At 49.6% G+C, this 70,106-nt stretch overlaps 2 protein-coding genes and 2 long non-coding RNA genes across 6 annotated transcripts in view; 2 read left to right on the top strand and 2 right to left on the bottom strand.

Annotated features, from left to right (window-relative positions):
* Positions 1 to 13,772: 13,772 nt before the first annotated feature.
* Positions 13,773 to 41,087, bottom strand: NOL6 (nucleolar protein 6). Of its 3 annotated transcripts, XM_039567281.1 has the most exons (26): positions 41,026 to 41,087; positions 40,697 to 40,909; positions 39,240 to 39,356; positions 38,803 to 38,982; positions 38,040 to 38,208; positions 36,193 to 36,327; positions 35,885 to 36,048; positions 35,559 to 35,679; positions 35,158 to 35,216; positions 34,908 to 35,009; positions 34,262 to 34,377; positions 33,713 to 33,890; positions 33,189 to 33,311; positions 32,885 to 33,033; positions 32,110 to 32,185; positions 30,160 to 30,300; positions 29,753 to 29,864; positions 29,379 to 29,533; positions 28,982 to 29,145; positions 28,388 to 28,540; positions 27,113 to 27,210; positions 26,088 to 26,212; positions 25,837 to 25,926; positions 23,524 to 23,721; positions 15,252 to 15,353; positions 13,773 to 14,158 (listed from the first exon to the last, which is right to left on the bottom strand). In XM_039567281.1, exons 1-26 carry the CDS (start codon positions 41,029 to 41,031, stop codon positions 14,009 to 14,011), a joined length of 3,396 nt encoding a protein of 1,131 aa, XP_039423215.1. In that variant the 5' UTR covers positions 41,032 to 41,087; the 3' UTR covers positions 13,773 to 14,008. The 3 variants fall into 3 exon arrangements, with proteins under 3 accessions (XP_039423215.1, XP_010406567.2, XP_039423216.1); XM_010408265.3 differs by lacking the exon at positions 41,026 to 41,087 and having other exon boundaries at positions 40,697 to 40,990; XM_039567282.1 differs by lacking the exons at positions 39,240 to 39,356; positions 41,026 to 41,087 and having other exon boundaries at positions 40,697 to 40,990.
* A 118-nt stretch (positions 41,088 to 41,205) lies between these two features.
* LOC109145821 lies at positions 41,206 to 44,440 on the top strand. The gene is made up of 2 exons (XR_002047469.2): positions 41,206 to 41,693; positions 41,783 to 44,440. It is a non-coding gene; the product is annotated as an uncharacterized LOC109145821 (long non-coding RNA).
* LOC109145822 lies at positions 43,904 to 48,129 on the bottom strand. The gene is made up of 3 exons (XR_002047470.2): positions 47,881 to 48,129; positions 46,358 to 46,538; positions 43,904 to 43,981 (listed from the first exon to the last, which is right to left on the bottom strand). It is a non-coding gene; the product is annotated as an uncharacterized LOC109145822 (long non-coding RNA).
* Positions 48,130 to 61,437: 13,308 nt separating this feature from the next.
* UBE2R2 (ubiquitin conjugating enzyme E2 R2) overlaps positions 61,438 to 70,106 on the top strand; it is a 54,184-nt gene continuing 45,515 nt past the window's right edge. The window contains exon 1 of the mRNA XM_039567190.1: positions 61,438 to 61,775. Within this exon, the coding sequence (XP_039423124.1) occupies positions 61,599 to 61,775 (177 nt within the window). The 5' untranslated portion in view covers positions 61,438 to 61,598. The remainder of the gene's footprint in view (positions 61,776 to 70,106) is intronic.

The raw sequence follows: 70,106 nt of genomic DNA, 5'->3' as shown, positions 1-70,106 counted from the left end.
AAAGTGGGGGAAGAAACATGCCTTTTTATCTTGTCACATTCTTGCATATGGAAGGGAATAGCTGAATCCCTGTGGCAAGTTCTGCCTAGCAGAGCAAGCCCAGCTGCAGAGCCTCACTCTGCAGCCCACATAAACATCATCTTGGGACGATCTCTTGGGAGTCACACCACAAAAGGGCTCAGTGCCTGGCAACAACTACAACAGTGGAAAAAAAGCCTCACCATGGAGTCTGGGCTCTCAAGGCACTGTAACACAATTAGTCTCACCAACTCATTTCCTTACCCTGGGGAGGCTGAACCATGGGAAGCCACCTGAATCCTCTCACAGGAAGGGCTGTGATGTGGAGGATGCCCAGCAAATCAGGTGGTATCAAACCCGCACTGCACAGGGCATTGCTGAAGAAAGGGGCACCTTAGGAACACAAGGAGGGGTAATGAGACAAGACAGCAGCAGGATGAAGCAACAACTTGGGCAGCAAAACACATGAGCAGGAAAACCTGCTCTTGGGTCAGATTCCTTAGTCTGGGCCAGGTCACACCACTCTATCCCATTCCTGTCGTTACTGTTGCTGACCTTGCAGAGCAGACTCTGACATCCAGAGAGCTTCAAGGCAGATGGACAGTAACCATCAAAGCTGACCACTGGCACCACTCAGGCTGAAGAGCTCCACACCCTGTGTGTCCAGTTTGCACGGCCAGGTTGTGGTAGCAGGGGGGCTACAGGAGTGGCTTCTATGAGAAGCTGCTGGAAGCTTCCCCCATGTCTGGCAGAGCCAATGTCAGGCAGTTCCAGGATGGACCCACCACTGGCCAAGGCTGGGCCAGTCAGGAATGACAGTAATGCCTTTGTATTTAAGAAGGAAAAAAAGGTACTGTGCAGATGTAATTGCATCCAGATAAGAGCAGGGTGAGAACATGTGAGACGAACAGCCCTGCAGACACCCAGGGCAGTGCAGAAGGAGGGGCAGGAGCTGCTCCAGGCTCTGGAGCTCAGATTCCCCTGCAGCCCCTGGAGCAGCCCATGGTGAGGCAGCTGTGCCCCTGCAGCCCAGGGAGGGCACAGGGGAGCAGAGATCCACCTGGAACCCCTGGAGGAGCCCAGGCTGGAGCAGGGGGTTGCCTGACAGAGGGCTGTGAATCCATGGGAAACCTGTGCTGGAGCAGGTGGATGCCGACAGAGGGCTGTGAATCCATGGGAAACCCGTACTGGAGCAGGTGGATGTCTGAAAGAACACTTTGGACATGGGAAGCCCATGCTGGAGCAGGCTCCTGGCAGGACCTGAAGACCTGTGGAGAGGAGCCCAGGCTGGAGCAGGTTTGCTGGTAGGATTTGTGACCCTCTAGGAGACCCACACTGGAGCAGCCTGTTCCTGAAGGACTGCAGTCGTGGAAGAGTGAGCCGCACTGGAGCAATTCCTGGAGAATTGTAGCCGTGGGATGGACTCACACTGGAGATGTTCATGGAGAACTGTCCCCTGTGGGAAGGACCCCACACTGGAGCAGGGGAACGACTCCTCTCTGGAGCAGCAGCAGGAACAATGTGGGATGAACTGACCATAACCCCCATTCCCATCTTCCTGTGGCACTGTGGGAGGAGGTAGAGCTGGGAAGGAGGGAGGGGTGGGGAGAAAGTATTTTTAAGATTTATTTTACTTCTCATTATCCTGCTCTGATTTTGATTAGTGATATATGCAATTAACATTTCCAGTTTGAGTCTCTTTTGCCCGTGACAGTATTTGATGAGTGATTTCTCTGTGTCTTCATCTTGGCTCACCAACTTTTGTTACATTTTCTCTTTCTTGTTCAGCTGAGCAGTGACAGAGCAGCTTTGGTGAGTGCCTGGCATCCAGCCAGGGTCAATCCACTATAGCCCTGCAGTTCCAAGCCTAAGCCCTCCCAACCTCATGGCTAGGATTTGGTGAACTCCTTGGTGAGGTATTAGTGTGCTGACCACCTCAGAAAGGCACCCAAAGAGCCTTTGTTGGCCAGGGTCTGCCTGTGGGCACTCAGAGCTCCGAGAGATGGCCCTGCCAAAAAACCCTGACGCCCTGCCTTTGTTCCTTTAGAATTCTGTCATTTTCCTTGCTGCTGTCATCTCGACCATCCCACCTCTGTCTTCAGTCTTATCTTTCCCAGCAGGGCCATTTCTCCCAGCACATGGTCAGGGTATGGCAGGATCACAGCTGGGATTTCGGACTCAGGGAGCTAAGGCCTGGAAGCAGGGGATTTCCCACAGATGGGGTTACTGAGACATGGGGTAAGAGTGGAGAGGAGGCATAGGAGGGGTGGCTTCTCCATGCCTTTTGCTTGAGCTGTTCCACCTCACACAGCCAAAAAAAAAGGGAAAAAAAAGAGTCCCTTGGGCCACAGAATGCGTAAGAGTGAGCGCAGCACCACCATGAGTCATGTCTGCTCTGAGACAGGAAGGTAGAGCTGAAGTTTCCCACGTCTTGAACATGGAAGACAGTCTGGCATTGGCACTCCATGTCAGGGGAGCATCTCCCACAGGGTGAGAGACACACAGCCTTCAGGGACTGCACCAGTCAAAGCTCAGGCTGAGAGGAGCAAACATCATGACATGTGGTTCCCAGCTGCTTGTCTTATGTGACGTTCAGCAAGATCCCTTCCAAATCCTGTGGAAGCTGTCCCTGCCAGTGGCAGACCACCTGGGAAAAAAGACGATCTTTAAGGTTTCTTCCAACCAAACCATTCTGTGAAATCCCAGCTTAATGGGGTCAAGTCAAATCCCCCTGCAGAGTCAGGACCCACATGTGCATAGAGAGTAGAGCCAGTATCTGACTATCCACTGGAGAGGACTCCTTGGATGTGTTACTGCTGAAATGCCAGGATGTATACAGGAACTTCTCACACTGGTGCCATAATCCCACTGGAAAGACTGAATGCTACCCTTGGATCAGCCCGTGTGCTTTATGCTGCTGTAGAGAGAGCAGCATGAGAAGCTTCCACCCACTCTGCCCTTCCCAGCCTTTCCCTGTGTGTCCCTGGAGATGTAGCACACCACAGAAGTAGTGCTCGGGATGACAGTGCTTGTGGGACCCACCAGACTCAGCATCCCAGCTTGAGCCTCTCCGCTCCCACCCCAGAACCAGATGGTGGTCACCCAGCCTCTCTAGGAGGTGTGGGGGGAGGTTGATGCTGCCCTCCAGCCCTCCCAGCTGGTTTGCCACACACATGACCTGAAGGCAGAAGCTGAACAAGTACAGCAGGGAGTTTCCCTCTGAAAACTTTGCAGCCCTTTTTGGGTTAACATAGGTTCAGGCTGTCCTAGTGGGCAGTGCAAGGGTATCCCCAAGCCCGAGGGTTTCACTGGGTATGGGTACACTGTAGAAGACAGCATGGAGGCAGTCTGGGCAAAGCAGAGGGCAGTGCAAGCCCTACGCTCCTCTTGGTGCTACATCCATGCCCATCCACCTCACAGGTTAACTATTTTTGTTGACAATGCACACAGCCTAAATCTTTTCTTCTCAAGAACTCCATGTGGGTGATCCCCAAACAGACCTCAGATCCTCTGGCACCAGTTGCAACATTCCTGCTGTGCACACTGAGCTCTGCTTCAGCAATGCTCAAAACCTCAGCAGTTCAGGGACAAGAAAAACAGATTTCTCCTCTCAGGATCCCCAGATAGCTGCTCTGGTGGTGAACTCACCTTTGCTGTTTCCAACAACTCCCAATGGAAGCTGTGTTGATTTTTTTCCTAGGAGATCAACACCTTCTGCAGCTGCAGCGCATGCGCTGGCACGGCTGAGGTCTGCCTGACTCACACTGAGACCCGTTTGCCCCAGGGGGACCAGTTCCAGCCATAAATCCCAGCCCGAGCCAGGCCTGCCAAAATTCCTGAAGAAAAGCTAATACTAATAAATGAAGGTTTGCAGGAAGTGTTGGCAGAAGCCAGCAGGATGTTGCTGAGCTTTGCACAGAAACCTACCAGCAGCATTGTGGTTTCAGATGAAACTCAAGACATGAGAGTCCTCCGGCCAAGTTTCGCCACTGGGTTTCAGTGTCACCCTCAGCAGCAGCAGCCAGCCACCACTGAAGGACATGGATGCAGCAGCACCAGGAAACTGGGCCGGGAGCACAGCCAGATGCCCAGCACCTCCAAGGCTGGAGCAGTGGGCTCATTCAGGAGGCAGAGGGGACCTGGTCTGCCCTGTAGCCACAATGACAGGGTTCCCTGGCAGCCTGCAGGTCCTGGATTTCATCTCACTCCCCGAAAGGTGGCAGGGAGGCAGCACAGCCCTCTCAAGCTCACACCAGGGACACAGCAGAGGCACAGCGGAGTGGCACCTGGCTCACAAGCCACACAATGCAGCTGGGACCTGCGTGGGACCTCCTGACTTGCTGCAGGGATTACCAGACCTCAGGCAGCCTCCATGCTGAGGGCCCTCTCCATCCCTGCCAGCAGCACTGCCACTGGGAGCTGCCAGCCCAAAGGCTCCTCTAGCCTCTCCATCTCTCACCCTGCATCTCCAAAATTGTAATTGTGGATTCAGGGTTGCTTGCTGCTGAGCAGACTGTTTTCTCCAATTCCCACCACCAACAGATTTTTGCCCATGCAAAACTGCAGACAAGCCACCACCTATTACCAGGGGCAATAGGTTTGTGGGGGAAATCCCTCCACTCAGGCATGGTTCCTCTGTCCTCATCACAGGAGGGATAGCAGCTTTGCAGCATCCCATTTCCATGGAGCTGCAGGGGAGGTGCTGGAGAGGCCTTGAAGAAGTGTGTTACAGGCTGATAGTTTATCTTGGATCACTCCTGAGCACTGGCAATCTCACACCCCTTGGAAGAAAACCCTCTTGGCTGCTTTGAACATTATTCTTCAAGCATAGCAGCAGGCACATGGAAATATTTTCATGCTCAGGAACGTGTCTTGTCAGAAGAGGGGGAAGGAGTGGCTGGACTCATGTCCCTGCTTCCAGCACTGCTGGTGACTTGTCCTGTGACTTGAATCCCGTCGCTCCACAAACCACAGCGTGTGCAGCTGACATGAGAGGATAAGGACAGCCATGTCCGCACACTGCCAGACCATGGCTCTAAGGCATTTTTATAGCACTTTACACACATAGGTGGTAAAGATTGCAGCCTTAAAAGGGAACTGACAGGATCACCCCCTAGCCTGGCTCTGGGGAGGTGGGGGAACAGCTGCTGCACTGGGGAAATGGTGTAAGCCCAACCAGGAGCACAAGTCTGGAAAAGGCCAATGCTTTTCCCCATGGTGGCTGCATCAGTGACATAGTCCCACCTTGGGATGGACAGCACGTCTCTGGGGTGAGCAGGGGGTGCCAAATGAGATTTTGGATGATGCTTTGGTTGATGGCTGAGGTCTACATCCATGGCATGGAAAAGAGCAGGGGAAGGGACCCTGCAAGCTGACAAGGCTGCATATCAGCATGCCAGCCATCCTCCTGCCTTGCACAACAGGGACAGGCTTCCCCTCTTCTCAGGGTCATTCCCAGACCCGTGGCTGTGATGTCCCACCCGTTCCCTGCCCGGACCCCGTGCTTCCCCCAAAACTCCCTCCCCAGGTGCTGCTCACACCCTCCATGTCTCATCCTACCCGTCGGTGCTTCAGGGCAGGGAAAGGATCTCATTGCCTCCTTTCGATGGGCTGTGGCAAACTGCTGGTACTAAACAAATTGCAATGCCTGCCAAAAATCATCACTGTCATAGGGCAGGAGCTGGGAGCATTACTCACCCAGGGAATTGTATTTGCCTGTGTCAAAAAGGGCTGGGGGCAGCAGCTGCCTCACCTGCTCTTTGCTACAGGCCAGTGTGACATGGCACACCCCACCAGTCCCCTAGCTACGTATTCCAGGGAAAGGCATGGCATACATCATTCCCCAAGGCCTTACCATCCTCCAACAAGTACCCAAAAAAGTGAATATTTATATACTTATAAGTAAGTATACATATATAAATATAAGTATATAGTAAGGCAGGGCAATACCTTGCCCTATAACCATGCAAAGGAGGGACATGAAGTCTACTTGGAAGGTCATAAAGAAAAGGAAATGTCCTTGGGATGGGACCACCTAGGGAAGGAAAGAGGTCCTGGTGCTGTGGCAGTGGGAGGAATGTTAACCATCTGCAGCCCCAGGCTGCACTGGGAGGGAGCATGGGACTTGGTTACCAATTATTCCAACTGGCTGCATCTTTAGCAAAGATAATCCCCACTGACAAGACTTAACAGCAAGGGCTGGCTCAGCCCTGCACTGTAAGACACCCCTTGCACCATGCAGTCCTGTCCTGTGAGCCCTGATGTCACTGGATGGAGGAGAGAGACCACTCATCACCTCTGACCTTTGGTTTGGGAAGGGCCTTGTTTTGGGACAGGGTCTCCTATTTCAGGTATACTTCCAGAGCTAGCTGCCCACCTGCAATACATAGCCCCTCATCCCTTCCCTGTAACCTTGCCAGGGTCTCCTATCATGCAGAAGCACACAGTTATCCCATGGCAGCATCTCCAGCCCACAACCATGGTCTTGCCCTGCATTAACACAAAGCAAGTCAGCATTCCACCAGACCAAGCCTGGATACCATGTGTGTTCACAGAATCACAGAATAAGCTGAGTTGGAAGTGGCCCACAAGGATCATTGAGTCCAGCTCCTGGCCCTGCACAGGACAACCCCAAGAGTCACACCCTGTGCCTGAGAGCATTGTCCAAACGCTTCTTGAACTCTGTCAGGGTTGGTGCTGCGACCACATTCCTGGGGAGCCTGTTCCAGTGCCCAACCACCCTCTGGGTGAAGAATCTTTTGCTGATATCCAGTCTAAACCTCCCCTGACACAACTTCAGGCCCCTCAGGTCCTGTCACTGATCACAGAGCAGAGATCAGTGCCTGGCCCTCCTCTGCCCCTCACAATGAAGTTGTAACTGTGATGAGGTCTCCTCTCAGTTTCCTGTTCTCCAGGCTGAACAGACCAAGTGACCTCAGCTACTCCTCACACGGCTTCCCCTCAAGGCCCTTCACCATCCTTGTTGCCCTCCTTTGGACACTCTCTAGCAGCTTTATCTCCTTCCTGTATTGTGGCACTCAAAACTGCCCCCAGCACTCGAGGAGAGGCTGCCTCAGTGCAGAGCAGAGAGGGACAATCCTCGCCCTTGCCCAGCTGGTAATGCTGGGCCTGATGCCCCCCAGGACAGAGTTGGCCCTCCTGGCTGCCAGGGCACTGCTGACTCACATTCAACTTCTCATCAACCAGGACCCCCAGGTCTCTTTCTGTGGCACTGCTTTCCACATCTCATTCCCCAGTCCGTCCATACATCCAAGGTTGTCCCATCCCAGTGCAGAATCCAGCACTTTCCCTTTTTGAATTCCATGTGGCTGGTGATTGTCCAGCCCTCTAATTTGTCGAGGTCTCTCTCAGTGATGCCTTTTCCTAGTCTTAAAATCAAGAGTCAGACACGGTTAGAAGGGGAAAAGGGATTTTACCTTGGTATTTATTTTAAAGATCTTTAGGTGCACACGTCCAGGTCATACGCACAGAAATGCACCCTGCAAAAAAAATGCCCACCCCAAAAGATCAGGCATAACATTATAGGTTTTACTAATTAGCATATCTATCAAAGATTCCCCAATGAGAGGCTCAAGTGAGCCCCTCTCCTCAAGGAGCCTTCCCCTGGATGGTTCTATCTTAGTTTACAGAATGTGTTCTGGAGAGGACCCTGGGGTCTGGGGCTTTCTGATCCCTAGCTACGAAGCTTCTAAAATGTTGAGTCTCTCAGCTTGACAAACAAGCCCAAGAATGTAGGCAAAAAGCACTAAGAATACAGAAGTCATATAAAAGGCATAACAGGGGTATAAAAGAAAAGGCAAAAAATCTTCATGGCATCATCAGGACCTCCCTGCCTTTGAGGGAGTCAAGAGCTCCTCCCAGTTTTGTATCATCCGTGAACTTGTTCCAGTTCTGCATCCAGGTAATTTATGAAGATGTTGAAGGGCAGAGGGACGAGGATGGAGCTCTAAGGAACCCCACCAGTGACAAGTCCCCAGTCTGACGTCACCCCAGTAACTGTAACCCTTTGTGCCTGGCCTGCGAGCCAGTTGCTCGGCCATCCCATGATGTTTTTGTCCAGCTGTGGGAGGGACATTTTGTCCAGAAGGATACAGTGAGACACAGTATTGGAAGATTTACTGAAATCCAGGAAGATTGCACCAACTGGCTTCCCTCGATAACTAGGCAAGGGAGGGCCAGCAAATGACAAACATAATGCCTAGTGGGGCCAACACTAGTTTGCCTCCCAGACACTGTGATCCTCAGTGTTTTAAGTTTTCCATATGCATGGACACAATGTGATGCAGACAAAAAGGAGAGGCTAATAAATCAATACAGTACCAGGCTCCTGCCATGCCGCTTTCTGGCACCTCCCTTAGACATCCCATGCATATGCAGGAGCAACATTAACAGGAACAGTCTGTTTGGCACCTTCAGCAGTGCAGGAGTCACCAGCACAAGGCACAAGTGTTTCTCTGCAGGCTCACTGCCAACACAAGCTCTCAGTAGCTTCGTTTGGGACAGCAAACACAACCCTGGGGAACAGGGAAAAGGGATTCCCCTTTTCTCACTCTCTGGTGGGAAGAGGCAGAGTTTGAGGAACCTGGTCATGATGCTCAGCAAGAAAGTGAAATAATGGGAAGATCCTTGATACACGCCCAGTCCATTCCTCTGCCAGAGCTCACCATGGCATCACCAGCTACCCAGCACCTCCCCACTGTGCTTTTGGCCAATGTTTATTTTTCTCCTGGTGGCTGCTGAGCCTCTAGCACTTGAGCCTAGTGCAAAGGCTTCACAGCACCAGAGAATACATCTTTGTGACAGCTCATATGGTTTGAGCAACTTGCAGTTTTGTTCTGCTCCCCCCACACAGCCCTGGGATGCAAGCGACCAGCATTTTCTTTTCCCCCTACCCCTTCTGTCCCAACCCCAGCCTCTTTCCAGACTGCATTTCTCCCATTTTGCAGTTCTCCCACCCAATGTCTTGATTTCCCCTTCCCTGTGGTGCACCCTGCACTTGCTAAATGCCACCCTCACCCCTTGAGATGCATCACTCTGCCTTTCTGAGGAGACCACAAGTGCTAAAAGCTGCCACCTGCCAGAGCTGCTTTGCTTGGGAACCAGTACTTCCAAAAAGCTGCTGCCTTGGCTGGGAAAAATCACTTCAGGTCCAGAGCATTTTCCTGATAACAGAAACCAAAGCAAACAAGTAATTCACAGCCTAGATGAAGGACCATTGTGGGAACAGCAAACTAGGAGAGATTATTCCCTTTCTGTGCCAAAAAAAAACCCCAGACAATCACTCCTTCCCTAGCCAGCCATGGAAATTTAACCTAAGGGTTTTCAAAAATCACTAGTAATTGTGGGTGCCTGAGCAAACACTTCTTTGAAAGGCCTTTATTTCTGGGACACATGTGCTTCTTGCTTTCAAGGGGTCAACCTCAAGACAGACAGCCCCACAGAGACCCCAAACAGCTTCTGAAAAGATCTCAGCAGTCCCAAAGAATGAACATCAAACTCTGAACAACTCAGTAAGCACAAAAACCTCACAGCACTCAATCTGCTGTGGTCATCCCATCACCCAGCTGTGTTTCATCAACCTGTTTCCCCTGCTCCCTTTCAAAAACCTTGTGATGGTCACTCAAAGCTGTCAAGGGCACCTGGCAAGCAGACGTCTGGTGGCAGAAGAAAGGCTCCATCCACCTCCCCTTCTCCTGAGCCTCCCAACAGCTGCTGTCTGAGACAGCATCCTTGCAAAGCATGAGCTGATCCTTTTAGGAGAAAGCTGCCCAAAGGGTGGCTCAGGTAAAGGCCCAGGAGGACCCACAGAATTTGTAAAGCCCTGCTAGAAAGCAGAAAGCCCACACAGAGCATGTACCACTGAGCCCTGTCTTAGCTGGCTCCATCCATACACTAAGTGCACCAATATCATCACTCCAGCCCGGTCTTGCATTTGGAAGCACCTCCCTTTTTGCATTTGCCCCCCACACATGGAAACCCCCGGTAAAGAGCTTCTGAGGTAGCTTTGCAAAATCAACACATCAAAGCCCATTGCTGTTGCCTCAGCTCTCCCTTTGTCCTCATCCCAGCTCTTGCAACATGACACAGCATGGGCTCCCCAGGGCAGCTCTGTGTTTGTGCAGCTCTTGTTTATGGCTGTGACCACAGCTAATCAAACAAGTGAGTGCCCACTCACTGTTCTGGAAGTAGAAGCCCAGCACAGTTGTCAAACAATCGTGCTCTGAATAACCCAGGCCCTACCCCAGCTTTCACAATAGGAATTATTCACAGTGCTCCAATGGGAGCAGCAAATCCAGCAACAGGAGATAAAGTTACAGCAGAGACCTCGCTTGTCCTCTCTTGTGTACCTGAGACACCCCTTTCCTTTGGATCCTGTCTTTCCAGACCCCTCAGAGGTGCAGGAACCCTCTGCTCCTGAGAAAGGTGCTTTGCATTTTGCTTTAGGTAAATTGTCACTCAAGAAGTCAGAGCACAACAACATTCAGGCCCTAAGAGCAACAAGAGGATGTCCAGAGGAGGCCACAAAATTGATTAAAGGGATGGAGCACCTCTCCTACAAGGAAGGGCTAAGATAATTGGGTTTGTTCAGCCTGGAAAAAAGAAGGCTTCAGGGTGACCTGATTGTGGCCTTCCAGTACCTGAAGGAAGCGTACAAGAAGGATGGAGAAGGACCTTTTACAAGACACACAGTGACAGGACAAGGGGGAATGGCTTCAAACTGAAAGAGGGTAGGTTTAGGCTAGGCAATAGGGAAAAATTCTTCCTAGTGAGGGTGGTGAGGCACTGGAACAGGTTGTCCAGAGAAGCTGTAGATGCCCCATCCCTGGAAGTGCTCGAGGCCAGGTTGGATGGAGCTCTGAGCAACATGGTCTAGAGGAAGATGTCCCTGTTCACAGCAGAGGGGTTGGAACTAGATGACCTTATGATCTCTTCCAACCCAGGCCATTCTATTCAGATTCTATGGCTTTATGGTCCCCAGGCTTTTCAGAGAAATGTCAAGGTGACTTTGTCCATGCACAGAGCCCAGAAGGATCTGAGTTTAGCAGATGATAAAACAAGACCTAGAATATTTGCAATCTTTGACTATGTGAACAAGGCCTTCAGACTGGCTCAAAGGTGCCTTTAAATGTTTGGATACTGGGAGATTTAAGGCAATGGGGAGTTAATCCTTCCCCTGAAAGCAGAGGCAGGAGCCTGTGGATCAGCACAGCTTTGGCAACAAGAGTACTGCAAGCACAGCTGGGATAATTTGTTATCTGGGTAACTTTTGCTAACACAGATGTATCCCTTCCAGGCGATGTAACCTGGGCTAGCAGTGGTCAATATGGTGACTCTCAGGTGAATTCATGACAAGGTTTTTTCTGAGGTACCCATGTTTGTCACCAAAACTGGGCTCACATCTGGCTGCTGAGCACAGTGGCACCACCATGTTAAACAGCAGCAGGTTAGGACTTGTACAAGGGTTTGCTTACGAGTTTCATTTACCATCAGTTTATTGGGACCAGCAGATTTGCCTGGACATTTCCTGTCCCTTTGCTGCATGCTGCAAATGGAGGGTAGAGGAGCAGTTTTATGCCTTTTTAAATGGAAAAAGGAAAAAGTAGAAATACAATACCTGACAGTGTAAAAGAAGCAGATAAAAGCAGAGCTGGACTGGAAAGGACAGGACAGGAAGGGGATCCCTACAGGGTATACCCTTCACAGATTCCACTGCAGGAGCTGGGAGGACAGGGCAGAGGGGATTACAGCATTGTTCAGCTGAAGATGCAGAGGCCATCTCCCCATAAATATTTCCAGGCAGGGAATAAGCCACTGAGGGGCCACATCCCATGACAGCCCCAGAGAAGGGGAGCAGGACCTTCAAGCCTGCCTGGTGAAGAAGGTCGCTGGAGGAGCTCTGCTGCCCTGAAACCAATGCAGGCTCTGGCACAAGCCTGTGCCCTGGGGAAAAGCAGATATATGCACTGGGGAGAATGTTCCAGCATCCACAACATACAGCAAGGGGAAAAGCAAAGGCAGGATGGGGCATGGAGGGAACAGGCAGAGCTCTGGCACAAGCAACTAGTGCACCAACTCCAGTGGTGTCCAGCAGCTGTATTGGCAAATTTACATGATTCAAATGTCAAACTGCATGTTCAGAATGAAGGCAAATGGACACAAAAAGCAGGAACAATCCAACTACCGAGGAAAATTGCAGTCATTGCTGAAGGCAGGTTGGGCAACTCCAACATCTAGAGGATGATAAAGCACAACAAAGAGAAGATTAAAAATTAATCCCTAATTATCTGCTTCTGAAACCTGTCAAAATCACTGCCTGCATCACTTGCTAATGGACCTGTCAGCAAGTTCTGAGGCTGCAAGGGTCACAGCAGCAACAGAACATACTGCTTTCTTCTCAGGTGAGAGGTCTGCTTTGCCCATTAAGAGCTTTTGATGTCTTCCGTTCAGATGTACCCAGAAAGCTCTTGCAAGCCACAATGGGCAGTGGATTCTACCTGCAGCCTCTCTCAGCCACCAGCACAGGGAAGAGAGAGAAATGATCCTTGTAATTTTAATATACCAGATATATCCCAAAACCAGGGGTGCTGCACACTTGGTCCTACCCCGTAGGACACATGGTGCCTCCAACACCAATCTGTGGGCACTAAGCAAACAGCACCAGCCCCATCTCTGCCACAGCCCACTTTCAAATGCCTCAGAGAAAACATCTGAAAAACAAGTTGTGTGTTTCCTCAACAAAGCCCTGGGCTCACTGCCAACAGCTGGAGAAGCAGTAGGTCTTGAAGCAACACACTTGACTTCCCATCTGAAATGCTCCTTACCAAGCAACAACTGCCTAGTTATCAGGCTGCCTGAACATCCACTTGTCTTTCCAGGCTTGATCTACTTTTGGTTTCTGCAATATATGCTGTAATGAAGTCTGTTTTCTTTGCTCTGCATCTGATTGACCCATGCTTTGCTGCTGGAACATGTGTTCTGCCTCCACCAGAAGAGGGGATGGGATAGGTGCATTTGCTCCATCTTGTCTCCCTCTCTTCCCTCATCAGGAGTCTTCACAATCATTCTACATGAGAGAAATAATCCAACACCCCTGCTCTGAGTAGGGTCACCTGAAGCAAGTTGCCCAGGACTCCGTCCATTTGGGTTTTGAGTATAAAGTAAGGAGACTCCACCATCTCTCCGGGCAACCTGCGCCACTGTTTAACTACCCCCATGGTAAAGAAAAAGTATTTTAAGCAGAATTTCCTGCATTTCAATTTACCCCTCTCACCCATCATTGGGCACCACTCCATCTTCTTCACTCCCTCATCAGGTATTAAAACACACTGGTAATAAGCCCCTCAGCCTTCTCTTCCTGAGGCTGAACAAGACCAGCTCTTGCACCCTCTCCTTCCCTTGACAGAGGCTTCAACTCCTTTATTATCTCTGCTACCCTTCACTGAACCTGCTCCAGTATATCCATGTCTCCTTTTCAGTGGGAAAACCAGCACTGAACACAGCATGCCAAATATGCCTCACTGGGGCTGAGCAGAAGGGAATAACCTGGTCATTTATTCAACAACTGTTTTTTTGGTTTTGCTAACGCCTACAAGAGCAGCAGCTGGTATAAACTCCCTTCCAAACCAGGAAACTGCCTTCCCACTGCACACCTCAGCCAAATTTTTCAGACCTTGACATTTTCATGTGAACACAGCTCCAATTCCTACAACGACCAAGAAACAGGGACACTTTCAAAAACTTTATCCCATCTTTATATTTTCTTCAAAATAAAAAGGCATTTGTATTCTTGGAAACAGTAATAGATCCCACTCTTTTCTGAAGAAGGTATATAAACATAAATAGAGTAAAACATACAGTTCTAGGATTTAGAAAGCTAAAAGGCTTTTTTAGGACTGATTTATAAAAAGGAACAGACGCAGAGTGAACAAACTGCTTCAAGACAGGCCACTCTTGACACCTCTCAGTGGTTTCAGATAGTCCATTTCTCTGTACGAGCTTCCACACTTTTGACCAGGCCTTCTCCCAAAATCTCAAAATCCTCCAGAATTGCCTCCACATTGGGAACACAAACCAGCTCGTTGTTCAGAGTTGTCACCTTCCTTCCTTTCATGCTGGCAACCTGCAGGACACAGAAAATATTGCACAAATGGGAGCACCTGCTCAGAGCTGCACTGCAACCTCTTCCAGCCCCAAGTAAGAGAAGTAAATTCCTCTCCTGCCTTGTCACATCCAAACCCTGCTACACCACTGCACCCAGTTCCACAAGTTCCACTTCTCAACACTATCAGTGCTCATTTTTAGAGCTAACAAAGTGCAAAAGTGACCCTTCCAGCCCCTTTTAGGGTTCATCCTGGAGCCACAGTCCAAAGACTGCAACGAAGTCAGGAAGCAAAGTAATGGCCAGGGGCATGGTGGGATGACAAGTGTGCATATGCATGGCAGAGCCTGTGTGAGCAGGGCACAGGAGTATGCAAAGGGGATCACAGCACAAGGCTGAGTAAGAGCTGCTTCTGCTCTGCTCTTTTGGTGGGTGTCAAGAGCTCAGGTGGGAAGATATCCTTGGCTGCAACAGCAGCAAAAACAAAGCCCTCATGTTTAATCCAGCCAGACTCAGCTCAGATGCAAGCATCTCCTCCTCTGTTTCACCAGTGTGAATAACTAAGTTTCACAACAGCAGCCAGGCAGAATGGCCAATGCCCTCTGGCCGTGAAGAGACGGGAGATAAATCACCCAGAGACTGACAGCAGAAGAGCCTGGGCTGCCAGCTCCGAGCCATGAGTAACCGGTTTCTTTGCGTCTTTCCTTCATAGAAAGCAGCATGAATCACTCCAGTGTGCCTCACACCTGGCTTAACCACGCTCTAGGGTTTGCCAGCCCACACAGTGCAGCTGGAAAACAGCTCCATGCATTGATGGGACATGGGCACTCTGCACCTGGGCTTGCCACCCTGGATTCTTGTGGGTTGGGTACTTCTGGGTAAGATCCTGAAGCCATAAGAATGGGATAGTCTATTTCCCTTCTCAGATCTGCTGATGACTGAAGGCACTGTGGTCACAGCCCTATCTTGGTTTCTCCCCTTCTAAGATGCAACAGAAGTATTATCTCCATTTCTCAAAGGGCTTTGTGGCTGATAAGAGTTGGACAAAGCAATTACCAACAGAAAAAAGGCTTTCAGGATAAATACAAAGTTTAAAGCAGAGAAAAAAACTCACCTTAAAAGGCTGAGGCTGGAAGCTCAAAGGTTTCCACAAAACTGCAATTACTTCCCCACCATGCTTGTCATAGAAGAACAAGGCAAGATCATCGAAGGCATCCTGGGTAGAAAACAAACACAGGTTGAGAACAGTGACCCCCTCAGTGACAACCCACTGAGTGTCCCTCACTGTGGTCCTCCATCAGCTGACCTGGCACTACCAAGCTGTACTTCCCCAGTGTCCAGGAATCATGTCAAAGATTTCACAATCCGTGAGACAGAAAGAGGCAGGCCCTACCCAGCAGGCAGTCCTGCCACAGTACATTTCATGGCACCAAAGACAAACCCCAAACCAGAGGCCAACATCTCAAGCTCTGCAATCTGTGCAACCAAGGTATCCAAGCTCCTTCTTCCACCAGGATAAACCCCACGTGAGCTGTCAGCACAGTGTCCAAAAAGGAAATGTAAGAGCAGAGATTTTAAGTAACACAGTGCTCTGTGGGGTGCAAAGAGATGGAAAGCTCAATGGAGGCCCTGCAGGAATCTGTCCTCCCTGCCCCTTGTGTTTCAGCAGTGGTGTCGGTGAGCATCTCCTTTGGCGGTGCTGGGCAGCAGAGATCAAAGAGAGATATTGCACAAAGGGATGACTAAAGCCCATGGTCTGGCTTCCCCCAAACCCACACAAGCTGGATTCCCAGGGCTGCAAGGAGGCAAATGAGCATCACAGCAGAAGGAAACAATGCTGTGTGCAAGCAACTTCTCAAACACAAAAGTCTGGCCCTACAGCTCATCACCCAACATGCTGATACCAAGAGATGTGTACCCTGTAAGAAGCTGACCAAGACAGCCAAGCAGCTGCTTGCTGATACTTGTTTATCTTGGTGGAGATTAACATCAGGCAACAAGACATATTTACCAGGCTGAGCGAACAGTCCCCAGCATCAGTACAGGAGAAGCTTCTGCAGAGGGTTTCACCAGCCTTAGAACAAACTATTGCCCAAAATACAGACTCTCTGCTCCCTTTTCAGCCTTCTCCTCCATCCCCTTAGTTTCCCAGCTTTTACCAAGAGAGGTCTCTGCTGGCATCACCATATCATGAGGTTTTCATGAGGATGTGCATGAAAAGAAAATCAACATCAAAGACAAGCTTGGATGGGGCCTTGTATGGACATACCAGGATTGCAGTAGGTAAAAAAAGGTGTACTGGGTTGGTGTTATCAGTGAATCCTACAGGGCGAGGTGGCATTTTAAGAAAACAGACCTGATAAGCAAGGAGGGGTGGTGTTATCTGCAACCTCTTCAGACAGATTTGAGTTTGGACTGTTGTTGCCCTCACAGAGGGCAACAAAATTAGGTCATCAAGATGGGAAGATCCCAAGAACTGCCAACTCACCCCACTCCATGGGCTCTCACAGGGGCAAGCCTGATCAAGGTGTTATTTCACCCAACTGTCTAGAAAAAACACTGTCTAAAAATACATTGAGAAAGAGGCAATCCACCCTGGCACTTCTATGCTGAGAGCAACAGGTTATGCCCAGAGCCCAGTCAACAGGAAAGGCTCCTCTTTTAGCCAAAGAGCAAAGAGCAGGAGGGAGGGAAGCTCAAGGATCAGCAATAAAGCTCAGGGCACGCTGACCACCAACATGCAGCTTTCCGAACCAAAGGGGAGCAGAGCATGTGTGAACCTGAAAAAGCCCAGCTCCTCTGCAGGGCGAGGTCTTCAGTGCCATGCAATGCTCCTTGTGAGAACAGCATTTTTCACAGATACATCTTGCTGGACAGAAGCCAGTAAAGCATTTGCAGCAAAGAAACCCTCCCAGGTTCAGCTAATTTCCCAATAAAACCACTGTTTGGTCTGATACCATTTTTTTCCCAGACAGCAGGGAGCAGATGGCAGATGTTAAAAGGACGGCATCCAATTCAAAATCCCAGCACTTGTCCTGCCCCCAGCATCATCCATGTGGTAGTACTTCAGGCTGGCCTACCAAGCTGTGGAGATGCCCATCCAGTTCTTGGGAAATTGCAGCACTAAAAGGGTCTGGTGTATTAGTCACTGCACTCCTGTTTGTTCAGAGGCTTAAGGAGTAAAAGCAAACAGTTCACCCTCCTTTCTACATCCCATGTTCTCTGCCCAGTGTCACTGGACTTGTTTGAGCCTGCAAACACCTTCTTCTGGCAAAAGTTTCAGAGAAAAGAGAGAAAAGGCAGGGAGTGTGTTTGTTCCCTTCTCAAGCTGCTCTTTGGTTGCAATTCAGCTTTCAAGGCCCAGGGAAATCCCTGCCATCAGCAAAACCTACAGCTGGTTCCCACTTTGCAGAGACATGGGGACCTGCAAGCTCAGGGCTTCAGTTTAGAGAGGCCTCATTGTCCAGGGAGAAGGTGTATACGGCACCTGGAAGAAGATTAGACAGAGCTTTGTAAGAAACCATCCAGCTTAAAGGAATGACAAGGGTGGGGAAATGTAGTGAGTAAAACAATACCTGGATCTAAAATGCGATTACCAGGTTAAGCAGCTCCATCTGAAGCATGGATTTTGCAATGAGCTAAGTGTAACTTAGTTAAGTATCTACTAGTTGTTAGGCATCTACATTGTTAAGTATCTACTTGTTGCTAGTTAACTATCTACTAGTTAAGCATCTACACTGTTGTTTAGGGATAGGGGTTTTTCCATCTCACCCTTTATCCACCCATTTTTTTCACTGCTCCTACGAAGAGATTAGGACCATTGCATCGCAGCTGCTGGAAGAGCCTTTTAGGGAGGTCTCCACACACAAAAATGTGTCCTACAGTAGCATTTCCTCGTTCAACAGCAGCTCAGAAGGCAAATGCATCAGTAAACATTTGCTCAGTGCTCAGAGCATTTTGAGTGCTCTTAGCAAGGAATCCACCAGTGTAAAACCCTATTAAAAGCTACTTACTTCCAACAAACATTTGTGGTTAACGTTTTGAGGTCTCTGTCACCCTATTGTGACCTGCCCTGATGCTCTCAGTTATGTGACACAGAGCCTCCCCCACGAGCCAGCAGAGCAAGGAGCACTGTCCAAGTAACCCCAGGCTGGGGCTACCTCTGTGACTTTCTTTTAAAAGACAAACGAAATCCAGGTGTAAAGTTTAGGATTCAGCTGATAAAAAGGTTTCAAACTGATTTCAAACCATGCAAACTTTTCCACCTGAGAGCCACATATACACCCTTGTCCTGGGAATTGGGGCAGCAGGAAAAAAACACATAAAGGAAAGAAGGCACCCGCGTCCTCCTGGCTGCATCAGCAAACATGTCAATCCACCAAACCATTGAGAGAAAAGCCTTCTGTTACTTCCTGCAGGACAAATCCTCCAGGGCCTTTGGGAGGGCATTACCAACACAGAAGAAATGCAGCCACAAGTCCCCTGTCAGCTCTCCCCAGGAGCACACGGGGCTGATGCCTCGCTGAGCAGGTGGGCACACACACACACACACGTGTGTATCCACCCCCAGCCCTGGGCACAGTGCTAAGGGTCTCGTAGTGGCTCTGCAGCTCTGGGAGCAGATGATTTCCTGCCACCTCTGCCCTTCCAAGGGCAAAGATCCAGACAGGAAATTTCCTACATAATATGAGAGCCCTCAGAGTTTTTTCAGCTTGTCCCTGTCTACCTGGTGTCACCACAGGAGGAGTCAGCTCTGTCAGTCAAAACAGGAAGGGAGCAGACTGACCTCGAAAGATTTCACCAATTCCAGCTACATCACATAATCACAGCTTATATATTTTAGGAGACAGATAATTTTTATTATCATTAATTCCTTCCTAACATGAAGTAGCACATTTTTACACCATGAGAGGAAGAAAGGAAAGGGCTCCAAGTCTTCCCGATAGCTCTTGCCTTAAGGTGCAAAAAATGCAAAACATTGCTTTAGAGGGAAGGATGTTTATAGTAAAGCAGGAAGCATTTTCCTGCTCATCCACACAGAAAAGATCTCACAGGATGGGCAGCTCCTCTGCAACAAGCTCTTCCTCTGGCATGTGCAGCCCAAGAAAGCTAAATCTCAGTGAACAACAGCACATCCCATCAGTGAACTGGTGAGACCAGAGACTCAGTACGAAATGTGAGGTCTGTTCACAGCCATAACAGACGGACAGATGGACATGGCACAGGCAGCTTCACCCAGCGTACCCCACCGTAAGTGAACAGCTCTGGGAGGTGACCAGAGCCTTTGGCTTTTGTGAGGTCTGGAATGCAGGCAGACGGGCATGGCATGCATAGCCACAAGCCCTGTGTCCTCTGGATGGTCTCCTGAGTCCAGAGAACAGCCAAGCCACCCTGAAGCAAAAGCTGCACTGACTAAGCCTTCTCACACCACATCCCTAGCAAACATAGGGGGATTCTGCAGCTCCACAGCCACCATGACACAGACCAGCAGTCATAACAGAGACTCAACAGGAGCTTCATCTGAGACACTTAAATTCAATTTCGCCTTGCTGGAGAATCCCTACCAGAAGCCAGCCCAGGGTTTGCTACACAAGGTGCTCCAAACTGTAAGTAGCAGGGAGGCTGTTGATGGGCTGGTGCTCTAGAGAAGCCCTCTCTGTGGGATGTCTGGCACACAGGATCACAGAACAGGCCTTTTCTATCAGATCTGTTCTAGAATTGAAGAATTTGCTGCCTGAATCCCACAGCCAGCCTTTCATCTCTACCCAGCCTTCCAGGCACCAGAGCAACTCATGCCAGTTCCTGCAGCACATCTCCTTGAAGAAGGAAAAATTCAAGCAGGATTCTACACCTCTCATTTTCTACTCTGATTAAGCTCCCTGGAGAAGGCACACAGCAATCCTTCAGCTCCAGAGCACTACTGCCTTGCTAATCCCTTTGACTTCAGAAGAACAGGGGCAAACAGGCTGGACAGAACAGCAGATCTCCTGGTTACTAGCCCAAACACACTGGGGAAGAAGCTACTCCCTACCCCTCTCAATTCAATCAAAACACCAAGGCATTTAAATCCTGTTTCCATGTGGAAATCTCAATAAAGGGCAGATGTTTCTTTTCTGCCCACAGAAGAACACAAAATCCCACAGCATCTGTGTGGCAGATGTCTCCCTTTGTTGCTACAAACCCACGAGGGCTGCACTGTCAGCCATGGCTTCAGCCCTGTTGCTCAATTCTGTGGTTTGTGATGTTAAGAGAGAGCAAATTACTCTGAATCAAAGCCAGTCAGTTCTGTGTCCAAACTGCCTTCTCATCCAAGATCTCTCATAAAGACTCACTGCTGTCATCACGCTCCTTTCTGGCACCAACTTCTTGCAGGGTTTGGATGACCCCCAGGGCTCCCAGTCCGCAGGACAAGGAGGAGCTGAACACTACTTAGAGCAGCAAGAGCCAGGGAAGGAGAAACAAAGAGGTGCTGGAGAGGCTACCAAGCAAAGCCGAAGTCGATGAAAAGCTCCTGCCTTTAAGCAACAACATCAGTACATTGAGACATGAAGCCAGATGATTTCTGATGGATGGAGTGGCTTCTACTGACAGCTCAGCATCACCAGCTTCCAGTGGTCCTGCAGTGCAAAATCAGCTTTTGAGGCCTTCCAGCCTAACTAGATAAGGTTGAGTTCTCCGAGACCGTGTGCAGCATCACCTCTGTGATTTTTCCAAGAGAAGAAACACCTGTTTGCCTAGAAAAACAGATATTCATCAGCCCCTCCAGCTCTGCCTGCTACTGATCTGGATGCTGTGAATGACAAGCAAACCGTTACTGCAAGATACCTCCAATATGACAGCCATAAGGGAACAAACCATATCTAAGAGCTTTCGAGACAAAGAAAAGCCCCCCAGACAGGGATGCTGAGGCAATTTCAGGCTCTCTGCCCCACAGCACATTCTTCAGAGAAAGCTTCAACAAGTTCATGATCTGTTCCCTCCTAAGCACCCTCAGGTCAAAGAACAAGGGACACCAAGAGAATCAACACTGCTTCCACAAGGCAACGTGACCTTTGCTCACATCCATCTTTCTTCATTGGGATGTTGGCATACTGGATTTAGGAGCAGCTGTAAATTTGCAACCTGACCAAACCCTATTCCAAATCTATTATAACCTGTATTAATAAAAACAGGCAGTAAAAAGCAGTAAAAATTCAGGCAGTTTGGATGTCACTATTGACTGGACCAAGTAAATCATAATTGCCTGAGGATTAATAAAAGCTGCCTTCCAGGAAAATCTCTTTTCTACCTTTCACTTTCAGAGCCACTTACTGACATCAACTTGTCTAGATGCATGAAAGTGTCCTATAAACTCTGATGAGTTTCCTGATTGACTGCCTCAATCTACAGCCAGATCTGCTGCAAGCATTTAACAACCTTTCCAGAGAGCTCTCGCAATCACCTCATCCAACATCCTCCAGTTCCTCTTTACGCAAGCAGTCTTCCTTCTGTCAGGTTTCCACAAGGGCTGCTTAGCCCTGACCCCTTCAGAGATACAGAGGCTCTGTCCCCATGGATCTCCAGCACCTTGGCAGCTGCTGAAAGGTTCTGTTCAGCTCTAGAACCCACTTCTAGCACTGGGTGGAAAAGGATTTCAGGCTTAAAAAACTCCATCTCCTATCCACATCTATTCCTCTTGGCTGAGGTTATATGGCAGCAGGTCAAACAGTCATCATTGAAAAGGGAGGGGCTGGTCTTGACATGACTCCTCAGACCCAGACACCGGGAAGGAAAGTTAAAGAGCCAACAGTTCCAAATCTGCTTCCTGCTCCCTTTTAAAACACTTGTGAGGGATGCTTCTCCCCTTTCTTCTTGCCCCAAGAAATCCCCCAGTGTTCTCTACAACATGTCTGCAGGACCTCCAGGTCCACCTTCCTTCTCAAAGGGAGGAGAGCACTGGGCACCTCCTCTCCCACCTGTCCTTCCAGCTAAAGAAGCACTGCTTTTTGCAGGGAAATTGTGTCAACTTTGAGGTCTTCCTCAATTTCATGAGGACTTTCACACAACCCTGTCTCTCACTTTCCCACCACCCAAGACTGTCCCAAGCTGCTGTGGGTGACAGGAGGACTGAGCCTGCACCTTGGTAGACCTGGAAGCTCTGCTGAAGCCACAGCAGATTCCCATAGGCACAGGTTATCATGCTCTGTGGCTGACACACAGTTGGGGGGTAACAGGGCTATGCCCAGGATGAGAAAACCTTCAAAGAAACCCTTGCAAGTTTTCTTTGCCCAACTCCTAAGGTACCTGGTTAAGGTGAAAGGGGAGCTTGAACTGAAAGGGCCCAGAATCTTCCGGCCCAAACTGAGTTTCAGTTCAGGCACCACTTTTTCAATGGTGGCCAAACATCAGGACAGGGAGGTAGGAAACCCCCATCCATGGAGACAGACGGCATTCAGCAGGACTGGGCTCTGTGCAGCCTACTCTAACATGAAAGCTGGCTCTGTCCTGAGTGGGGAACAGGGCCAGAGACCCTCATAGCCCCCTTCCTGCCACAGCCAGCCTAGATTCCCATGCTGACAGTTCTGACACTGCTCACAGCACTCCTGTCAGTAAGGGATGATGGCACTTCCAAGTCAAGGCAGGCTTTGACAAAAAGGCACCAAAGCCCCACCTCTCTGCACACCCAACACTAGCATTTAACCCAGCTACCACATCTGAAGTGGGAAGGGCCAAAGTGCCAGATGCTACACATCTGCAAAGCACAGGCTGTCCAGATCCAGGGAGGATCACTGCTCTCATCCAGCACCTTGCATGTCTCCCCAGCTTGCCAAGGCTTTGGCTTGGCCTCATGGTGGAAAAGAACATGGTTGATGACTTTGGATACTGATGTTCTCCATATTCCCACATTACCAACTTCCTCTGTTATTACGCATGCAGTCAGACACAGAGAAACCACCCTGTGACCAACACTGATCCCCTGTGGCTCGCACAACCATTGGCCTAACAGCAGAAAGCCTACTGGGACCATGCTGTGGATACCTGTACATCCCCCCAGAAACTGTGTGTGGTTACTGCCCATCGTGCACACCAATCGGTGCAAGAAGCCACGAAAAGTGAATTAACTGACTGGAAACAAATGGCCTAGACACTTTCGTGCTGAATACAATGCTCTTCAGCAAAAGCTCCTGGTGGTTTGTATCTGAGCTCATTCTCACGTCACAGCAGCCCTCCCATTTCCATGGAGGAGGTGGCGCATTCATCAGGACTTCTGCTGGAGAAGCAATGTCCATCCCATGCAAACACCTAAAGATGTCACCAGCCACGTCCTGCAGTGGCAGGCAATCCAAATGCCAGAAGGGAGCTCCCCCTTGGGCACCCCCTCTGCCTCCCCAACAGGCCGTGCTTACCCTCAGGTCCTGCAGGTACAACTGCACAGGGTCATAGCCCACCACAGGAAAGAGGATATTCACAGCAGAGCTGTTCTTCACCACACCACGGGAAACTGATTTCACCGGCCGGTCCACGCTCTCCAGGTGCCGAGGAATCTGGTTTGGATTCAGGTGGATCAGGACATCGTAGAAGTCCAAAGGAGGGCGGAAGACCATCTGCACGGAGAAACAAATAGTGCTACTCAATACAGCACACAAGCAAGCAGGAGAGGTAAGAAAGGTTTCCCAAGTCCTTGTTTGCACTTTGTCCCCTTCTCCTCAGAAAGCAGTAAACCAAATTTTTTGTGAGATTAATGTTAGAAGTTTGCCACGGACCCCAGGAAGCCTACTGAGTAAATGCTAGTGGGGTGGGCAGCTGAGAGAGGGGCAAAGAGGTGAGCTGAGGTAGATAACCGCACTGCACATGGCAGAGTCTCAGGTGAAGAGGGGAATCAAGAAGCCAGCAGGAGCTGAACAACACCCAGGGGACACAAGGAGCTGCTCAATAATAGGACGGCCCCATCTGTCCACCAGGATTTGCCCCAGAGGGCAACAGCATCTTCCATCAAGCAGATAGAGGGTGAGAGCAAAACCCTGTTAATGGAGGGCAGCAATCCCAGACACATAAATATTTGGACAGGCAGGATCTACTGTGGATACAGCTGTATTAAAATGGAAAAAACTTAAAACTATGTGTACATTTTCAAATGGAACAAATGATGCAGAGACATGAACAGAGAGGCATGGGACACTGCTCTACTCGGGACTGAAAGAAAACCCATGGCTTGGAGCTGGTTTACAACCGGGCTGGAGAGAACACACATGAAGAACATCAGTGACCAGCACTGAGTCACTCCTAGCTCTAGTCCACACAGACCACTTGTCCCACCCAGTGCCCAAGTCCATGGCTTTCTGTGTGTGCCCTGGGAGCAAACCTATGTCTGCATCTTCATGACAGCAGGCACATCCCATGGGACCCAAATGCAAAGACAAAAAAACAACTTGGAGCACTCTCTTAGAAACAGGAGACAACTGTAGAGGAGGCAACTCCAAACTAAACTGGAAAGGCTATTCCCTCCTCCCTGCCCCAAGCTTTGCTTACAAATGCATTACCAGCCCTGGAAATGGCACGCCATGTTTATCCCTAAGGAACATCACAGGCCTGAGAGGACACTGGCACAGACCAGAGGGATTCCATGGCAATAACAAAAGTTCCCACTGCAACGGGCAAGAGGAAGGGAGACAGAAGGTGGCCCAAGGAGGCTGAGTCAAGGTGTTGGGAGGCTGCTCTTGCCAGGTGACAGCTCATTTTAGAAGCTAACCCTTCCCAGCTCACCCCAACAGTGCACCTCTTGAATTTGAGTCTTGGCCCGGCACTGTGACTGCAGCACACTGGACATGTCTCATTCCTTCACAGCCCTGTAACACACGCTGCTACTGCCTCAAGTACATCTCACCCCATAATACTTCCAGTGCAAAATGCAGCAGGACTGAAAGCAGTGTTAGTAAGTCCTTTTTATATTGCCCAGGCAGAAAAAAATCCATTCTATGTGCTGCTTTCTGGTTTTGGTTTTAGTTTGGGGTTTTTTGTCCCTAACGTGAATCTGCCGTATCTAACCACTGCTTGGCTTTTTCAGTCCTTTCACCTTCAATTTCCTGGTTCACTACTTGATACCCCAACAAACTACCCTTCAAAACACATATACCTCCCTTTAAAGGGCAAATGAACATGTCTACATCTACATGTCTCAGGTCCACCGCAGTAATGAATGTTTTAGTTTACTTAAAAAATAAAACCACTGAGAAACTGAAAAGGGTTAAACTACAAAAAGCTTTACTACTCCACTCAAACCAAAATAACATTGTCCTGGAGTTCCTAGTACTGTCCTGCCAAAACCTCCAACACCCTGAGCTTGGTTAGACTTGAGCACACAAGCCAGATTTGCACAGCTACTCCAAAACAGAGTCTCCCAGAGGAACCATTTGATCCAGTCATGGACATACTACAACTGGTTTGGCACAGGAATATGGTGGGTTTTCTCATGTTCCAAGAAAACCAGAGAATAAACTTGTCCTAGTCACCCCAAGCTGCAGTGCAGAGACGGGTCCCCCAGAAGCAGGGTGGCACAGAGGGACACCAGCCTGCCTCCTCCCATCCTTGCAGCTCTACATACCAGGGCAACCACATGGCCACAGCCTGAAACCTCCTAGTACATCCCAGTGACCACCACCACAGTCCAGTCTGCTTGGCCAGAGCCTGAAAACCCTTGTGCTGCTGCCCCAGGGGGCTACCTTCATATCCTGGTCGCTGAGTGGGTCCATGAGCTGCTCCTCCAGGACACGGAGAGACTCCAAGGCAAGTAGGACAAGGCGCTGCAGGATCTGGGGAGGGAAGGAAGTCAGAGGGTGAAACTTGGCAGTCCTGGATGTAACAGAGACCCCACTCCCTCAGAGGGCTGCCAGAGCTGGCTCCAGAACTGGGAACAGGGAACTGCCCCAAGCCAGCAGCCACCAGAGGCAAGCTGACAAAGGGCATAGCTCACCTGTGCTGAGGGGCGCTCCCGGGTCCACATGGAGCTCCACTGGTCTTTGGGGGTGGCCAGGAACATGACAGGGAGGCGAGAGCGAGCTGCTATAAACTTGCTCTTGATCTCTGTGCAGATAGAGTCTGGAGAGGGCAGGCAGACAGGTGAGATGCTCTGCCCCATCCACAGCCCTCCACCCTCATCACCCCCATCACAGCCAGGAAATGGCAGCACAGCAGGATTTACCCCCTCCCACCCTCTGATCCCACAATACGCATGCAACCAGAGCTCCTTCACCTCGGGCTTGCTCCTCACTCTCATTAGATGGACCTTTGCTCTAAACCCACTCAGGCGGGCTCAAGCATGGCAGGTACTGGAACTGACACAAGCTGGAAACTCACATTGTAAGCTAGTGACAGTTTGTATTATTCAAATAGTGTTCTATCTTTTGTCTTTTATTTCCCCTCAAATGGGGAAATAAATAGCTCTTTAGTTCCTTAAAATAAGCTGGAGGGCGCTTTGGAAAATACCAGTTTTCAAAACCCAATTCTCTCCCAAACACCTTTACTTTTTTTTTATAAATTTGCTTTAAAAGCTGGGTGTAACTATCTCCCCCACCCCATGACTTTGCAGAGTCAAGACAATCCCATGGGCTCTTGTGGCTCCAGCATGTATCCAAAAGACAATCAACAGACAAAACACTAGAGGGCAGGAACAGAGGGCTTCAAAGACACCACCACATGCAACACCACCCACGCTTGTCACAGATTTCAACAAGACCAGAAGGAGCAGAGCATCATCACTGAGATCCACCTTCTCAGAGGCAGGCAAGAAAAAAAAAAAAAAAAACCACACATGGCACAACCAAACCCATCCTGTAGGCAAGTTAAACATGACAGGACAGGAGTAAAGGAGTGGAAAATCTCCTTGCCCCCAGCACAAGCTATGATGCCTTCCTGTATCCAGGAGATCTGGAGCCAGGCACTGACTGAGGAGGGCTCAAGAATCTCATGTTGCAGCTCTCCTAGCTGCTGCCTGCTCACCTGTGAGGCCAGTGTTTAGGTTGACAATCAGAGGGTTGTTTTTCCAGTCAAAGGTTGCCAGCAAGTTGAGGAAGCGCAGGAACCCCACCTGTGGAGAGCTGCAGGCAGGACAAAACAGTTCAACATCAGCATTTGCTCTCCTGGCAGCAAGAAGGGCTGCACTTGGGTCTGACTTAGTGGATGCCCAAACCACATGCAACCCAAGAAGAGATGTCTGTAGTGGGAAAGGGAAGTCCAGAATGAGTTTGAGACACTTCCTCTTCTCCAAATCTCCAGGAAAAGTCTTTCCCCCCTTGTTCCCCACTCCTCAGGAAAAAGAAACCAGCAGAATGTGAATCATCGCCCCCCCGCAGCTGCCCCATCTCCTGATGCTCTTCCCATCCAGACTCCTGGGTCTGGAGCAAGGAGGAGGTGGAGAGAAGGCTGCTCCCATCTCTGGTGCAGGTCTGAACACCAGCCAAGTTCCCAGTGTGCCTCTTTCCCTGCAACACAACACATGCACAAAGCCAGACAGCTGGGAAGATGGGGATTCTGTTATTTTAGGAGACAAGAGAGCATTCTAGGCATCAGACTGCTGTTCCTGCTACTTAGGGAAAGGAAACTCTACCCCGAGTGCAGGGCAGAGTAACCTTTTGACTCCACACAGAACAAAAACATTTCCTTTAACTTCATTTCACTTCCTCTGGGCCCCACAACATCTGTCTGCCAGGGACCAGCAAGCAATTGGTTCTCTGGGGTTATCTACCAACACACTGTTCCATTCAGCTTTCAGGGGCCGACCCCTCATTCTTCCTTTGGAAGCCTCCTCCAGGAAGAAGGGAGGCTGGAGGTGCCAGCACCCCTACAATCCTTCCCAGGGAACCCAGGAGCCCCAGCATGCTGGTAGCCACAACACAGCCCTCACCCTGCTTCTCCTGGCCATCACCCCCAAAATGAGAGGCCTCACCAGTCCTCCAGAAGGCACAAGACACCCTGCAGGTGCACCCAGCACCTAGAGGCCACAAGGACACTCACTCCCGCCCTTACCTGCTTTCCCCCTTTCTCTGCAGTGCACAGGGCAGGGAAAGCCACAGCCCTGCAGTGCTAAGTGTCTCCATCTCCTCTGGCAACTCCCAACAGGACTTCGGACAGTGTTTTGGCAGCACAGGGGCCTCATGCTCCCTGCTATGAACTCTCCCAACACCTCCTGCCTGAGCAGCATCCCACCCTTCCTCCATCCCAGGTAATGAAAGGGACTAAATCCTCATCGGGCCAGCCTGGGCTCCTCATCCTCACCTGGGTGGTGTGAACGGGGCTGGGTGGAGGAAGAGAAATGCCACAAGGAGGTCCACACACTCCTCAGAGATGCTGTCACTCAGGAGCTGGGCACTGATCCAGCGCTTGGCCAGCCGGGAAGTGCTGCCGAACACAGGGTGCTGCTGCTGGAGCCTGTGAGGAGGGAGACATGCCACTGCTCAGCCCATGCATCCCAGGACCCACAACAGCCTCTTGGCATTTGGCAAGAAAGAAGAGAGGAGCAAAAATCTGCAAGGAACACTTACACAGCATCACAAGCACAGGGACTTTCAGCAGGTGCTGAGATTTTGGGGGGAAGAAGGGAAAAAGCTGCCTCATGCTCCTCTCTAACCATGCTGCTTCTTAGTACTTGTTTCCCCACACCAGCGAACTCAGGGTGACAACTTGTGCCACGCACACCCACACCCATCCCTTAATCCTTCTGGAGAGCCTCTCACAAGGTTGGCTGAAGAGCCACTTCCCACAGCAAGCTCCTCTACCCACCATCTCCCTCCAGCATCCACAGGCACCTCCATGCTGGTTTCAGCCACATCCCACATTCTGACCCCCTCAGGCACCTTCTGCCTCACCTACCCATGCAGAGAGCTGGTTAAATAGGGCAGATGCAAAGTCTCCAGCTCCAGCTGCCGAGATTCCTCTGTGTCCTGGTACTTCAGCATCCCTTCTGGGGTGACCACTTCCTTCAAAATCAGGGGCTCCCGGTGGTAGGCTACTTGGAGACGGAAAACGTAGCCATCCTGAGATGGGAGCACAAGGCAAAGTCAGGCTTGGTGGTGACACAATCAGCATGGTGTGTGTTATGCTGACCCTCAGGGATACAAGAGCAGCATCCTGACATCAGTGCAGTCTCACCACACTCTTTCCTAGGCCCACCATCCAAATACTGGTTTTGTCCAGTGGGACCACTGCCACAGCCCTCCCCCCCCCTCAGTAAGGTCAGGCCTGGAAAAGGTTCCAGGGACCCCCCTACCTTGTACACGTCGGTGTGGGTGACTGCAGGCCTGCACACCAGCTGGTGCTGCTGCCGGAGGAGCTCAGCCAGCTGGAGGTGGAAAGCGGCCTTGATGCGCTTGATAGCTCCTTTGTCCTGTGGCCACTGGCCACTGCCTTCCATGTGGCAGATGACTGGGAAAGAAGGGATAGCAGGAAGTCAGTGAGTCCCACACAGAAATAAAGCGTTGGATAGGGGTGTCTGGAACTACAGGTTATGGCAGGAGGGCAGGAGGAGCCACGGTTCTGTTCCTGCCTGCAGCACACCAACACAGCAATAACAGAGCCAGCATCACTGCTTGCCTCCACTTCCCTCCACTGGATCATCTCCCACTCACATCTCTCCCCACTTACCCTTCAAAGGGGTTATGTAGGCTGGGCAGGGCTTCTCCTCTGAAGGAAGCAGCAAGTGCTTGCTTCTATTATGGAAGGAGTAAATCGGCTTCATAGGAATGGGAGGAAAGACCTGAAAGAGAATAGCCACCCAGCAACTGAGAACAGGGAGCAGAAACCTCTTGACAATGTGTTTCCCCTCACCCAAACCTCCCACACCAGCAAAGCCCTCCAATACAGAGGATTTGGTCAGCTTGTGCACAGCTAACACAAAGGACAAACAGCAAAGAAGAGGCCCCACATCGCCCCAAGGGCTCTCAGGAGCCACAAAACCAGTGAGTGACCCATTCTCTCGGTCCTCCCTCACACCAGGGTACACCCCAGCTCGCTGCAGACCCCCATGCATGGCCATGCCCCAGGACACTCACATCCGTGTAGCGGAAGGCTGGATGGACACCCTGCACAGCCGTCACAGTCAGCGGCAGCTCCTTCAGGTTCCAAAGCTTGCGGCTCAGGTCATTGTAGGAGCAGACGACGCTGACCATGGCCTCCTCGCCCGTTCCCGATGCCTGCAGACACAGGGAGCCTCTCCATGCACCTCTACTGCTCCTGCACTCAGCTCACCTCCCTCATGGGCTGGCATCACAGCCAAGCTCTGAGGAGCCAGCACTGCTACCCCAGGGAGCAGCTTCTGGCAAGAGCACTCAGCAAAATGGGGAGGTCAGAAAGAGAGGAAAGACAAGGGCAAGGCTGGATGTGACTCCCCAGCAGCCACAGGCATCCTAGAGGCTGCATTTCCAGTGGCAAATACAATTATTTCTTTTGCAAAACACTAAAGCAGCACCAAGAGCTGTACTGCCAGCAATCGCTATAATAAAGGAGAAGCCAAGAATGATCTGGGAATAAAGAGATCACACATTGGCAAGGTGAGAGCCCTGCCACTGTCTCCCCAGCAGTTACCATGACGTCAACAGAGGCAGCAGTTAACAGAAAACTCCACTGACTACATCCTTAGCCAGGGCAGAGCTCTGGAGCATGGCAAAAGCAAAGACAGAAAACATTCAGAGCATCACAAGAGCCTTGTGGAGGGCAGATGAGAAGCACCAAAAGGAGAATTGGTGCTGCCCTCCCTGCTTCCACCTCCCCAAATAACAGCAGAGGAGCTTGAACAGGGAGGACACACTGGTGACACCAAACCACCCAGCTCAGAGGCAGCTGAGAGCCACACAAGGAGCCAACCCGCCTGGAGTTTTCTGACCCTGGGCTCTCCGGCGGAGCAGCAGCACCCTCTGTGGGGTGTGCCACAAACAGCAAACCCCGGCCTGCCTGTGGCTGCACCCTTCCTCTGCCTTTATCCCCTCCATCCTCGCACTGCTGGCTCCCCAGGCTGACTGCACACAAACAGCTGGAAGACTAGACACCCCTGTACCCACCACCCCACACTCAACAGCAACTTTCTACTTTGTTCCTCAAGGACTGGCAACAATGGGACTCCCAAGCACCCCTCAAGCTCCAGGAAAGTGCATCCCCTGTCAGACTGGGGTGTAACAGCCCTGCTAACCCCAGACCAGCTTGAAAGGACACAGCACACAGACCTTCCTGCCTCACCACACAACAGGCTGTGAAAATCAGCATCTCATCCCAAATCTGACACACAACTCTGCCCAGACTGCAATTGGTCCTGGCACAGGACATTCTTTCCATCAAATGTGCACCCCTTAGATCTTAAAAAGAGGAAAGGAAACAATTTCTTCTTCCATCCGACAACCAGGTAAAGAGCTGGTTGTACAAAAAAGACCAACTAAGTGTGCCAAAGTGCTGATGGCTCATCTCCAGACTTTAATTTCACAAGCTGGAAAGCAGAAGTTGTACGGAGGGACATTTCCCAGCCTCCAAGACACTTCTGTCTAAAAGTGGAGTTTCTTTGTTTCAGCTGCACATTCAGACAGAGTACAATCTAGCACTTTGCAATATGCCAGGAAAGATCCTTTTCAGGGGTTTCCCAGATGGACCTAAGGGATGGGAGCACAGAATTGTCTGGCCCATGTCCTGCAGGATGCAGTACCTCAAAGGTGCAGCCAGAGGAGCACTGTGCGACAGCAATATATCCTCAGACATCTGGACAGAGGGGCAGAAGCAGAGAGAATAGGACAATGGGATGCTTGCAGGGGAAATTGAGGTGTGGGGAGTGCTAAAGCAAGAGGATTTCAGCAGTTATGCCTTGGCTGCCATAAAAGACTTGGTAGATCCTTACCCTTACTACATTCTCCTGGGAACCACCCAGCTGCCTCAGGGCCACTAAAATGACCTTCCTTACAGCCCTCCCCTCACTGCTCTTCCTGGAAAAAGCTCCAGCCCCACTGGGAGACCAATCATACCTCTTTCCCAGTCCTGATCACAGATTCCAGCAGGGCTCCTGTGTAGCAGATGGAAGACTCAGGAATGTCCGCATGCCTGCGTGTGAAAAGACAACAGAGCATTAAAGCTATGACATGCCAGCCCATTGATCCTATCGACACTGCATGGGTCAGCCCAAGGATGAGAAATCCCTCTCTAAACAAAGGTCCTGGTGAAAAGACAGATCTCTGTGCATTCCTCCCTTGCCCAAGTAATCCACCCAAAGCAGAATAGTAACTTGTGCAGCTTCACAGGATGCAAAGCCAAGTGTGCTGCCTTCCCTCACAAGACCCATCCTCAGGTCAGGATAAAGAGGCACAGGCAAACCCTCCTTTGTGTGGAAGAGGGCCTCACTTTTGGCAGACGGTATAAACTGCAGCAGAGAGGCTTTCCAATGCCATAGGGAGGACCCTCTTGTGAACCACCACAAGGTCACAGAGGATTTCATGAAAATGTCCTCCAAGGTCCAGACAGCTTCTCTTCCAGCTCTGACAAGCATCCCAGCACCCCATCTGCATGTTCATGTTGCCTCCTTGCCCTTAGCATCACCTCCAGCAGAGGCTACAGCACCAGGTGCTCGTCCTCCCCATCCACTCTTGGGAAGCGGCTCACAACATCAGGACAACTAAAATGACTTCCAGACCTTACAAATCCGAAACACCTCACAAAGCACGAAGCTGACAATGGGGTCACCAGGGACAGGACACACAGCAGGAGAGCAGCAGTGACCCACAGCTGCTGCTCAGTGCAACTTACAGCTTCAGCAGGTGCCGGATGATCTGCTCAGGAATGAGGCGCTTCTGGCAGACTGCGCTGGCCTCCCACACCACCGCCTCACAGATGCTGCCATCCTGGAACCGACGCAGCTCCGACTTCTCTCCCCAGAAGGTCCGGAACTCCAAGGCCTGTGGGGGCACATTGACCAAGCCAGACCAGGGACACACGTCATTTCTGGGCCAGACAAAACCCTCCCACGATCACCAGCCAGCCTCAGAGCTGTCTGCAACCACAGCACAGCACCCGCTTTGCTCTTACTCAGCACAAGCAGGGCTCCCCTCACCTCGGGGTGATCAGCCTGCGGACCCTTCTCCAGGGTGCTGGCAGCAAACTCTGGGACAAACAGGAGCCCAAACGTCAGGGGCCCAACATCCTTGTGTTTTGGGGGCTCAGCATCAATTGGCCACTGTGGAAAAATGAGGAACATGAAGCACAAGGAGAGGTGAGGCTTGTGGAGGAGCAGCTTCTGGGATACTGGGATGTTAGATGAACCTCCTGCTATGTTCTCCCAGGTGCCCAGACAAGTACAGACAGGTAAAGCCTTATTTAACAGGTCTCTGCAATGAAAACAAAAGCAGTCTTCACCCTGCCCCATTACTGGACCAGGACTCGTGCCCAGACTAAGCCACACAGCTGCATCCCACAGCCCAGTGCAGAGCCTCAGGTTCTGTATTCCCAACAAAGGGAACAAGCCTGTCTCCTTCCCCAGTGAGCTGGGATGCCCTCCCTGTGCTCTGTAGTGCAACAAGAGACACTCAAGACCCCACAAGCTGCAAAGGATGCAGTGTCATTACCAAGCTGCATTACCTCAGAGATCTGGGGCATGGAGTGAGCCACAAGCTGTGCTCTCCCAGACAGACCACGTGCCAGCAGTGAGACAACGAAGGGCAGGGCCGCAGCCACGTAGTTCCCACCCCGATCCATCAGCTCATTCAGCAGCTGCATCTTCTTGCAAGTACCCTGAAGCTTGGAAACATGCTTCAGGCTATGGAGAAGAAGAGAAGCTGGTCACCTACCTCTGCCAGCAAATCCTTTCTGAGAGAGGGATATGTTAAGAGGATGGATAAAGTGGGGAACTGAGGGCCCTAGCCCAGGATGGCTGCTACAATAACGCACTTTGGCATCTCAGGAGATGCTGGTCACTTTCCAAGGCTTGCTACCCTCCTTCTGGGAAGCTATCTAGGCAGTAAAAGTGGAACAGCCCAGTGCAAGGAGGTACCAGTGTCCATCTCAGACCTTAGCAGGGCCACCTCCCACCAGGTAAGTCCAAATCTACCCCAGCACAAAGCCAGAAGCAGCTCACTCCTCTTTGAACAGGCTCCCTCAGTACCACTCCACCAACACACTGAGACTCACTGGAAGACGTGGTCAAAGGTCCTGAGCATTGGCTTTGGGGTCATGAGCAGCACCTGAAAGCCATCCACCATCCGGTCATCCAAAATCTCCATAGAGTGCTTGGCTTCGAACTGGACCTAAGCCAGGAGGGAAGGCAGTGCAGGAGCATGAATGCAAAGGGGGAAGGAAAGCAAATCCCTCCAGCAGTGGTCACTTGTGCTCCCCCATCAACCAGGGCCAGCCCAGTTCCATGGTCAGCAGCTTACTCAGATCCCAGTCTCTGTTCTTAGCATGAAGCCAAGTCACAAGCAGCTCTTGCTGCTGGCCAGACAGTCCCTTCTTAATATCCCTGCCATCAAGGTGGGGTTCTTTTCTCCTTTAGAACAGTTACATCTGCTAAACAGCTGCTTGGCTTCACACAAAGGTGCACACAAAGAGGGAAACAACCTAGCCACATCACTCCAGCAAGACTAGCAAGGCAGCAGTACATCTAAGTCTCCAAATTCACTTCCAGTCTTCAAAGCTGTAGATGGTAAAAGCTTAAAAAGCCACAGTGAACATCCTTCCCTGGTCCTACATCCTCCTCAAAGACATCTAACCACTCTCTGCCTGTCTGAGCTCACTCCTAAGACAGCACCTCAAGGAGCCACCACAACCTGCACAGTACCTGGTGGTATTTGCTGGCAGTCATATCAGCACAGAGATTCACCAGTCCAGAGGGATCCACAAAGACCACTTCAAATGCCTGGTGGAAATCATCCAGAACAGGCTGGAAAAGCAAACATGGTCCTTAGTACTCAGCACATCACAGACACCAAGACACCCCAACATTTACCTGCAACAGGCACATCCCTGCCCCAGAGCAGTGACAGTACAGACGGACACAGGCATGAGACCGCCCCCAGAGGGCTGCTTACCAGGGAGGGATCAGCATCCTTGGCTAGGCTGATCCCTGTCACGCTCAGGTCAGTGGTGGCTGTGGGCAGACAGGAAGGAACAAGTCACACCACCATCCACATCTCTCCCCCTGGTGACAGTGGCACAGTTATGTGTCAATACCACCAAGGTCTCACAACATCAACAGTGCTACAATATAATGCCAGCCTCCACCTCATGATGGGACTTACCCACCCTCCTGCAAGCTGCATCATCCAGCCCTGCTCTGCTGGCTTATCCCCTCCCGTCCATCCCTCCCACATGGGCTTAGCACAAGAGAAAGAAAAACCACAATGGCCTCTCTGCCTCTTCCCCCACTGTGTTCAGGCTTTGTGCAGAGACACCAACCTTTCCCAGTCCAGAGAGGCCCCTGGAAACTCACCCAGGAATTGCAGAGTGCTTCTCAACACCTGGTACCCACTCATCATCTTGACGATCTTGCGCTTCATCAGCAGGTAGGCAACAAGCATGGAGACCAAGAAGCCACTGAAGCACCCCAAGCCCTGTGAAAACAGAGGTACCACAACTCCATTACAATCCACGGATTAGGATGGGGCCTCCATGAAACCCTAACACAGGTCAAAGCAAAGCTACAAGCCACCACCCCATGCACCAGGACCAAACCACCACCTTTTCCAGCCTAGGAAGGACAGCAGGCCAAAGGCAGGTTAGCCCGGAAAGCACAGCCTCCGCTGGCACAGGACATACCTTGCAGAGCTGCCGCTGGTTCAGCCAAACTTTGAGGAGGGCCAGGCCATCCTTCATGCCTGGGAAGTCCGTGGCTGCGTTAGACAAGAAATGCAGGTGGGAGAGCATCACTGTGTCACAGAGGATGGAGTTGTTGTAGTGCGGGGTTGGTGGCTCGGTGGCTCCTGTGTGGGCAGATGACAGCATGTTGGACCCAATCACCAACCGCCTGCCCAGAGAAAAGGGCGGCAGCAAACCCACCCGAAGGCACTGGGTGCAGTCTCTGCCTGAAACAAACAGCCTCATGTTCCCCCAGCCCCAGGCCCTACCTTCTTTGGGGGTGCTCTGCTCCATGAACCAGGTGGTCCGGACATTGTTCTTGCTGGGATGGAAGCGGCTGGGTTTGAAGAGACCCGAGTCGGGACAAGCATGGAGTCGGACAGTGACCATCTTCTCATCCTTGCCTGTAAGCACCCGGGGGAAGATGTGCAGGAGGAAGAGATGTCAGAAATTAAACTGGAAAAACACAGAGCATGCCCAGCCTGGGCAAAGGAAAAAGCTCCTTCCCAGCAAAGTTCTGCAGCAGTGGAAATCATCTCAGAGCACAGAGTGACTACATCCCAGAGCCAATGATGACCTTGAGGCCACACTGTTCATATCGCAGTCCCATCTTCCTCCCCACTGGCCAGCCTGGCACCCCCGCCTGCCCTCGCCCTGTCATGCCACGTCTGTCCCAGACCCCAATCCACTAACTCCTGGAGGCTGTGGGAACAAGCAGGCCCCAGCAGCCCATGCATCCCACATCATCCCATCAGGGAAGAGCCAGGCTGCACACAGGTTCCTGGGGAAGGCAAGAGGACAGTGGGGAACAGGGATGGGAAGAGCAGGGAGGATGGGCAGTGCAGGACACAGACGTGTTTTGTAGGGTTTACTTTTTTACTCCTTGAAGTACCCACAGGATGTGCCAGCCAGTGAAGCCAAGGCTGGGCTGCCCAGCCAAGCTGCAGAGGAGGACTGGGAAGGGGAGAGACCCTGAGGACTAGACTCTGGATGAAGGGAGAAAACAACTGAGAAGCACCCAAAATTTATCATCAGTTGTGTCATACATGAAATCCCTAATTGTGCTTGGTCTTTGCATATTAAGTGCTTTAATTAATTAATTCTGAGTTAAATATTTTAAATGTAAAAATCAGCCCAGGTACAAAAATCAAGTTCCATTATCAGTGTTTTCAATTGTTCAAAGTAGTTTATTAAGAGAGTTGCACCCTTCCCAGTTAAAAATCCCCAACTTATGCTCCCTTTTCAAACTTCAAACCACCTGTACACCATAAGAGTTATCTTTCCTGTGTTTACTGTATACTTTTACAAGTGTTTTAAGATGTGTTGGATGTATTTTAGTATTTTTTTAGGTGTTTTTACTTGCACTTTGGCTCCAAGGACTAACTCCAAAAACCCCAGTTCTAATAGCCAGCAGCTATTTTTAGCCCCGTAGCCGTTAACCCTGTCGGCAAGCTCCGTGGCAACCTGAATTTTAAGGAAGGCATTTTAGCACCCTTATCTCAACTAATACCACCCCTCTGACAACGATGAGCCATTGGCGGACGGAGATGATCTATCAAAGGGAAAGCACCAATCACTTTAAACCAAAGGGGCGGGCTGGGGCGGAGCAAAGGCACTATAAAATACCGAGACAGGCTCCAAAAAGAGAGAGACGACAGGATCCCCCTGCAGACTAGCTGTGGTGGATATCTAGTGCTGGGTATTAGAAGCCTTACTCCTATTAAGGAGCCTTTAGTAATTTTTTTTACTTTTGGACCAGCCAAAAGTCAGCCCAGCACTGCAAGTTCTTTTTCTCTACCTGAGGTCCAGTGCTGTCTCAGCCAGAAGATCTCAAATCCCTGTGTTCCTGGGGCATACCATCTATCGAGCCATAGCATCCCAAATTTTTATATTTTTCTAATTTCCGTAATTGTTCAATTTTTCTGTTTTCAATAAATTATTTTAATTTTTATTTAACTAAGAGTTGTCTCATTTCTCACAAGTTGTGATGGCAGCCCCAGACTGATCCCTCCCCAAAGGGTCGCTAAACGGTACGAGACCGAGACCACCACCACCACCCTCCACCCAACACCAGTATCCAGTCACACTCCACACCAGAGCAAGGGTCAAGTCCCACCTTGAGGCCTCAGGAGCAGAATGGGCTTCAGATGGTTGCTGTTCATGTAGGCAAACCTCACACTGCCAAAGAGCTTCTCCTTGGACAAATGCTGGGCGATGTGGGCCAGGTAGAGGGCTCTCTTCCGGTGGTAGCGTTGATTCAGGTTATCTTTGTCCTGGAAGATTTCCTGGGAAGAGAGGAACGGGGCAGTGCCACTTCACCTGCCTGCTGAGCTCAGTTCAGTCCAAGGCACCTCACCACCCACAGCTCTCCCTGGCCCCACAAGCAGCCCTGTCTCAGCACCAAGGAGCTCCAAGTCGGTCGGGAGCTTGCTGCTGGCTCACCAGGCTCCAGGACTGCAGGAGATGAGCAGTCACACAGCCAAACAGGGTGTGCTTGGTCTCAAGCTTTTCTTATAAGCAAGTCTGGGCAGCAAGGGGAGGTTACCAGCCTCCAAACATCTCCCTCCCTGTAACACTGTCTTGGGAGCTGGCACAGAAATGCAATGGGGTACAAAACCAGACAGCATGCATCTCCCTGGCAATGTTCAGTCCAGGCAGAGAGAAGGAAGATGGTGATGAGGAACTAAGATCAAACAGCTGCAAGCTCTGATAGAGCAAGAGACCAGACCACACTCCCCAGCTCCTCAAGGAAGTCACGCTGCATGTCCAGATGCTGCCACCTCACTGAGGAATGGAGAGGGCAAGGGTCACAGAGGACAGGAGGGGACACAGCTCCAGGAGGCCCCAGGCCATTTAGGTGGTGGCATGGCCAGACTCACCCGTGGCATGGTCACTGCAACGTCCACATTGATCTCTGGCCTAACACAGGTGCCCAGCAGGTAACTGCCCACCACCTTCAGCTCGGCTGGGGGCACGAAGTGGAACCTGCCCTTCACATTGAATGGCACTTGCAGGAACGGGACCTTCACATCCTTGGAAAGCCAGGCCTGGTCAGTGAGCTGGGAACAGACAGGACACACAAAATGCTCTAAGCATCAACAACAGCAGATGTGCAGGGACCAAGACCCCACTTCCCGCACAGCTGCACCCAGAGCTTAAAGACAGTGTCCCCCTTTTTCCTCCAAGAAAAAGCAAAGTATTTTTTTTTCAGAGAGAAAGTCCATGAGGAGCTCTGCTTGCAGAGCAACAGCAGAGCCTGCTCCTGCTCCATACAGGACAGGGGTCTTGCCACCTCTTCCATCACTGTGGAACGTACTTCAGTTTCTGGGGTCTCTGGGATGGTGCTCAGCAGGCTGTTAATTTCATGGAGGAAGGCATCAATCTTCTTCTTCTTGGTCTCCTTCAATGTCACCTCCTTCAAAAGCTCTTCGATCTGTAGGGGGAAAGGGGACCCTCAAAGGCAGCTGCAACACTGGAATTGCTCTTGCCTTTTACCTTGTCCTTCAGCACCAACCAGGAGCGTGGTGCAAAGAGCAGCTGGTCAGCTAGGGAACACACCAGTTTTGTCTCCACAAACCCTACCTGGAGCTGGCAGTTTGATCAGTTCCTGCCATTTCCTGTGAGTTCTGGATTGCAATCATCTCCATCCCAACCAAGGTCCAGGCAAAAAACCCTGATGTAATTCACACATGCATAGCTCTCAGGAAGGCTGTTTATATAACGGAGAATCAGCTGCAGGAAACAACCACGCAGGTTCCCACCACAAACCAGGCCCTAGAGATCCTGCCACTGACACCAGCAAGTAGCCAGGAGATCAAAGCTGTTCCTCGTAAAAATCACCAATGTTAGAACCACCTGAGGGACAGGATGCCATCCAGAGGGACCTGGACAAGCTCAAGGAGTGGGCCCATGAGAATCTCATGAGGTTCAACAACAGCCAGTGCTAGGGCTACACCTGGTTCGTGGGATGAACAGACCCAGAGCAGCCCTGCCCAGAAGGACTTGGGGGTGCTGTGGGTGAGAGGCTGGACATGCCCCGGCCATGGCACTCACAGCCCAGAGAGCCAAACATGTCCTGGGCTGCATCCAGAGCCCCGTGGGCAGCAGGGGAGGGAGGGGATTGTGCCCCTCTGCTCCGCTCTGCTGAGACCCACCTGGAGCACTGCATCCAGCTCTGGGGTCCCAGCACAGGAGGGACAGGGACCTGCTGGAGCCAGTACAGAGGAGGCCACAGAAGATGATCAGAGGGATGGAGGATGCCTCCTATGAGGAAAGGCTGAAAGCATTGGGGTCATTCAGCCTGCAGAAACAAAGGCTCTTAGGAGACTTATTGCAGCCTTCCAGTACCTGAAAGGGCTGTAAAAGGGCTGGAAAGGAACTTTTTACGAAGGCATACAGTGATAGGAAAAGGGGCAGTGGCTTTGAACTGAAAGTGAGTAGGTTTAGATTAAAAACTGGGACGAAATTTTTCCCTGTAAAGGGTGGCGAGGCACTGGCATGGGTTGCCCAGAGAAGCTGTGGATGCCGCACTTTTAAAGTGTTCAAGGCCAGGCTGGATGGGGCTCTGAGCAACCTGGTCTAGTGGAAGGTGTGGCGGGGGAGGGGGGGGTTGAAACTAGGTGATCTTTAAGGCCCCTTCAAGCCAACCTGTTCTATGTTTCTATGACCTAGTTACAGCTGATCTTCACCTAACACAGCTTGATAACCCAGGTCATCTCCGAGTCCGGGTCCCGCAGCCCCCCGTGCTCCCCTCGCGGGGCCCTCCAGGCTGACCTGAAGGCGCAGCAAGCTGGAGTGGAACAGATCCTCCGTCTCCTTCAGCTGGGTCAGCTCCTCGCTGGTCGGTGGCTTGTAGAGCTCGGCGCGGCTCAGCTTGGCCGGCTGCGGAGCTGCGGCTGTCGGGGCAGCCCTCTTCCCCCGCCGCGCCGCACCCCCGGCGGGGGGCTCTGGGCCCTGCTCCGCCTCCTCCGCCGCCTCCGGAGAGCCCTGCGGGGAGAACACAGCACAGCATAGCATAGTATGGCATGGCTTGGCTTGGCTCGGCTCGGTTTGGTTCAGATCATCCCCGCGGCCACCCCCGGCCCGGACCCGCCGCCTCTCACCGCCATGGCCGCCGCCCACGTGGACCCCCGTCACCACGTGCGGCGCCGCGCGCCCCGTCGGCCGCCGAGCGCCGCTCCCTATTGGCCGCGCCCGGCAGCGCGGCGCTTCCCATTGGCCCCGCCGCCCGCGTCCCGCCCACGGGGGCGTGTCCGCCGCGCCGCTCTGCTTCCGCTGCAATGGCGGCGCCGGTGGCAGGCTGCGTGGGCCGCGGGATTGCCGAAATCACCGCCTTTCACCCCAAAGCTGCGGCTCCTGGGGCCGTGTGACGGACTTTCGCCGTCAGGCGGGCGAGCGTGGGGCCGCCTGCGCGCCGCAGAGCCCGGTTGTAGTACCTGATGCTTAATCAGGGTGGACATTCTGAACGTGGCCGGCCGAGAGCCTGAGCCGGCCTGGCCGGCGGGAACGGACACCGGGAGCCAGGAAAACCCTTCTGGCCGGGAGGAGCGGGCACCGTGAGCTAGCATCCTCCTGGCCAGCTTCCGCAGGGACTGGGAAGGACACCAGGAGCCTGTGGCACCCTACGTGCAGATTACTGGAGTGGGAGGAATATCCCCTTTGTTGCAGAAGCAACTCTGAACACCAGGTCCGATTAGATTTGGTTGTCAGGGCACTTAAAAGACCACCCCGTGTGTGTCCCTATACAGGAGGACACAGATCTGGGACCCAGGTAATTTTAATTCTCTTTTTGGCTCTTTGGATGGCTTTTGCATAACTGTAGTCAGTTAATTCACTTCTCTACACCCTACCGTGAAACAGGGATGCTGTGTCTCCAGTGGGACCGTCCTTCTCCAGAGAGACTGCTGCAGCATAACATCCCTGTCATCTCCACACCAGATCCAAATTCTCCCTGAACCCTGGCCACACTTAGTACAGCTTTTTTCCTGCGCTGTGAGAACACTACAAGCAGAATCTCTTCAAAAGCAAATGTGTAGGCATGTTAAGACATAGCGTAGATCACGTATCCATCCTGAAGGTAAACGTGGGAGTTCAGAGAACTCAGTGAAGCTGAGATCTGTCCCCCACATAGGGCCCCTAAGCCAGATCACGCCACTGCTCGTAGCCTGTTGGGGGAAAAACAAGCAGGTTTGGGGTAAAAGTTAAGCTCTGTTGGAGGCAGGGGGTGGGAAACAAGCTGTGTTCAGAGCATGTTTGCACCTGATACTCTGCCCTGCAGGTCCTTCCTGTGTCTGACGTGCCTCAGAGCAGGGCAGGCTCTCGCCCATCCCTCTGCCAGGGAAAGCAGAGTAATGCTGTGTCCTGCCAAGCTGCAGAGCTCATTTCCACACACTGCAGTATCTCTGCCTGGGAAATCAAGGTGCCAAGCTCCTGCTCAACACATGGTTTCTGTTCCCAAAAAAGGCTGGCACCTGACCTGCCGCTTGGCTGGGGTGGCCACCAGCATCCTTGCCAAGAGCCCCTCAAGCCTCACATCCCTCCCTCATATTTAATGACTTCCACGCAGTGAAATCTGGAAGTGGGGTCTCAGCCTTGTGTCAACTAGGCTACCAGGACTCCTGCAGGTGGGCATTTGGTTCCTGCTTTCCAAGGAGAGTGTCTGGAGAGCCAAATATTTGGGGAGCATGTCCCTCACACAAGCACTTGTGGCAGGGATGCAGGTGGTGGCTGTAGGTATGCCATGAGGCTTCTGGTCCCCATTACTGCTCATAGCAGCTCCTGCCTGGCTGCTGCATCACAGCCTTTCTGGATCCTAGCCATCAGCAGCAACTTCCCCAACCCTCTCCAGAGCATCCCAGGAAAGGATTTTTGGTGATAATAACCTCCAATTCACTTTTTCCTCTATCTCAGTGGCCTAGGTCAGATCGCTCAGGCTTAACCCTGAACCGTGAGCTGGGTAGACAAACCCCCTTCATCCGTCTGCATCCGTGCACACACTCCCCTGCATTCCAAAGTTGCTTCCAAAACTGACTTCCAGTTAGTGTGGATATTTAACTCCTGCCCAGTTTTGCAAGTAATTCCTGAGTGTAGCCTCAGTGACTCCACCAAGTAAGAATAAGCTCCTAACTTTGGAGGTATTTATCCTCCCTGTTCCCAAAAAAAATCCAGTTTCTTTGCTGGAGGAGCTCCTGTTCTTCCCCCTTCCTGACAGGGCCAGGACTGCCACACTCAGCTCTGCTCCACTCCCCCAGTGATTCCCTGCAGACACCTGCGGGTGCCATGGCCATACCTGCAATGTCAGGCTCCTCTCTTTTTTAAGGTGAGGGTAATTACAGCCCTGTGCAGGATTTTTAGGAAGGCTGGGCAAACCAGTTTGGTCATCCCTCTCCCCAAGGACACATCCTCGTGTTGCCTGAGAGCAGCAGGGGAGGAGGGACTCACTCAGGGGCAGGTCCAGGGTGGGTTGCTGGGGTGTCCATTGTGCAAATCCCTCAGCATCCCTCCTGTTCTTGTAATGCCCAACTGGTGTGGAAGAAAGAGTTATGGGTCTGTTCTGGAGGCACCAGGGGGAGTTTAGGGGACTGGGGGAACAGGACAGGTCAGCTCCTGGATGTGTCACCCCAGGGCAGCCCAGCCAGCTCTGCAGTGAGGAACAGGACCACTGATGCTTGTCCCAGAACAGGTTATTTAATAAAGTATTTCAGCACATAGTGAGTCATTAATTACACCCAATCCTACAATGCTAATAGTAGTAATATTAATAAAAAAACAATATTACTGCATTCCACACCATGTGCCTGCCCTTGCAGGCATCATGCACCTCCTCCTATCCCGCCTTGCCCAAAGAGCCACTGCTGAGCTCCTGCTTCTTGTTGTTTCATCCTTGCTCCCCAGGAACACCTGGAGCATTGGAGGAATGTTCCCCTGACTCTGCCCCCAGAAATCTGGGACTTTCCGACTCAGGTGAAGCCATTCCTGGGTGGGTTTTCAACAATGGTGAGCATCCCCAAACTGTGTACCAGCATCTTCTCAGCACAACCTTCTGGAGCTCCAGCTTTCCTAAGAGGCACAGACAGATGGCAACCTGGCATCAGTGCACCTTTGGGAAAATCCCACTCCAACACTTGCTATCCAGACACTGCCATCAAAATTCAACAATGGCATCTTGTAAATGGCAAAACTCCACAAAATAGTTTACATACTTGTAGATGCTGAGGAGGCTAGCAGAGAAAAAATTCTCCGCTTCTAACTGTCTCATGTGAAAGTCTCCATTCTCACACAAGCTAGCTGTCTGCCCATTTGCTGTCTGGTAAACATTTGCACCTGCAGGGCTATTGTGAGAACATCGTGGAATGTTTTGGTTTTACTGAGAATAATACTTTGAAATGGGTGGTTATACCTCTTGGCCTATCACCTTGGTAGGTGGTTGACTGATGGGCCAATCATGTAATTTCTCTTTTGCGATCCATGCAATGAAAAGATGGGGTTTTGGCATTAAAAGGTTGGCCTTTGACCATATCTTCTCTCACCTGAATCTGTGTCATTTTTCACCGTCCCTGCGCGCAACAGCGACGCATGCTTCCTTTAAAACATGTACCTCACACTGCAGGAGCCATGACACAGGCCCCGGCTACCATCACTTAGATGTCCCAGTCATCCAAATTTCTGATGTTGTGTTCTACACATTTAACCCCAAGCTGCAGAAAGTTCATGACCAGCCTGAAAGCAAAACCCACACCCTATCCCTTCGCTCCAAGTAAATGGAACTCACACGTGAGGAGACAGCCTGCTGCCCCACACTGCAACAAGCTGGTGACAAGCTCAAATATCTCCCATGAGACAACAGCACTGGTGGGATCAGCAGGCTGGGATGAGTTTTTTCTCTCCACAGTGGGTTATTTCTGTTTCCATCTGTTTCTCACTTGGCTCACCCGTGCTGATGGAGCAGGGCTGTCCTTTATACCCTGGGACGCAGGGAAGGTTGGGGGTGATGTTGAACCACTCTCAGTGATTGCTGGTGTCTCTAAAGCCAAGAGTTTCAGAAGAATAAAGAGATTGCTGCTTCCCGCTGTCTCTTTACTCTTGGCAAAATGAAAAGCCTTGGGGTGATTTTCAGATGTGATTCTTGGTTCGTTTCCTTTTCAAGGGACAGAAACCCCTTTGGCCCGCCAAAGATGTTCGCAAATGGGATGCTAGATTACAGCCTGGCATCCTCCTGCACATCCTTCCAGCTTTGGAACCGTCTGAGCTGGCAGAAGGACCACTGGGGGCATGCGGAACCACACGCTCGATGCTGTCTTTCCTGGGAGCAACACCTGAGCACCTCCAGCCCTCAGCCGACGACGGCGGTGACGCCCTCCAGCGCACAGCTCAAAGCGCACGAGTGCACCCCCGCACGCACACCTGTGTACACACACCCCCTGCTCCCTCGGCTCCAGCCTCAGGAATGCTGCCGGCATCACGCGCAGCTGCCAGGAAGGGGCTGCGGTCGATGCGGCTGCCGAGCAGGTTTAGCGGTCACATTGATCCCGACTTGTGCTCTGTCCGCTTAACTCCCGCACCACCTTGTCCCCTCCTGGGGTCTTCCCGAAAACACCGCTGCTGTGGAAGTGCTTCGCTCCCCTGGCAGCTGGGGAGAGCTCAACTTGTAGCAAAAACCTTGGCCCAACCCTGTAGCTTGGCATCAGCTGCAGGTGTCTGCAGGCAAAGCCAGCTCCTGCTCAGAGCTCCCCCCCCAAGACTTTTTCATCCATCCCCTAATTCTCTCTGGCCACCCCATGGTTTTTTTTCCCGAGTATCCCAAAACCTCATCCCAGTCATAGCACCTCAACATGGCACTTCTCACTGCCAGGTAGTTTCACCAAGATTTGATGGACTTTCTTGCTTCTTCTGCGGAGAAGGGGGTCTGTCCCACTCCAGTAAATCTGCATTTCATTGTGGGATTAAATAGTTCCTCCCTTTGGTTTCTGAAATATTTTCAAGTGTTTCAAATTCTCAAGTGTTAACACATGACAGAGTCATTTGTAGCTCCCAAAAATAACCTGCTACACGGGTTAATGACACGCTCCCATAATGTTTGACTGTCCATCCCAAGTATGGCCATATCGTAGAAACACGTAGCCACTGAGCAATCTTCACAGTGGCCAAGAGGTGGGGGACTTCATCAGGGCAAAGGGATAGGGAAAAGCAGGTGTTTGTAGTCATTGAAGTTTTAAACAAAACCTCGAGGGCTTCACCCTAGGGTTCAGGCAGACACCCAGCACATTCCTGGCAGCCAAAAAATAAAAGGTCCAAGGCCTGTGGGATGGAGTCAGAGGGATACTCAGGTCCCTCCCGGTGCTCAGGGACCGCCCAGGTAAAACAGTGCTGCATTGATTAAAATGAGCCTCAATCATCACTCCTTTCTTGGATGGATGATTGTTTGCTAAGTCTCACCTGGTTCATTAAGTCTCAGCCATCTGCATTGGGATATAGAAAGTACTTTGCATCCTCCCGCACCAGAAGAAGCAGCAAGTTCAGGGCTTTACAAGAGCAATGCCGAGGTTCACAGGATGGTACAACAGCCACAGCCTTCCTGGGTGGGTCAAATGCTGGGATGGTGTGTTAGACACCCTTTCTGATGGGAAAAAAAAAAAAAAGAAAAAAAAAAAAAAGAAAGGCTTAACCAATCCATACGTGTATGTCGGGGCAGAGAGGGAGACACTGATTTTGTCTGTCCAAAGTCAGTCTCTAGCAGCTTGATCTCAAAACTGTGGTGATCTGAGTTACACAGAAAGAACTAATGGGAAGCTGAGATGCTTTGAAATGTACCAGCAGTGTTTTACCTCCTCTTAAATTACTAATTTGCCTTTTGCATAGATTGTTCTGTGTACCTTGTTTCTATTCTCTGGTCACTTTGCTTTATGCAACAGGCAAGAAAGCACATTTACCTTATTTCCTGTCTGTTGCCGGGTTGGCTTTACACATAGCAACAAGGAGGAGAAACCCTTTTCTTTTTTTTTTTTCTGGTAGTAAAAAATAACCTGCAGTCTCTAAAAATTGCATCGGAGACACTGAAGGAAAGGCAAGGCTCTGCCCCCTTTTCTCTTGCAGTCATGTCATGTTTTATCAGGGATGAGTGGTTTGCCTTGCCTGTCCCACCAAAGCAGCCCTCAGCAATCTCTCTGCAGTAGAATAGTGCTCTGTTTCCCAACCACAACAGAAAAAAATTCAGTCTCCAGGGCAGCTCCTGAGACAACAGGCAGTGGAGAGAGCCAGGACCATGTAAATGTGAGTTTTATTTATTTATAGCTTAGACCTCTGAGTGCCAAATCACCTGGCAATGTGAGTGCCCTCCCCGCCTTTCATCCAAACCCAACTTGCATATTGCTGAGACAACATCAGCAGAGGTTATGGTGGTGACAATGATGATGATGATGATGATGATGACTTGATTAATTGAAATATTCAAGCACACCTGACTCAGATTTAACAGCTCTGGCCTTTTTTATTCTTTGGTCCAACCCCCCCATTCCAATGACTCTTCAAGACAGGTATGTCACATCCTCATTCACCTGATGGGGAACAGAGGCAAGGCAGTGGAAGGTTTTGCTGGAGTACAAATTCAGGAAATCAGGAAGGGCATTCAGGAAATTCCATCACAGTTCTCCCTTTTGCTTTTGCTTCTCATGAAAACAGAGATTAAGCAACAGTGTTGACTGTGTCTCTGCCACATCCCTCCTAGTTAGTGATTTTCAGCCCACAGGGGCTGCCTCACCTCCATATGCAGGTGTTTCAGAGCTGTTTTGTGGAATTTGGTGGCTCATCTGGGAGGAGAAGAAAGACCTAAGTCTTCCACCATGGGGAGGAAGATCGTGAGGCACTCTGAACCACATTACCAGCCACTCAAGGCTCCACCTAAGATGGTGCTACCAGCTTCAAAGCTCTGCCGCTCCAGGAACACCTTGCAAAAGACTTACCCTGTGGGTGTTGAATCTTCTTTTTGCACAGAGATGAGTCCCCAGCATGTGGCCTCACCCCACAGTGTGCTTTTGGGCTGGAAAGGAGAAGCACTCTGGCTTTGGTCTAGGATGAACCCCTCTTTCCTGGCCCCCACAGCCCCTGCAAGGCTGGTCTGTGAGCCAGAGCTGTCATCTGCTCAGGTCAAAACACCTTTGAGGTCTACATGAGGGTTCTTCCACCAAAATAAAAACTGGGCATCAGCTTTGAGGAATCTGGGCAAATCTTTGCTGACCTTTAGCCTGGTTTGGCCTCAAAGAGTAGGAGTCACCTGACCTGGCTTAGACACCATGGAGAGACACGCCCCAAGATGAGTCAGGGGAACATGGCATGAGGCCACATGCCTCCTGGAGGTGCTGAAGGCTGCACAGAGAGCTGAAGGCTTTGTGCTATCTAACATTCAGGTGGATCCAAAAGTCCCAAAACCCAGGGATGACAGGCATGTCTCCCAGCTGAACATTCTCATTCTGATACCCCATCCTGCCCTGCTGTGTGTTACTAAGCCATGGGCAAAAGGCTTCCTTGCCCCCTGGGAGATGAGCCTCTCTCCTGACACAGGCTGGTTATTGTACCCAAGTTTTATGCTGGAGGTGAATGACTCTACTGTCATTTGGGGTTTCCTTTGCCTCCCCTCTACCTGGTGCGGGAGGAAACACAAAGAGACAGATCCCACAGGAAGCAGGTCTTGCAGTCTGAGGACAGCAGCAACATCCAGGGAAGAAAGTATGGGCATGGAACAATTTAAAGTCACCTGGCAGATGGTGGGCATCTCACTTTGGGGAATTTCCCTTTGGTTTGTTTTTAAACAATCTGTAGAGTTATAGCCAAGACTAATGGAGCTTTTTGTGAAAGGAATGGAGACAAAAGGGAAACAATTTTCAGATGATCGTAGCACTGTAAGGTCTTTGTGTCCATAGGAGGAACAGCTGTGCAGGCTGGGAATCTTCTGTAACAAAGACAACACAGGAAAGGTTATAGTACAGCCTGCAAAGTTACAAGGGGCAGAGTGTGATTGGATAGAATAGGATCATTTATCATCTTCTGCACTGTGAGGATGAGGGCATCAAAAAAGCTATCAGGTGGCAGTATTACAACAAGCCCAAGGAAATGATTCTGCACGCAAACAGGTCATTAGATTGGGCAGCTGTTTGGCACAGGATGTTGCAAATGCTTAAAATTTATCTGCCTTCAAAAATAACTGAACAAATTAATGGGAGAAAAATTTACTGAAGGCTATTATGTACAAGGACACTTGTGACTCAGGGAGTCTGAGTCACAAAAAAATACTGGAGGTTGAGGAAATATTCTGGGGAAGTATCATTTGTCCTTATACCCTTCCAAGGGTGGACTTGCATGAAGAGAAGTTCTGGGATAGATGGGTCCTTGTGGGCTATTTGTAGACTCCAGAACAGAGAAGCACCCAGCACTGAAACTTGGTGTTGGCCATGACAAGCTTGCTATCTACCTGTGTGAATCTGCCCCAAGATCTCACTGCTGTGCTGTGCAAAGCATGTCCTGGAGGTTCAGGGGAGACGGGACACATGGCCCCCAGCAGGTGGGGACAGAAGATAGTGCCTATCAGGACCTGTGCAAGCAGGAGCCAGCAGATAAGGCAGTGTCTGGGGAATCACTGAGTGCAGTGCCTTGATAGAGCAGCAGCTGCTGGCTCTCAAGCCAAGAAACCAAGCCTGAAGGTCATGAGATAAAGTGAGGGCAGAGGGAAACCATGACCTGGCAGTGAGGATTTCCAAATTTCCTTTTTCGTTCCTGTGACACAGGAAAATGAGATAAAAGGGGAAAATATTCAAAGCAATACATACCCCAAGCAGGGACAGCTCATCCCAGCTGACGCAGACCCAGCTGCAAGGTTGGACTCTGAAAGCTTGTGCAATATCTTCATGGTCTTCACAGTCTGAGACCTGTATGACGAATGCCCTGGAAGGAACAGAATTCAATGTCAACCCAACTGACAGGAGCACTTTTCAATCTTCTGGGCTGTTCTTTCATCTGTGTCTATATAAAAGGCAAATTCACTGGCCCCAAAATAGCCTCCAAGTCTTCAAGCCTTCCATTACCCCCATACTAGTATTTTCTATTGGGTGGCTGTACACTGTACCCTGTACACCAAAGCTCTGCAAAGCATTGTCATCCTTCTCTCTGTGTGCAAAGCATCTCTGGTGCAACCGGTGTCAGTGCTGACAGAGAGCCTCAAAGCCTGGGGTCTTGCTCAGCAACCCCCTCCAATGCCAATGAAATACGACTCAAATGGCCCCATTGCCAAACTGATGACCATGAAACACACGTAGGAATGGGATGCCATCCAGAGGGACCTGGACAAGCTCAAGGAGTGGGCCCATGAGAATCTCATGAGGTTCAACAACAGCCAGTGCTAGGGCTACACCTGGTTCATGGGATGAACAGACCCAGAGCAGCCCTGCCCAGAAGGACTTGGGGGTGCTGTGGGTGAGAGGCTGGGCATGCCCCGGCCATGGCACTCACAGCCCAGAGAGCCAAACGTGTCCTGGGCTGCATCCAGAGCCCCGTGGGCAGCGGGGGAGGGAGGGGATTGTGCCCCTCTGCTCCGCTCTGCTGAGACCCACCCAGAGCACTGCATCCAGCTCTGGGGTCCCTGGTATAATAAAAGCACAGACTTGTGTGCTGGTTTTGGCTGGGGTAGAGTTAATTTTCTTCATAGTTGGTTTTCCTCGCATGGGGCTGTGTTTTGAGTTTGTGCTGAACACATGTTGATAACACAGACATGTTTTTGTTGTTGCTGAGCAGTAACAAAGAGCCAAAGCCTTTTCTGCTTCTCATATGGCCACGCTGGCGAGGAGACTGGGGGTGCACAGGAGGCTGGGAGGAGACACAGCCGAGACAGGTGACCCCAACTGACCAAAGTGGTATTCCAGACCATATGAAATCATGCTCAGTATATAAAGTGTGGGGAAGAGGGAGGTAGGGAAACATTTGGAGTGATGGCATTTGTCTTCCCAAGTAACCATTACGTGTGATGGAACCCTGCTCTCCTGGAGATGGCTGAACACCTGCCTGCCCATGGGAAGCAGTGGATTAATTCCTCATTTTGCTTTGCTTGCATGCATGGCTTGTGCTTTTCCTATTAAACTGTCTTTATCTCAAGCCACAGGTTTTCTCACTTTTGCCCTTCCAATTCTCTCTCCAGTCCCACCAGAGACAGTGGTTCCCTGGGGCTTGCTGCTGGCTGGGCTTAAACCACTACAACCTGTCAGAGAGGTGGTGGATGCCCCATCCCTGGAAACATCAATAGCAGGTTGGACAAATTCTGAGCAACCTGTTCTAGTTGAAGATGTCCCAGCTCACGTCCAGGGGTTGGAACCAGACGACCTTTAAAGGTCCCTCTCAACCCAAGCCATTCTGATTCCATGATTTAATAAGTAAGAAGCCTTTCATTTTCTCCTGCTTTACCAAGCTTTTGGAAATACCTCCATGATTAAGAACAGCCAGGAGTCTCACAGGCTCCTGTTTTCCAAGAGTCCCAGATAAAATATTACTCAAATGGCTTTTATTATTTATTAGTCATCAGGATATGTGGAGTAACAGCAGGGTAATTTGATTGTGCCCTGTTATCAGATCTTTTGACAGCTTTTGCAGGTTTTTAGACAGCAAGTAGATGTGAAAGAATCATATATGTATATATATTTCATGTATATGTGAAAGTCAGTATGTGGGTGGCTGTAAACAAAAGGGAGGGGAGGGCAGTAGGGTCAATGGGACAGTATTTTCACGTGTATGAAAAAATGCCACAGAAAAATGCCCTATGGCATTGAAAATTGCTCTGGAAGAAGCAGCTTTATACTGTTTTAGGACAAGCTAGGCACGCTGTTTGCAAACCCTCCCTTCTAATTTCTTTTGCTCACAAGCGTTCAGGTAAATGAAAATATGTCTCACTCTAGGGAAAAACTCTGCATTTCTGAAGCTCAGCACGTGTTCTGATGCTTAGGAAAGGATCTGAGTGTCCTGGCAATGCCCACCAGTGCTGCACTTAAAGAAAAAAAAAAGAGATAAATACATTAAAAATGGATGCTGAGAGAAAAACATGCTTGAGGTGGAGAAAGGCTTTTATCTAAGTTTTGTGGCCTTCATGGAATGTTGGCTGCTTGTTTGCAGAGAGAAGAATTCACTCCTTGGAAAGTCCTTACTGCTTCCTCCCCCAGTCCCTGCTCTGTACATTTTTCCTATGGAGGGAGATGTTTTCAGGCCTCCACCCCACAGGGCTTTTCTGCTTTACCTGGCTCTCACATCGAAGGGGCAGCATGAAGGTAGAAATAGCTAAAACTTGCCTTTTTTCATTCTTCCTGATCACTAGCAAGTATGTTCATGGTTTTTTTTAACTTCCCCAAGGGAAGAGCAAAGAAAGAGCCTTTGATTATCTTGGAGATAAGGGGATGCAGACACACAGGACCAGACTGCAGCCAGCTCACCCAGCCAAAGGCCTCCCCTGAAGCATCCGTGAGTGTCAAACACAAGAAGAAAAGCATATTAATTTAAAACACTGTGTAAACAAGGGTCCAAATGCAAAGACTTGTCTTGGCTCTTAAACTCCCTCTCTCCTACTCTTCTAGACCCTTGAAATGTCCACATGTAGGAAAAACAAACCCATTTGAGATAAAAACTACAGCTTATAGTTTGGGACAGCATGAGAGCCTTCTCCACTTTTAAAATGGGAATTCTGCAGAATGGACTGGCCCTGATGTGCATCCAGACACAAACGTGGCTGTTGGCTCTTTTTGCACCCTTCCTGCCCTTGAACTGGCAGCTGAAGGTTGGAAGAGGGGAACAACCCATCCTACAGGTCAGGCAGAAGATCTGAGATGTGACAGATGGGACAAGGAAATGGGATGTGCCAGACCTACCGTGGATTGAGAGCTTCAGGTTGGTGTGGCCAACTGGTTTCCTGCAGGATGGAGAAGCATGAGGGTAATTAATGGAAATCTCACAGCAGGTAAACAAGTCTGGAGGAGATTTACGTGGCCCTGCAGGCAGCTGCAGATGGGGATTGAGATGTTGGCACAACAAAGCATTGAGGGACAGCACCTGCAGGGCACAGCCATGCTCTGCCCTGTCCATGTGCCCCAGGGACCCTCTTGCAGATCTGAGCCCTCCAGCCTCAGTCACAAAAACAAGACAGGACTATAACTGGAGATGCCCCAAGGTCTGCAGCAAGGTGGTGATGGAGCAGGGGGAACCAGCAAGGGATGGCTGGAGGGGACAGGAGTGCAGAGGAGCTGGTAGAGCCAAGAGGAAGATGATCAAACCTCTCAACAGTCCCTGCAGGCTCCCATCCCTCTCTTCTCCAGGAGAGTGTGTGAGCACTGCTCTCCAACATGGACAGCACTGGAGGGTTTCAGCCTTGTGAGCTCAGTGGTTTTCTATGTTTTTTTTTTTTAAGACCCCATAGAAGCTCTTTCCAAATTTCCACAGGACAGCAAGCCCCACAGTGGAGATGACAGCAACTCTCAGCACGCTCAGGCCAGGCAGGAAAGCTTCTCCAGACTTGTTCACCTGTCTGTGAAATTTGCATTAATTATCCTCCTGGTGATTCAGGCTCCTGCAGTAAAGTTCAGCCTCTCCCTCTTCACATATGAGTGCACAGAGCCATTTTCAGGACCGTTGCAAGGCTGTTCCCCTGCCCAATTCTGCTTTACACCCACCACAGTGTGGTTTCCAGAGCTCACAGCCTACCAGTGCACACAGAAGAGTGAGACACTGCCACACAAGCCCTACAAGCAGTTTTTCAGAGGACCATCTCATTTTTAAGAAGCTGGAGGTGGAGGATCCCCTACCCCAAACCCTCTCTGAATCTTTTCACCCAAGGGATTCTCTCTGCTATTCAGCCACCCAAGCCCGCTGCCCATGCCTTGGGCTTGGTACTTATGCTGCAGTTTGGTTTCCTTCCTCTGGATCTGTTCATATTTATTGTGGGAAGGGTCATGAAAAGGCCAAATTCAGCCTCAGCAAAGCAAAGTCCAACTCAACACTTGGCCCTCTCTGTTTCCTAATGGAAATTCGTCTTGTGGTCAGTTTTCAAGGCCTCAGGCAGGACCTGGGCTGGGCCTCTTCACCTACCCCTTGCTGGTTCTGCATTTTAGAGTTACTGGCAGAAGGTGAATGCATAGCTGCTGGAGTCCAGCCCACGGAGACCACTCAAGGTATGGCAGTGAATGAGAACATAGTAAGCTCAGCTGATAGCAGCTGATATTGTGCCATTCAACACCGAACATAGTGTTGGTGTCCCCAAGTCAGGAATGATGTGAGACCAGAAAGCTTCTTCCTCCCTCTCACCTTCTGCAAAATGCTGTTCCTCACCATGGCTTCTGCCCAAGTACAAGGAGCTGTCTGCTCTGAGGGTAAAAGCAGGGTCTGGTGGATCCATCAGGCAGCTGCTCTGTGGGCTCCAGCTTCTTCACTCTACTGCCAGTGCCTGGCTAACACACATGTGTCCCCCGCAGAAATGGGGACAGCTGTTAGTCCCTGCTTGATGGTTATCCACTCTCAAGGGATGGACAGTCCTGCAGAGCTGACCCTGCAGGCAAGATGAAGGTGAAACCCTGAGGATGTTGGCCTAGGCTGATGCCTCTCCCAGAGTACATCCCCCACTACCTTACCCCAGTGATGCTGGCATCCATGCTATCTCAGCTACAGATGGCATGGGAGATGGGATGTCTTGTGCTACAAGAAGAACCTGAAATTCCATCTCCAAATACAGAAACTGCTCCTGGGACTGAATAATATGGATATCCCAGTCACGGCCCCATCAATAAAGAATTATGTTCCACAGATTGCTACTTTGGAGGGGGGTAACAGTCACTTCAGGCTTCAACAAAATTCTGATGGGTCCCTTCCAAGCATTTTCTATGATTCTGTGAGATCATGAGTCTCTGAGGACCACAGCACATGCCACCACCCCATGGCAGCTGGAGGACTGTCCCTGTAGCTGGCAGCTTGAAAAGGCTCAGATATTCTGCACACTGAGCCCAGAATGGAAGGTGTAAGGTCACCTGAACAGCCAGGTACACAAACCCTTGGAAATTCAAACCACTGCCTGGCAAGCATAAGGTCACAGTCATCACACTCCTCAGACCCTGGAATCACAGCTGAAATAGCATTGTAATGCACTTATAATTTATTCATCAGCTGAATGGGAGCAGCAGGCATTGTGACGGCACTCTTTTACCAAGCCCTTGTGATGGACTACATCCATTTTAAAAGAACAAACTGGAGTTGAAAGGCAAAAAAAAAAAGTAAAGCCAACTTAATTCAAATTAAAACAACCAGAAAAAAGAACAAATCAAAATAGGGAAAAAGGAAAAGCTCCACTAAAGATCTGTTTTTCTCTTCATTTTTCTTGTGCTTTGCTCTGAATCTTCCAAACTTTGCATTACTCTGCTGGTGGTTACTTTGATGTAGGAGGCTTCTGTTAACCCAGATGCTACTGACTGATGCTCAAAAGCATCTTTCCATCCCTGTGATGAGGTCTGCCCGAGGATCAGCTTGCCCCATTTTTAGGTGAAAGAGAGCCAGAAGGAGAGTTGTGGACAGAATTTTATTCTCAAAGATTGACAATTGCTTCCCTTGAGTACTTTGATGCTCTGCTCCCCAGATAGAGGAACCTATATAGGTGTCAATGTGAAGGTGAGGGCTCTTGTACAACTGTTTTTTGGGTTGGTTTTTTTTTGAGGTGAGAATCACCCCATGCAAAAATACTGCATTTTTCACTTGGGCAGCAGAGCAGATAATCACACTTTGATTTCCTTCACTAAATGCTCAGGGAGTTTTATGGGGAAATCTTTCCTCGGCATCAGGGCATTTGTGTCAGAACTGAGATCCATCAAGATGGTGCTTGTCTGTCCTCTGGTCTGGGGTATCCAGTGTAAATAAAAGAAGTAACCCCAGATTCCTCTGTTACTGTTTCTCCAGGGCAGCAAAACCAGCCTGCAAGCCTCAGGTGCTGTTTCCCCTCATCCCATGGACAATGTGTGCTGCTGTGGGAATGATGGGCTGCCAACACCTCTGTGGCCTTGGCTGGAGATTTGCACCCAGCCAGGGCAATGGCACTCCAGGAAGGAGACAGAGGAAATAATTCTGGCCTCTCTCTCTGTCTTCCATATCCCTACAGTGGTCTTGGCAAGAAAAAACAGGGTAAGATTTGAGCAGGAGGGAGACCTATCAGCTCTCTAACAGGAAGGGGAGCTGAGTGCAGAGCTGAGCCACATTGACCTAGGAGCACGTGAATTTCCACTTTGGGCAGTCTGAAGAGCAAATACTAAAGAACTGGTCGGACAAATATGTCTTAAGCTGTTTAGAACCAGCTTTGGGACAGGACAGTGATGAGATGGACCTCCAGGTGTCCTGCTCTGTTTCAGTAAAGTCCAAGGAACAGCTGCTTGCTCTTTGAGCTACAAAGGGCTCCTGGTGGGGTAGTTGTAAGCTAAGCAGAACTCCTACCCCCTGCCTGATCTTCTTCATCACTTCACTATCTGACTTGCTGGGGGTAAGAAGGTGTTAAAGTCCAGCCGTGAATCCCCAGGATCCCTCCTGATGGTTTTACCAAAGCACAGGAGTAGAGAGGAGGCAGGAGGAGAGGAAATTATGTTGATGGTGTTGATGCTGTCAATGATATTTTCTTTTATCTCAGGTGAATCCAGTTCCCCTGGGTAAGGAGCAGGTATCTCATCCTTTGAGCCACTCAGGAAAGAAGTTAGATAAAGCAGAGAAAAGTATCATGTGACAGGATTCTGTCCTAAGAATGGAGTCACACAGGCAGTCCCACATCTTCCCACCTCTTGTCCTCTCTCTCTGACAGCTCATGGAGCAGTAACCCTCTAATGTGACACCAAGACAGGTTTGCATTTTCAAAGCTTCTGCTGTTGCTAAGCAAAGGAGTTAACTCTCAGATTGTCATCCTTCAGGAAGATGGCTCACAGGAAAAAAGAAAGAAATGAGGAAGAGAGATATTAAAAGCAGCAGATAAGAACAAAGCAGAAAGGACTTAGAGAGAAGTTTTCAACCAGATTTAACCTATTGCACTGGTGGCAGCTTGAGGTCCAGTTTATAGTGACAAGTTCTTGAGGACTGGATTAATGGCATGTGTAGCCTCCTCCTCTGCCAGTGAGACTTTCCCTTCCTGGAGCCCATGTTCCTATATCAGACGAAATTTCTTGTTCTCTGACCCCAAAGAACAAACTGATTCATTCAGGTGAAAATAAAAGAAAACAGAAGAAGGAACAATACTGTTTGTGGCAGAGCACACCCCATGTAGAGCCCTGCTTGCAGGCAAGCAGTGACCATCCATGGGAGAGCAGCTGAAGGAGGAGAAGGCTTCACCGTTTCATTATGATATATCAGAGATTATTAGAGAGGAGAAATGCCATATGACGAATCAAAAAAGTTATGCTAGCCTAAGGGCAGCCTTGGCTCAGGGAAGGGGACACCAGGCAGAGCAGCTGAGCCTCCCTGGAAGCACAGGCAGAAATGCAGGCAGGAGCCTTGGAGGGGGCTGTCAGGCTGCACAGGCTTCAAAATGCTCTGTTGCTTCAACAGTTTCTATTTTCTTTGGGTGCTGAATGTTTTTGCAGGAGAGGGAAAAAAAAATCAGAGGGAAAAAGACCAATATTCTTTCTAAAAGCAGACCCGATGGAAAATTTGCAGTCTGCTCTCTTGAATACACCAGGGTTTGCTTTGCTTTCTGCCTTGCATGATTACATCTTGTGTTAACATTCAAGACAGGCAGCAGGCGGAGATAAATCCTGAATAACTCCAAACTTTGCTTCTCCCATCTCTTCCAGCATTCGGCGGGCTCAGACAAAGCCTGTGCTGGAGGCTGGCTGCAAGAAAAGATGTTTAGAGGACAGTGCAATACTAAAAGAGCTCGGCTCCTGTACATTTTTCTCTCAGCATGGGCAAATCCATGTTTTACCAGCAAGCCCTATTAACAGAGCAGGTCTTTGCTGGCTGGCATCAGCACGGAAGTCACAGCATGTGTTATGTCCATCAACTACAGACAATTTAAGAAGGATGCGAAGATCCGTAAATATGTCCTAAGGAGTGCAACAAAGGTGGTGAAAAGGCTGGAAGAATGTCCTTTGAGGAGCAGCTGAGGACTTTGGGCTTGTCTAGTTTGGAGAAAGAGGGCTCAGGGTAATGCTCTCTACAGATTCCTGAGGAGGGGACATGGAGAGGGAAATACTGAGCTCTGTCTGGTATCCAGTGATAGGACGCGTGGAAATGGTTCAAAGATGTGCCAGGAGAGGTTTAGACTTGACAGGAAAGAAAGGAAGCCTTTCTTTGCAGAGTGGGTGGACAGACATGGGAACAGGCTTCCTGGTGAGATGGCCAATGTCCCCAGCCTCTTAGTGTTTAAGGGACATTTGGATAATACCCTGAACAACATTCTTGAACTTTCGGTCAGCCCTCAATTGGTCAGGCAGTTGAACTGGATGATTGCTGTAGTCCCTTCCAACAGAAATAGTAAATTCTTTTCTGTTCTATTCCACTGACATAAATAAAAAGAACATGGGATCGAACTTCCACCAGAAAACACACACAGCATGGTACTGCCCAGTCTCCAAGGAGCTTCTCTGACAAACAGTGTTTCATGATCCAGCCCTCCAGCCCCCTGCTGAGGAAGTGAGAGCTGAATTAAGCAGTAAATCTGAGCTCACTCCAACGTGGTAAAGAGTGAGCCATAGCCACTGAGCTCTGTCAGTGGCTTACCTGTCCTTGCAGGAGAGCACGCACTTTATTTCAGCAGTCAGGCAAGATGCAGATGGACGAGGGATGTTCCTCCATATTACTCCTGTGGCACTGAGCAAGAACTCATCCCAGCTCATGAGAAAATTGATACCAGTCCCCACAGGGACATTGTCCAGGGTGAGCTGGGATTGTGCAAGGGCTGGAGTATTTTATAGCCTGGAGGCAATCACAAGCCCTGGAATGGGTACCACTGCCAGCAGTAGGGGAGCTTGGAAGAGGTTTTCCCCAGAGTCACCACCTTTGGGGACGACTCTGGGGAAAGCTCAAGAGGCAGGAGAAGGGCAAGCAGAGCAGTCTCAGGGACAAGGGGGAGGATGCCTTGCTTTTCACTGGGAAACAGCAAATTTGTCCTGGGAGCTTGGGGAAAACCATCTGCTTTCTGCTCTACTCCCTGGGCCAAGGTCTGGAGAAGGAGCCAGAGCCAAGGCTGCCAAGGGTCAGGGAGAGACTTCAAGGTCCCCCTTAAGTGCAGGCTGCCCCAGCTGAATGACTTTCCACCAACACAGGGAGCCCTGGCTGTCAGTCCTGTCCCTTTGGGAAAGTCCATGGCTTTAGAAAAGGCAGGAGATTGATCCAGCGGTCACCCATGCCTACAGGGTGGTCATCGGGATGGGAAAGCATGGGAGGTCATGGGGGCAAAGAAGAAGGTTAAAGCTGTGTAATGACGTAGGGATAATGGGACACATCATCCAGCCTGTTTGTCCAAGGATCAGGTGCCTCTGTGAGGTGGCCTAAGCCCTGAGATATGTAGAAGCATGAAAGAAATGCCAAGCAGAAATGGGTCATCCTCCTCCCGGACAATTACTGTTATTTTTATTTCTTTTTTTTTTTTTTAATGAATATTTCTAAAGTTATTCATTAAATACTCACTAAGAAGGGGTGCTGGCTCATGTTTACTGGTTGATATATCTCTACACTTTTGCAAGCATTTTTCACCCTTAGCCAAGCCAGGGAATGGGAGGAAGGCTGGAAATGGCATGTTCTGGTGTGACCACATCACACATCTGTGGAGAATTTGAGAACAACGTTTTGGGGTGAGGGATGGCAGCTGCCTATTTGTATCCTACTGCAGCTTGGGAACTGCTGCAGGATTTTTATGGGCCCCTGAGTCATGTGAGTTCACTCCTCAAAAATATGCTCTGTAAAAACCATGTGGTTTGTCACCATGGGTGCCTGTCAGTGGGCCAACCATGCCCTGTTGTACCCACTCATAACCTGTGACTATCTGGACAGGCTGGATGGATGGACCAATTGTGTGAGGTTCAATAAGGCCAAGTGCCAGGTCCTGTCCCTGGGTCACAACAACCCCTGCAGCTCCAGGTTTGGGGGCAGAATGGCTGGAAAGCTGCCGAGTGGGAAAGGACCTGGGGACTGCTCAACAACAGCTGAACATGAGACAACAGCAGTGTCCCCAGGTGGGCAAGAAGGCCAATGGTATCCTGGCTTGGATCAATACTAATAAAAGCAGCAGGATTAAGGAAATGATTCTTCCCCTGTACTTGGCACTGGCGAGTCACCTCAAGTGCTGTGTCCAGTTCTGGGCTCCTCAATCCAGGAAGGAGATTGAGGTGCTGGAGCAAGTTCAGAGAGGGGCAGTGGAACTGGTGAAGCGTCTGGAGTCCGTATCCTGTGAGGAGCGGCTGAGGGAAATGAGGGTGTTTAGCCTGGAGAAGAGGAGGCTTAGGGGGACCTTATCACTGTCTGCAACTCTCTGACAGGAGGGTGTAACTGGGGGTCAATTTCTTCTGCCAGGCAACCAGGGACAGGATTAGGGGATGTAGAATCACTGAATCGCAGAATACGCTGAGTTGGAAGGGACCCATCAGAATAATCAAGTCCAGCTCCTGGCACTTCACAGGGCTCTCCAAGAGTCAAACACTGTGCCTGAGAGAATTGTCCAAATGCTTCTTGAACTGTGTCAGGCTTGGTGTTGTGTCCCCTTCCTTGGGGAGCCTGTTCCAGTGAAAAACTGGTGAAAAACTCTTTCCTGATATCCAGCCTAACCCTCTCCTGACACAGCTTGATGCCACTCCCTCAGGTCCTGTCACTGGTCACCACAGAGATCAGTGTCTGCCCCTCCTCTTCTCCTCACAATGAAGTTGTAACTGTGATGAGGTCTCCCCTCAGTCTCCTGGTCTCCTGGCTGAACAGACAAAGTGACCTCAGCCACTCCTCACACGGCTTCCCCTCCAGACCCTTCACCATCATCACTGCCCTCCTTTGGGCATTTACTAATGGCTTAATGTCTCAAGTTGTGCCAGGAAAGGCTTACATTGGACGTTAGGAAGAATTTCATCACAGGAGGGGTCATTATACATTGAAACGGACAGCCCAGGGGAGCGGTGGAGTCACTGTCTCTGGAGGTGTCTAAGGAAAGGCGGGACGTGGCACACAGTGGTGCTGTTGGGTCAGAGGTTGGACTCGATACTCTCAGAGACCTTTTCCAAACGAATTGATTCCATGACTTTGCGACCCTCACGCCGCGTCCCCCGCCCCTGCCCATGCACGTGACTCTTCCCCGCTCCGGCCGACGGCGGCCCCTTTAAAGGCACGCGGCGAGGGGCGTGGCGCGCGGCAGCGCGTGCGGCGGGGCGTGGCCCGGGGCGAGGCGGGGCGTGGCCTGGCTGTGCGCCGGGGCCCGGCCGGGCGTGCGGCGGGGGCGTGGCCCTGGCGGGGGGCGTGGCTAACGGAGCGGCGGGGGCGTGGCCGGCGCGGCGCGCTGAGGTCAGCGCGAGCGGCGCCGTCACAAAAGGAAGTGGCGGCGGCGGGCCCGTCAGCGCGGGGAGGGGCGGGGGCGGCACCGGCACCACCGGCACCGGGACCACCGGGACCACCGGGAGCGGCACCGGGAGCGAGGGGGCGGCCGCGGCGGGGGCCGCGCCGCGCCATGGCCCAGCAGCAGATGAGCAGCTCGCAGAAGGCGCTGATGCTGGAGCTGAAGTCGCTGCAGGAGGAGCCGGTCGAGGGCTTCCGCATCACCCTGGTCGACGAGTCCGACCTCTACAACTGGGAGGTGGCGATCTTCGGGCCCCCCAACACGCTTTACGAGGGCGGGTACTTCAAGGTACGGGCCTTTCCCCCGCGCCACGGGCCGCGGTGTGGGGCTGGGCCGGGCCCGGGCCTGCGGGAGGGGGCACGGGCACGGCCTGGGCAGAGGGGGGGGGGCCGTGCCACAGCCCGCTGCGCTGTTAATCTTCATTTTTAGCCCCAAAGAACCTCCTGTAGAACCTCGGGGCAGGGCGAGAGTTTTCCCGTTCCACCCCAAGTTGCCCCCTGTCTGCTCTGTGTGTGTTTCAGAGAATTGTTACGGTTGGAAGGGACTTCTGGAGATCATCTAGTCCCGTATTTCCATATCCTTTCAGTACCTGAAGGAACTTACAGGAAAGATGGGTCAAGATTATTTACAAGAGCATTTAGGGACGAAACAAGGGGGAATGGGTTCAAACTGAAAGAGAGTAGGTTTAGTTTAGATATTAGAACGAAATTGTTCATTGTGAGGGTGGTGAGGCACTGGAACAGGTTGTCTAGAGAAGCTGTAGATGTCCCATCCCTGGAAGTGTTCAAGGCCAAGTTGGATGGGGCTGTGAGTACCCTGGGTTAGTGGAAGGTGTCCCTGTCCATGACAGGAGGGTTGGAACTAGATCATCTTTAAGGTTCCTTCCAACCCAAACATTCAATGATTCTGTGATATTTATTTCAAAGTGAGGGGCTTCCCAGCCATCCAGTGATAGCTGCACCCATTGATGGCTAATTCAGGGTAATGGCAGTGTTTTCATCAGAACTCTGTGGGCTTCAGGGCTGTTTGGCACAACTGTTTTTCTACCCCTGTGTTCTTCCTCTCCAAACTTTCAGAAGGCAGCCTTCAAAGGGCTCTGGTAACATATAATGGGTGAAGGTAGATTCAATTCCTCTCTCAGCCTTCCTGTTAATACAAAAAAACTTTTGTGGTTGCTATTTCCACTCTTGTGAGTACAGCAAATAAGAAATCTGTCACAGCCATCCCAGAAAAGAACTGAAAGGAGTGTACTTAAATTATCAAAACAACTGGAGAAGGAGGAAGAGTTGCACTTCTTTCTTAAAATGGGCAATTGGAAAATCTTGATGCCTGCAGAAGATGTGTTGCATTAGGCACACTCCTCTGCGCTTGATATCTGCTTGATCTCTGGCAAGATATTGTCTCCATGAGCTTGCTTCTTCCAGCAGTTAACTGTTGTAGTTGTGGCTCCTGCATCTCCTATTTCATGCCCTTTGGCTTCTCTCAAACTGAAAAAAAATGTGGGTGATGTCTTTGCTTGACTAACGTGCACCTTCGGTGCCTCTTGGCCTCTACAGGTCAAGGTTTAAGAGCTTTGTTCCACAAAACCAAAATAACCTGTAGCTTGGGGAATGATGGATTTGAGTCATGTTCGGTTTGGCCTCATTGTTTGGAAGGAAAGGAAGGCTTTGGCATAAGGCTTGCCTTTTGTAATGAGCTGGCTGGCTTACTCATGTAGTGTGATAGGTGTATTCTTAGACTCACCTCCATTATTACTTATTCAGGAAGTCGCTTGAGTCTTTGGCTGGTAACAGTGTCATCTTTACATCCCCGAATGGTCTGGTGACCTCTTCCTGCACTTATATTACTCATCCATTTTTTTTCAAAGAAATCATGACTGAAGGAAATAGTTTTGTTTGGTTGGGGAGCTCTCTGGACTGCGTATTTGCAGTTGTTCCTGGAAAGAAGCTGAAGCTGCCTGAGAAATAATTTGGTGATGTGTGTTAACAAGTGCGGATTTAAGCAAGGCTCCTAGTTGCCTTACCTCAGCATTATGATTGTGCTGTCTTTTTGGGTATTTGATGTCTTTGAACTGGTATGCTAGTTGTTTTGAGAGTGGGAAGATGAGGTCTCATGATGCTTCCACCCCTCCCCAGCAGTGGGATTCCCTTCAAGTGCCGTGGCTGAAATCTCTCGTGTGTTGTTTCTGTCTCCTCTTTCCTCCATGAGGAGCCCTGCATGGCGGATTTTTGTAGTGTCTGATCTTTGGTTATGCATTTTGAATTCTGAGACACTGAAAAAGTGGTCTTAGGCCCTCATTCTGTCCCAAGGGAGGAGTCCTGTGGGAAGTGATATTCTTGGCTCTCTTTGTCTTAGGTCTTCACATGTGTTAGGCTCTGCTTATGGAATCGTTCAGAGATAAGAATAATACCCTAACTTTATTTGATGGGTTACTTCTGCAATACATTAATAGTACATGCTGCTCTGAGCTAGTGCTCACCTTGCATGTGTTTCATCTTCCAGATTTGTTAACTTGATGAAATACTTAGTTTCATCTTGTTTTGTGTTTTCAGTTTACTAAGGTTAGGAAAGCAGGATTAGAAAGATGCAGTTACAGCATGTAACTTTTTTCAACTTTGTGGGAGTTTGGGAATTGTGTTTCACCTGAAGTGTAGTTTAAGGGCAGGAACTAGAGAAGTACACAGGCTTCTAGTTAAGCTAGAGCATAAATATTTTGAGGAAAACTTGTGGTTAAGGTGACCTTAATAAAGGGGATGGTTGATTGGGAATACAAATGCTTGATCTGTGTTTCAGGAGCTCTTGGAGCTGGTCACATCAACTTTTGGCACCTTGTTTATTCTCTGAGAAACACAACCTTTCTCTCTGGGTTGTTGAACTAGCTGAATAAACTGAAATGAGGGAAGTGCTCTCTCTGCACCTCCTTGACAGAAGCTACTGCTGTCTAAAGTTGGGTCAACATTTCAGCAGATTCTGGTTTCAGTTGCAAGTCCTGTAACTCTAACATCTGATAAATTGAAGCAGAGAACAAGTCCCCTTGAATGTTTGTTTAAATGGTAGGTTGTCAACATGCTGGCTATAATAAAGTCAGGGGCTTCTTAAAATTCAAGTACAGTATCTAAGCATATTTTATCAGCTGATATAGCATGCTCAGATCTGCTGCAGTGCTTCATGGTTTAGGACTGCCAGCTAGATGGAAAGGGCAGCAGCCTCCAGGAACAACAACTACATGAAGATCAGCTTGTATCAGCAAGGGATCATCCAGCAGCCCCCTCCACCTCATCCATGTGATCAGCTGAAGGTGGATGTCTGAAGTGCAAGTTACATCAACCTTTGTCTTACCTGGTGATTGTATTCCCAGTCATGCTGAATAGCTTTGTAATGTTTTGAGCAACCCTCTAAATTCCTGACTGCCATCCTCAAGGAAGGAGTTGAGCTATTCCATGCACTGGTTACCTCTCATTCCTTGCTGGCAAGGCAAAAATAGTTCAGGGGTAGTGATGTTAAGTCCTTCAGAGAGGTTGCGATAAGAGCAAATGTCTGTCCTTCAGCTGCTGTCAGTAAGAAATTGCCAGTTTGACTAAAGTCCTAGCAGAATCAGTTGTGTTGGGCCACAGGTATTGGACTGCACTAGGTGAACTTGGCTTTTGGTCCCAGACTCACTCACAGAGTGTAAGGGTGAAATGTGGATAGACATTTTATGTCTTAGATGTTGCTTACATCTGATTCAGTTGCTGAGTTTTTTGAGTGACAAAGGGAAGATTTTTCTCAGAATGAAATGCTTTTGTGTCCAGGTCACAGATAGTGACAATTGCTTCTTTCTTATCTCAGCTGTGAAGGACATGGTGTGATAGGATGGGTCTTTAGGTCAGGTTCCATTGGGCTATGTAGTAGTTCTGAATTGCTCTGGAAATGATGGAAATGTGTTTTTCTGGTTTTGCAGGCAGTGCCTGAGCAGCAGAGAACCAGAATGTGCCATAATCTGCAGAACTAAGTGTGAGCAGTTCATCAATGCCACCTTTATTGCCATAGTCATCTTCTGTTCATCTGAGAGGGTCCTTTGCTACATTGCAGGAGAACTTCTTCATCTTTAATTTTGACAGCTGATACATAAATGGGGACCACCAGAACAAAGGTTATTATGATGTAATCTGGTGTTGATATGTTCTAGTTGGGATAGATCTTGATGGCTGAGGGCTGTGCATGGTGAAATCTTTACCATCTCAGGTGACCATTCATCTCTGTCTTGAAATCCAGTGTCTTTTTTTAATGCTTGAGCCTTCAGAGCCTGGAGGTTGATGAACCTCTGCCCAATGCTTTGATCAAGCAGTGGATAATTACAGGACTATTAGAAAGTGTTACCTGATGGCTTGCTTGAGGTCCTGAATGTTTGGTGCACTTGTACCTTAGCAACACAGCTTTTAGTTATTTTTGAAAAAGAGAGACATTCTAATTTTTTAGTTGAATGGTATTCTTGTGCTGAGAGCCAGGGTTTCAGGGAAGGTACAATTGAGAAATTATACAAATAGAAACTTCATTAGCACTGCTCAGAAGCGTGGTTTGACCAAGTACACTGTGTCAAGAAGCATGTTTAATGTAGACCAAAAGTCAATATTCTAAACTCCTTCAGAGGTGATTCAGGCTGGGTAGATTAAAATGGATATACGTAGCATGAAAGGAAACAAGAAAAATTAACTGCATTGTTAGAGTTACTATTTCATGGTTCTTAAGGCAGTTTATTTCATAAGGTACTTTTCCTACTTGAAGGAACAAGCCTTGACACATCAGTTGGAAGGCGAAAAAACCACCGAGCGTTATGATTAGTTTTATCAAGTAATTTGGGGGCTAAATATTTGTCAAGGCATTGTTATCCTTGTTTTTTGTAATTCATTAGCCCTATGCTGTGTAGAGTTCTGTATTGTTGTATCTCAGCTTCTTCCAGGTGATTTGATTTCAAAGTAACTTGCAAAATGTGTTAATATTTCAGAGCAGAAAATAGATAGTTTTCCAATAACTGATGGCAACAATGAACACCATGTTTAAAAGTTTGGTATTGTAGTCTACTTCTCATAAATCTTAAGCAAATAGAAGTTTTCTAAGCACTTAGAATTATATAACTGGTAGGACATTTAATTCCACAAAAATATCCTTAATGCCAGGATGAAAATGTGAGGTACTCTCAGCCCAAAAACTGCCTTCCATGGGCCTCTGCTTTGCAAGGTCCTATGGAGTTTCTCTCTGTGGTATTTGATCTATTTTTGTTGCCTTTATCATTGATGCTAATAAGCAGTGGTTTAGTACAGCAAAGGGACACGGAATTGTAGGTGAGTAGAGCCCTGCTTGCTCCGGGCTTGTGGAGCTTCTGTTCAGTCTCAAAAGCCAAGGAGCCTCCAAGCTGTCAGAAGGCCAGGAGGCAAAAGACTTCTTCCAATGTCGATTCATGGATCAAAAGCACAGATACAATCCCAGACTTTCAGGCCTGGGGAATACCTGATGGTTCCTCACTCTGCAGTTGCATACAGTTTTTTGGATGGCTGTGCCTCTGGGCTGCAGAGTCTACTCACCCATGCTGTAGCCTGTTCTGTGCATCAGTGTATCCTCAGGAGGAAATGGGATAAGTTGTGGTGGTAGCCAGCTCCCAATCCTTTCCCTAGGGCTCCTCTGATCTAGGTAGGATTAGGTGTTTGCTGAGAAGTACAGATAGTGATTTCCAGTTCTGATACTGCCTGAACATAGGAGATGATGTGCAGTCAGGTCCTGTTGTACAGCAAGAGGAGAGCTGTAGGACAGCCCAACTCTTTTGTCCCATTAGAATTAAACAGAAGGCTTTCCTTATCGGTAAATTGTTCATTTGCCTAATATTTGTACAGTGGTCCTTGTGATGCCTTGAGAGGCCTCCTAGAAACAGAGACTAGACAGGAGTAAGGGAATAAAAGTAGGTATTTATTTGAAAGGCCTTCAAAGGTACCCCCTGGGGAGCCAGAGGCTATTGCCAAGATGGACCCCAAGATGGACCCCAGGTCACAAGTCCTTCACCCTTTTATAGGTTTGGTTCATTTGCATAGCAGGGTTAATTCTCCAGTTAAAGCTTCAGTTTTCCCTTCAGCTTGCCCCCCTTTAGAGGCTCTTTGGTTTATACTTTTGGCCTGGGACAGTCTTGGTGTCCTTGGAAAGCAGGGCCGGAGAGGCTTTGTTACGTCTACCTAGCATGAGAGAGCAGAAATTAACAGGCTACAAAAAACTTCAGAGACACACACCAAGCAATACAGAATTTGAAAAATATAAAAGTTAAAACCTAAGGCATCACTTGGATAAGGTGAAATACAACTTGAGTTTTAGGTTTTATTCTTAGGCAAGAACTGTGAATGAGCTGTGCCTCTTGAAACTTCTTGTCTGTCTGTTCAAGAGATAGTAACTAAAAACGTGTAGCTTTATATGTAGTACATATTATAGAAATTAACAGAAGGTTTTGACTCTGTAGTGTTAGAAGAGTGGGGGTTTTTTTTTAATTTTTGGGGGGGGGGGGGGGGTTGTGTGTAAATCCTTTAGATCTAGTATTGCAGTGATGTTATGCCGGTGTCTGAGGGTTTTACACATCTAACTTTTCAAAAGCTCAAACTTATTTTTACCTACTGTTTCTGAAGTCACTCTTATGCTGCCTCACTATTTTACAGGGTAATATATTCACACAGGGTACCTTCTCTTTAATAGGACTTTAGGTGTACTACACAATGCTTATTTTGCGTCTGGAGGGTAGGGAATGCCAGAAAAAAACGCTTGTAGAACCTTAACTCTGATCTTTGATGTGCAATTTTGTTGTGTGGTTTATGGCATGTTCATCAGGTATTCAGGATAATGAATAGTATGGGCTAAATGGTGGAGGTTTTATGTTGAACTTAAATGTAGCTGTGTTAAAGTGGGAAATACCGCAGTTACACATTGCAGTGTGGATGGATGAGAGGTGATGTGACTCATAAACACAGCTGCTCCTATAATTTGAGCTGCACATGATCAGATGTGTACATACACACATGCATGTACACAAAACTAGACAGCTATTTCCAGAATGCTGCTTCGTTTTTAAAGCCTTAGTGTTTTTATCCAGCATTATGAGGTAGGGGAATTGCAGTTAATCTTGCTAAGCTTTTGTGGTAGTGACTTGCTGGGAATGTCCCACCTCACCCAGCCAGTTTGATAGTAATAACTTTGGCATTGTGTATCCACCATTGAAGCCAAGAGTAACTAGATTGATTGATTGATGGCCTATCGTCACAGTTGCTGAAATATTTAAAATGCATTTGCCCAAAGTGGCTTACAAAGAGAAGAAAAATGAGAGCTACTAAATCAGGGTGTATTTAGGATATTTTGGAATCTTGCTTGTCTTGAAGAAATGTGACCTCAAGACTTCCTGGATGTTTGTTTTAAATTGAAGCTTCTACCTGGAGAACAACAAGAACATAAAGGGGCTGAATGTTGAATGGGCGACACTTCGAGGCATCATAGTGTTTGTGGTTTAGAAAGAGAAGGCTGCCTGGCAGGCAGGCTGCATCTTACTCTTTAAAGTTTCAATACTAAAAGCTTGACATATGTTCTTTTTGGACTGCTTTGTTGTCTTAAAGTTGTACAATTAATTTCGATATTCAGGTAAATAGCTTTTGTTTGAGAAACCCAAGTTGATAGCAGTAAAGGATGTTTGCGGTAGCTCCATGACTCTTCCCTGAGTTATGTATCCTAGTTAAGTTTTTAAAACATATGTTTTAATGTTCATTGTAGCAAAATACTTGAAGAGATTAAGGTGTAAAACCCTCTGCCACAGTATTGAAACAGTTCAAGGACCAGTGTTTAATCAGTTGTGTCATTTTGGTCAATTTTTTTGAGTGATAGATACTTGTCCATTGTGCAAAAATTCTTTAGTTTTAAATTAATCTTCAGACATCTCTGTAGCTAGAAACTTTTTGCTGTCAGACCTAGGTAAAAGCTGAAATAATATTCTTTTTTGCAGTACCCTCTTTGGCCTTGTCAAAACAAAAGCCATGCAGTGGAGTAGCTTTGACTTACAATACATTCTGTGAATACACATTTGTTCTTGCATAAAGTCTGCTTGTATAAGCCCCTTATTCATGGATGTAAACCACACTGGTGTGCAAGTGTTTGCTTATCTTGGCTAGAATAACTATCTGTAAAAGCACTCACCTTTATTAAAAGAATGGGCTTCTTATAATGCATTGAAGAAAACTGAATTTCATCTCTGTGTTCCCAGTTACTTCTCTGCAGAAGAGTAACTGTACCCACACTTAGTAGCTGAATACCTTTCAGCAGTGCATTTAGCAGTATAACTTGAGAGGCTGTACTTTTTAAGTATCTTTTCTGTACTTTTTAAGTATCTTGTAGCTATTATCTAAATCCCTTCTAATTTGTCATTCATGTGGTAACAAAATGCCCCTACCCAGATGCTTCAGATGAAGGTGCATGGCACTTTTTCTTAAGGGGGAAGGAACAAGCCTGGTCTGTTCTTAATGATATTGCCACTTCAGTGGCATTTCTGCCTAACCTCATTTTTTCATTGCTTTGTCCATGTTACTCAAAATGCTAAGCAAGAAAGATGTTGAGAGACAACTCTTG

This window comes from Corvus cornix, chromosome Z (assembly GCF_000738735.6).
Source record: "Corvus cornix cornix isolate S_Up_H32 chromosome Z, ASM73873v5, whole genome shotgun sequence".
Classification (NCBI taxonomy): Eukaryota; Metazoa; Chordata; class Aves; order Passeriformes; family Corvidae; genus Corvus; species Corvus cornix.
This window is presented reverse-complemented; position numbering and strand designations above follow the sequence as displayed.

Excerpts from the sequence above, each read along its gene's own strand:
- NOL6 (XM_010408265.3), bottom strand. The coding sequence starts at position 40,939 with ATGCTATGCTGTGCTGTGTTCTCCCCGCAGGGCTCTCCGGAGGCGGCG. Across the intron at positions 35,010-35,157 it reads AGGATGCTGATCCCTCCCTG|CCTGTTCTGGATGATTTCCA; the intron begins GTAAGCAGCCCT and ends TTGCTTTTCCAG. Across the intron at positions 26,213-27,112 it reads CCTAAACACTGGCCTCACAG|ACTCTATCTGCACAGAGATC; the intron begins GTGAGCAGGCAG and ends TGCCCTCTCCAG.